The 72,089-nt window shown below is 32.3% G+C and overlaps 1 protein-coding gene and 1 long non-coding RNA gene across 3 annotated transcripts; one reads left to right on the forward strand and one right to left on the reverse strand.

The window, feature by feature from the left end:
- The first annotated feature begins 24,522 nt into the window (after positions 1–24,522).
- On the forward strand, positions 24,523–47,430 carry LOC140452152 (uncharacterized). The gene is made up of 2 exons (XM_072546243.1): positions 24,523–24,814; positions 45,733–47,430. Exon 2 carries the CDS (start codon positions 45,743–45,745, stop codon positions 46,727–46,729), a length of 987 nt encoding a protein of 328 aa, XP_072402344.1. The 5' UTR covers positions 24,523–24,814; positions 45,733–45,742; the 3' UTR covers positions 46,730–47,430.
- Positions 47,431–58,884: 11,454 nt separating this feature from the next.
- Positions 58,885–63,408, reverse strand: LOC140452253 (uncharacterized). 2 transcript variants are annotated; one of them, XR_011952158.1, is made up of 4 exons: positions 63,205–63,408; positions 62,296–62,721; positions 61,313–61,487; positions 58,885–61,252 (listed from the first exon to the last, which is right to left on the reverse strand). It is a non-coding gene; the product is annotated as an uncharacterized lncRNA (long non-coding RNA). The 2 variants fall into 2 exon arrangements; XR_011952157.1 differs by lacking the exons at positions 62,296–62,721; positions 63,205–63,408 and adding an exon at positions 61,623–62,138.
- Between the last annotated feature and the right edge of the window lie 8,681 nt (positions 63,409–72,089).

Below are 72,089 nucleotides of genomic sequence, written 5' to 3' on the forward strand. Positions count from 1 at the left end.
TCTATCCACTTGGACAATAAAATGATCGTGGCTAGCCATTGTTACTTTTTGGAGACTTCAACTTTGTCTATTCTTAAGCGTTCCTAACTCCTGATACCTAGCATGGGTTTTTAACACAACGACCTGTGTTACGCCTACCACTGCAACTATGTTCCTCTGAGAAATTCTTCGCTTCACAATACCAATAATCTTTCCCATTTGCACCTCCGTTAACCCCAGAAAAGGCATACTTTCGTTTTGAGAAAGCGAAAAATAGTTTATTTAATTTCGTTCAATTTACAACTAAAGCAAATAATTTATACCGTACCGGCTGTGATATCTGATTGTTTTATTGGCTTGTTTAAAAACCTTTACTCTTCGCAAAAATAACTAAGTAATAATAAATAAGTTTTTTCAAAATAAATAAAACTCGAATTATAGGATAGAATAGAATTTATATAGACACACCATAAGAGTAACTATGAGAGAACTACTAGGAAAAATAATCATAAATCAACACCATAGGAAAATAAATAAAATAACAAAAATAATAATATCAAAAGTGCAGAAATGGTAAAATTTTTAAGCTATTAGAGGCAAACCAAATTGCAGCTCTTACGCAGGTATTCAACAATTTATATAAGACTGGTCACTTACCAAAAGACTGGCTACTAGCAATATTCATTTCTTTTTCCAAAAAATCCAAAGCTAGAAAATGTGAAGAACATGGAATAATTAGTTTGATGATCCTTGTACTTAAAGTACTCCTTACTATCATTCACTCGCGCATATACACCAAATTAGAAGAACACGTAAGTAAAGTTTAATTTGGTTTCATAGCAGGAATAGCAACAAGGGAAGCACTTTTCAGTTTTCAAGTTCTAATACAGAGAGCCAGGGATATCATCTGCAATGTGTATGCATGTTTTACTGATCTCGAGAAGGTATTTGATAAAGTACTACATGGTAAACTAATCGATAGCCTAAAAACATCAGGACTCGATGGAACGGATATAAAACTAATCTCAAAGTGATATCTCCAACAAAAAGCAACATTGAGATCCAAAAATAAACTGTCCGAGATCTTCACAGTCGTAAAAAGGAGTTTGACGGGGTTGCATACTGTCACCAGTATTATTTAGCATATAATCTGAAAACATCTTTAGAGAAGTCTTGGACGATTCAGAAGATGGTATTGTAGGAAATGGCCAATAAACAATATTAGATATGCACACGATACTTTATTGCTGGCAGATAGTACGTTAGACATCCAAAGGATGATGAATAATATTGTAGAAACATGTTACAAATACGGCCTAAAACTAAATTGTACGAAGACAAAAATAATGATCATTAGTAAGAACACCAACATAAAAACCCAAATTACAATAAACGATACACTGTTGAAATTTTAAAGAGAATTTAGTATCTGGACTGCAATATTAAGAATATCTGGGATAAAACCTACGAAAAACTCGTATTAAAAAAGCCAGAAGATCTTTTACCGGTCTTAGGAATATTCTCTACAACTATCTTTAAGCATCAATATACGCATAAGAATTCTTAGATGTTACGTCTTTAGTGTCCTCTACAAAGTAGAAAACTGGAGTCTTACAGAAGATGTCAAAACGGTTAGAGGCATTTTGAAATGTGGTGCTAATGGTAAAGGCAGCACAGAACTTAAAGATAGCAATTTAATTCGTGTAACTTAGGCTCAACCTTTTCGCGAAAGAAATAAGACGAAATTTTCCACATGTTAATAATTTGATAAATAATGTAAAAAAAGTGTTTATAAAATGGCCATTATAAGTTCAATTTTAGAAAGAACGTCTGGGTAATATTTTATATACCCCATTTACCTGTTATCACGAGATGGGGCACTTGGTTACAAGTAGCATTTTTTTTATGAGGAGTATTGTCAAGGAATAAAAAGTTTTATTACAGAACTAACAGATGTCACTTCAGCAGCTCTAGAGAAATGTAAACGCCTTGCTTGAGTACCTAGTTTACCTAAGAATCTAGCATACATAAGATTAAATTTTAAATCCGTAAAATAGTTTCGAAACACAATTCAGATAACTGTCTTAATGTGAGCCTTCTAAAAATTGCAAGGCATAGCCAGACGTTGATAAAGATGTTAATAGAGACATGGGGAATCTAAAATTTGCATTCCACGACATGTCTCCTCAACTAAGCAGAAATCGTTAGCGAATTGGTTTCTTGTACTCATACAGAGTAGATCCGAATAAAATGAAAAAGACAGTCAAGATTTCATTTCACGTACAAATCGTCTATGTATCTGTTTATACGTATTTCGCTTTAATAAAGCTCATCAGAACAGTTATTCATAGGCGTTCTCAACGTGAAAAATAAATCTTTTCTGTCTTTAAGAAGCAACAATAAAATGGCTTTGAAATTGACGCAATAGCGACATCTGATATTAAATCAGATTTCTGCTTAGTTGAGGAGACATGTCGTGGAATGCAAATTTTATATTCCCCATGTCTCTATTAACATCTTTATCAACGTCTGGCTATGCCTTGCAATTTTTAGAAGGCTCAGATTGAGGCAGTTATCTGAATTGAGTTTCGAAACTATTTTACGGATTTAATATCAGATGTCGCTATTGCGTCCGTTTCGAAGCCAAATCTTGACTGTCTTTTTCATTTTATTCGGATCTACTCTGTATGAGTACAAGAAACCAATTCGCTAACGATTTCTGCTTAGTTGAGGAGACATGTCGTGGAATGCAAATTTTAGATTCCCCATGTCTCTATTAACATCTTTATCAACGTCTGGCTATGCCTTGCAATTTTTAGAAGGCTCAGATTAAGGCAGTTATCTGAATTGTGTTTCGAAACTATTTTACGGATTTAATATCAGATGTCGCTATTGCGTCCGTTTCGAAGCCATTTTATTGTTGCTTCTTAAAGACAGAAAAGATTTATTTTTCACGTTGAGAACGCCTATGAATAACTGTTCTGATGAGCTTTATTAAAGCGAAATACGTATAAACAGATACATAGACGATTTGTACGTGAAATGAAATCTTGACTGTCTTTTTCATTTCATATTAAATTTTAAATTCCTTCTTGAGGACATAAAGAGATTTGAAAACCAAAATTTGACTCGGTGAATCAGTCGATTTGATTAATCATGTCATGGTATATTTTCGTATGGTTAAATGAAACGTAGGCAGATCTGTAGAAAATAAACTGCAATATGTTTTAATCAAAAACTCAGAATTTTCTCTTTTGAAAAAATTGCGAAAGTTCATCAAAGTGATCTTGTACCAGATCTTAACCTACTGCCTTTCAATATAAATAAATTTAAAAATGCACCAATAAATTCTGTTGGTGTTGAAAGAAGTTTTTTCATTTATAAACATTCATACACAGATTGTTTTTCTTAATTAGATGGCTTTTGTAAGGACCAATTATTCAGACAAAATTATACACAGATAGAAAGCATAATATTTTATTTGCAAATTTTGAAACATAAACTATTGTTCATTGTTTTGATAACGATAACACTAGTTTGTTAAATTGCCTATCTACTATAAATATGTAGGGTTTCTGTATTTCTTAAAATATTGTTATTTTGTATACAGGGTGAGTCATGAGGAACTTTACATACTTCTACCATATGTAGAGTCCCTCAGTGAGCATATCATGTGGCCACTAAAAAATGTCAACTCCTCTTCTTTATTAATTAACAGGGTGATTTGTGTAATTGACCATTTATTTCATTTTACTGTAGTGTTTATACGGCTCATTTGATTTTTTTAATTTTTGCATGATACAGTACACTACTATCAAGCATTCGACTGGTATTAGCTAAACTAAAAAATTCCAGGACTGGCTTTGGAAAAATTAATTTAGGGATTCGTATTAAATATTACGCCCTGTATATATTTTTTTTAAAATGCAATAAGTGATTTTCAAACTACATAAATAGCCAATGAAAACGACATATGCGACAATGTTGTCGCACTTTTATTAAATTTTTAGTGAACGATCAAATCTTACCAAAAATAGAACAACGATAATGAAGTATCAAATTATAAGGTAATTAATTTAAACAAATGTTATAAATTTCAAACATTTTAATTGAAATGATAAACTGAGTCACTGCACAACAAAAAACAGTAACTACTAACAATAACGAAAAACAATAAAAAAAACTAAAAAGATGTACATAGTTATGATAAACCCATAAATTAGAACTGGAAAAGATACAATAATGGTAACAAAATAAAAATAATTCAAAATAGATTTTCGAAATGGAACCCTGCAGCCTGTACACATTTTTGTTGCCGAATTGTTAATTGACGTATTGAATTACGGATACTCTGGGGATCGTTTCTAATAGTATTACAACAATGTATAATTCTATCAATTAATTGTTGTCGGTTATTAATATTCACTGCGTAAACTAGTTTCTTCAATCGTCCCCAAATATGGTAATCAATGGGATTGAAATCATGGGATCTTGAAGGCCACGAAATAGGACCTGCACGTCCTATCCACCTGTTGCCATAAACATTATTGAGATGTTGTCTCACTGCCAGTAAAAAGTGTGGGGGTGCCCCATCATGCTCAAAATACATCCCTCGGATAGCAACGTTCGCGTTGGCAAGCAAATTCGGCAAAATATTTTGTAGAAAGTTCAAATAGACCTGCCCTGTTAAAGGACCATCAAAAAAGTAAGGACCTACTAATTGGTTATTTATGACACCAATCCACACGTTAACCGAAAACCTTAACTGAGAACGACGTTCTCAAATAGCATGGGGATTTTCTTCTGCCCACACATGTGAATTTCGTGAATTATTTATCCCGTCTCTGGTAAATTGGGCTTCATCTGTAAATAGTGTCCTGTATAGCATTGGTCGATTATTGTTAATCCATCTACAAAATTCCAACCTATCGATCTCATCTCCAGCATGTAGTCGCTGAACCATTTGAATGTGATATGGGTATAGATTATTTTTTTGTAAGACTCTACTTACTTTTGATTGAGTAACATTGAGTTCTCGACTTACTTGTCTAGTGCTTATTATAGGGTCCATAGTAACGGCGTCCATAATGTCATCTTCCTGCGCTTCATCTACATGTCGCTCTGTTGTTCCACTAGGAAAAGTGCCATTTTCTCGCAAATCATTAAAAACTGACCCAAATGTTAAATGACTGGGAGTTCGACGATTAGGAAATCTGCGATATTCTCTACTAGCAGCCCTACCATTCCCATTACAGAATCCATAAACAAATATTATGTCTGCATATTCTGTGGTCGAAAACTGATGTGGCATTTTGAACGAAAGTAACAAAAGCTCTACCAAAACTAACACAATGTACTTAACGTAGAGATGACAGAAGAAATATGTATTCTTGTACACATAAATAACAATTGATAATGGCAATAATGACAATGGGTATAAAATATCAAGAAACGTCAAACGGTCAACGCCAACCTTCATTTTAAACTTTTTTAGATTTATTTTTATTTAGTACAGTTGATGCAATGTATTATTATTTGACATAAAATTTTAATCATTTACAATCAACAAAAACTAACACATACAAGAGGTTTGACTTTTTAATCAATTTAATTTATTATTTATCGAAAATAATGCCCCAATACGATCTATGAGTAAAAATTTAAAATTGAAAAACAATTGATTCTATCGTAGAGATAATACAAAGTGACAGTAAAGATGTTAATTTTCTACGTATTAGATTATGTTGTAGGAACTCATTTTAATTAAAATGTTTGAAATTTATAACATTTGTTTAAATTAATACCTTATAATTTTATACTTCATTATGGTTGTTCTATTTTTGATAAGATTTGATCGTTCACTAAAAATTTAATAAAAGTGCGACAACATTGTCGCATATGTCGTTTTCATTGGCTATTTATGTAGTTTGAAAATCACTTATTGCATTTTAAAAAAAATATATACAGGGTGTAATATTTAATACGAATCCCTAAATTAATTTTTCCAAAGCCAGTCCTGGAATTTTTTCGTTTAGCTAATACCAGTCGAATGCTTGATAGTAGTGTACTGTATCATGCAAAAATTAAAAAAATCAAATGAGCCGTATAAACACTACAGTAAAATGAAATAAATGGTCAATTACACAAATCACCCTGTTAATTAATAAAGAAGAGGAGTTGACATTTTTTAGTGGCCACGTGATATGCTTCCTGAGGGACTCTACATATGGTAGAAGTATGTAAAGTTCCTCATGACTCACCCTGTATATCAAAATAAATAAATTGTATTGTCAAAATTGTATTTTATTCTTACTGCAGTTTTAATCGATATAAACAATAAGATTGTTACAGACTTGCAGGAAGGCATCTTAGAATGTTATTATTATATGAATTTGTTTTTAAATGCAAAGTTTATTAACGACGTGAAGACGATAATTAACGTCTACATATTTGCATATATTACTTGCATACGCATATTCTTTAAAATTGTTTGCATAATTGCGCCAATTGCGTGCATATGTATGTATATATGTGCTCTGTCTTCTATTGCATATATTACGGTATCTCGTTATAATGCATACACAAATACAAAATTCATTAAGAACTGTCTAAAAAATCAACTAAAACCGTCAACAAAATTTATTTTAGTAAGTAATAGCTAACATCACATAACCCAAACCAGTAGCAAACACCGTACGAAGTATCAAACACAACTTTAGTCTTATTCATTCATCTAGTAATCTAGTATATTAAAGTAGTTGATCGTTACAGATGCTAAATTGGGAAACAATATGAGTAAAAGGATAAAGACCACTTATTTAAATGGACAAGGCGTTTGTTATATGTTTTTATAACGACATAAATAAAGACTGCCGTATTGGTTATGTCGCAATTAAAAAGAAGATATATATTTGTAAAAATATTTTGTAGAAAAGACATTTTGAAGTGTAGTTCAAAACACAGAAAAATAATTGTGAATTCGAAATTGTTGTGAAAGGTTTTTGACATCAAGAGTGATTGAGGTAAATTTGTTGCACTATAGTTTTAATCGAAACATTATTTTATTTAAACAATGTCCATCAAATAATGAACAGGAAAGATTGTCAAATATTTAAGTCATAATAGTATGTTGCACGTTAATATATAATAATAATGACGAAATGTATAAATGTGCATGATATAATCTCACGTGCACGAGTAAAAAACTCCACGCAGATTTTTCGCCGAAATAGAAGACCTCTTCAATAATTGCCTTCAATCATTAACAGACTAGATGATTTCTTGGATATCACATTTTTTATATTTTGTGATGACAAAATGTCTAAAATAGGCATACAATATGCATTTTAACCTTTGTGTCTATACTCAGGTACCTGGGTATCCTTGGTAATTGTTTTATCTGAATCATTGACGGTAGTATAAATATTTTTATTCGAGCTTCTAGTTATTCCTAACATTATTTAGAACGAAGAGATTTATAATAAAAACCAAAGAAAAAAATGCATATAATATATTAAAATTACCTGTCAAAGTTTTTACACCATTACGTCCACACCCGTGGCACCCGGGTAACACTAATGTTTAGTAAATTATGAAGCTCTGTCTAGTTTTTTTTATAATAAAAGTGATATGGAAACGTAAATAAAAGTTACATTTTAAACACATTGTCTACACTTACTTATATTTACTGAGTGTTCGTTACATAGTGGACGATTACAAACATTACATGATTTTCGTGTCTTTCTTAGCCGCTTTTTCGCTAAAGACATATAAATGTAGCATTTTCCAACAATTTTGAGGCGTCCAGTGGAATCTCGAAGTGGTAATGACTTTGCAGTATTACTTGAATCTGTAGGTAGAGGTTTTCCTAACATACACTCAATTCCTGACCTTGATGAAAAATTTCGGTATACATTTGGTACTTTAGATCTAGCAGAAATTGCAGGCATCACTAGTTGTTTCCCTAAGTCTTGTAGAAAAATTCTACGCTTACTGGTTTCAGTAGAACTCTGTGGATTATTCTCTGTATAAATTATATAGGTTGCTAGGCAAACTACGTCTAGGATATTGTAAAAGAAGGCTACTGGCCAACGCAAAGTTCTGCGTTTAGTGGAATAATGAGAAACCATTTTGTCCATGTTGTCTACGCCTCCTTTAGTTGTATTATAGAACTGAATTATTTCAGGTTTATTTTTTGGGCCACTTACATTATCGTTGTCATGCATTGTTGACAGCAAGATAACGCTTTTTTTCTTTTTTGGTACATATGAACAAACAGTAACACGATCTGCACTGAATCCGTGTAATGACGATTCAGGCTGACGCTCTGGCGAAGGCAGCATTTCTTGTGGAATATATGGTTTGTTTCTTTTCAAAGTAACAACTAATGATAAATTCCAAGATAACAGGAGACGGGCTAGTGGAAGAGTTGTGAAAAAATTATCCATTGTTATGTTTCGTCCAGAATTTTTGTATCGGTAACACAAATCTTTTACTACGCGTTCACCTTGATTAGTTTCACGTCCAGTCGAATTTTTTCCAGTATAAATTTGTCCAGTAAGTGGATACGAATTATTGGCGTCACAAACCCACCAAACCTTGATGCCATACTTGGCAGGTTTTGCTGGCATATATTGCGTGAAACGTGTCCTACCTCTAAAAGGAAATAACTGTTCATCCACAGTAAGAGAATCCGACGGTACATAGTTATGACGTAAATTATCATTGAGAAGATGGAATATATCTGTAATAGCTGCAGCTTTATCATTTTGCAAACGTTCTGCACGTGTTTTGTCATTGTCAAACCGTAAGAATCTGCTGATGCTCCAAAAGCGATTTATGCCCATACTTGCTCGGTACAAAGGATGAGAGTCTGTTTTCCATAAATCTTTCGAGTGCTCTGAACTTGAATGCCGTACTCCTGCTGTAATAAGAATACCTAAGTATGTATCAAATTCTTCTGTTGTGAGTGACTTCCAAACATTTCGAGGTTTGTCGGGGTTTTCAACATTATACTTTTCACAAACGCTATTAGATTTTTCGATTGGTTTCGCGTATAATTATGTCACACATTACGTCACTGAAAACACATTTGAATGTATCTCTAATCGAAAGAGTTTTAGTAGAACGTACTGGGCCCGTTTTTTCACGCAAAAGGTTACGTTTCAGTGTTCGACTTGCAGTAAACGGTTTTCGTTGCCAAATCGTTTTATCTTTTGCAACCAGAACATCACTTTGGGAAGAACTTTCTTGAAAATCGTCAAAATCTTTATCACTACTATCATCGGTGTCGGTATGGATTTCAATCTTATTATTGATATCAGTAAAAACGTCTTCTACGTCAGAAGCTTCATCTCCATCCGGTTTGCTTTGCGAAACATAGTCCTCATCTGATTCCTGGTTTTCGATATTTTTGTCTACTTCCTCATCTATATCGTTTATAAATTGTTGCAAGTACTTCTGTTGCTTTTCATACGTCATTCTAAAATTGAATGATCTATGTATAAAACATTGTAAAAATAAACAGTAATAACTTACCTTCTAAATTCGCTAGCACTCACTTCTCTTCTTGCCATTATTACAAGTAATTACAACATAAAACACGCATATAGTCACAAAAATATTAACAACTTGTAAGCACAATTAAATAAACACTGATAGCAAACAAAGAAAAATCCCAATTGTCTGTTATTTTCGGAATGTACAAGCGAAGTTTACCGAAACAATGCCGGGTACCTGGGTAGCACGGGTATAGACTCCCGTATCAGGTACTTGGGTATTGACATTTAAAAGAGCTTGAATATGCCCAAATATGCGAAAATAATATGCACTTATTTTCATAAAAAAAAAATTAAAGTTTAGGTTAAATACAGTATAGTTTGAATTTGAAACAAATTGTATTATTATTTCTTGATATATTTTCTAAACTTCAGGTTTTGTGATAGATAAGACAGCAAAATATATAATATCTTAAAATATTTTATTTTGACCATAAGATTCATAAGAATCAAATTTACAAATTTTTATTATTCCAATAAATAATTATATAGTCATTCATACTTTCTAAAGTACTATTATATCTCCTGTCTTTTAATATTTGCTTATAGAAGGAAAAAGTTCTCTTGACATCACAAGACCTAATTGGGGCATTTAAACTTGCTATTAGAGACGGTCCATATTATTATTTTCATCAAAGTTTCCAATATTGATTATATTATTTATTGAACGCAATAAAGTGAACCCCTCATTTTTGTTTAAAACGTCATAAAGTTTATCTTTAATTTTTAATCGAATTTTACCATTGAGATTTAATATTTTCTGTTTAACTGAATCAACAATAGAAAAACTGACGTGAAGACATAAATTCTGAGCTTCTAATTTTTTAATTAAACATTTTTTGATATTTAAATTTGATTTTATCCAGGGTGTCCCCAAAAATATTGAGTTTCTTTAAAATATGGATATAATACACAATTTAAAACAAAAAGTCCTAAAACACTTTTTGTTCAAAGTTAACCGTTTCCAAAAAGAAATTACACTGTTTTCCATACATGTGAATTTTTATTTTTAGTAAATTAAATAATCTGGCAAAGTCGTACGCGGTGAAAGTGCTCTGAATAAAAACTCGTTTGTGACTTAGGGTATTTAACATAATCTAACCCTTGTTTATTTACTATTCAAGGTTGTTGACATCTGAGAAAGTGTACCTGATATCTGCAAAATAAATATATTAATGTGGCATTTGCTATTATCTGAATTAATTAAGTATTTGGAAAAAAGCTCTAAGTTGTAGATAAATTATAATTTTTATTTAGGTAAGTAAATAAGTATTAAATTCCTAAAAACTAATTAATACAACTAAGAAAAATTGTTTGTAATGTTTTTCTGAAAAATATTAAAATATGGAATAATTTGAAATGAATTGTTAAAATGTCAATTATTTACAATAAAAAACACTTTGTCTTTTAATTGAACTAGTATTTTGTATTAATTAAGCTTTAAAGGTGTTAAACGCCGAGAGCTTTAACTGAATTACATATTTTAAAGTAGAAATTAAATACAACAGACAACGTTTTTTTTTTTTTTTTTTTTTTGGCATAGACTTTTAGTCATTCAGCCAGACTCAACATGGTAAAAGAAAGATTGTCTGAGTTTATATTAAAATTAAAATAAATATACAAAACAGGTAAACAGGGTCACTCTCTTCTCGCCTAGGGGCCCATCAAGGCATTTTTTTTTTACATACAACACTAGGCCACGGTAAGAAAGGAATTTAAACAATTGGGTTAGAGACAAAGGTTACGTTATTAACTAATGTATAATTATTCACATGGTTATTTTACTATCTTTTAAAAACATAACTAATAAATCATACACTGCTCTCGAGTCTAATGATAATAGGTACTGAAGGTTCCAAGGGGCTAATATGTTGTGTTTGTGTAAATTATTTATTAATCTGGATGAAGTTATAATATTTCTGGGGCAACTGAAAAATATATGATCTAGGTTTCCTTCTTCTGTACAAAATTCACATTGATCATTATCTAAAACCTTAAGTTTAAATAAATGTTTGGGGTAACAAGCGTGCCCAAATCTCAGTCTTATGATCGTGGTAACATATTTTCTAGGTACATTAAAAAACTTATACCAAGGAGTTTTAGGAATATCTGTTTGAAGAGAAGTGTATCTATTTGGGCTAACAATGGAATATTCCTTCCATATATTATCCCACCTTTGGTATAATCTTAATTTTAAGGAAGCCAGAAAGTCGCAAGCCGTGATTTTATACGAAGTTTCTCTACCAGACATAATACTTTCTCTTGCTAATTGGTCTACATGTTCGTTATTTTCCAAACCTATATGTGCTTTAATCCAAACAAAAAGTACATTTTTGCCCCTTGTTACTAACTTTTGTTTGATATCCTTAATTTTGTAAATATAAGGGCAACTGTACGTATTTGGCAATCCCGGTTTCCCAATAGAGGTCAAAACTGATAAAGAATCTGATAATATCACTATATGGTCCGAGTTACTTTCTGTTGCATAAAGTAAGGCCTCATATATTGCAAGAGCTTCTGCTGTAAAAATAGAGATCTGGGAGTTCAACTTAAATGTGCGTTCTATTCGTTCCAATGGAATAAAAAAAGCGCATCCAGTAGCGTTTGATGATTTGGAGGCATCGGTATATATAACAACGGAGTTTTCGAATTCTGATAATATTGAGTGAATAATCTTTCTATTTATGTGTATACTGTCACTATATTTTGGTACCATGATATCTGCATTTGAACCATGATATGTTGCATATGAGATGTTTTGAAGTGTATACGTAGCTTTATCTATCTCTTTTAATGCTTCCATATTATGTTGCAGAGCTTCGCAGACTAAAGGCGATTTCTTTTTTTCCCAGTATTTAGTAGACAAATCATAGCAATTCAGAGTGATGAGCTTTGTGTATAACGATTGATTTTTTATATATGTCTTTACCAGAAATTTTTCGGTCAGGAAGTTTCGTCTGATATTTAAAGGCGGTTCCAAGGCTTTCAAATACAAGGGTTGAATTGGTGTGGACTTCATAGCACCTAAACATGTACGTAGAGCTGAATTGTGTATTACGTTAATTTTATTTAGCAATGCATTACTGGCTGATCCATAAAATATGCTTCCGTAATCCAAAATAGAGCGAATATACGCTCTGTAGAATAATAAATTTACGTCTACATCAGCACCCCACCACGTTTTATTAATCGATTTAAGAAAATTTATTCCCTTGTTGCATTTGTTTAACATATTCTCAATGTGATCCTTCCAAGTCAAATGTTTGTCAAGTGTCATCCCTAGATATTTGACCTTATTTTTTAGTGGATATTGATGTTTTCCTAATTTAATTATTTGATCATTAGGTTTATAATGTCTGGTAAAAATGCAAACCTGTGATTTATTACAAGATAATTCAAAATTGTTTTTATCAAGCCATTTTTGAAGTAGTTGATAAATACTATCCAAGTTTTAGATTGCTTGTTTATATTCTTTGTGTTCTGTGTAAATGCAGAAATCATCTGCGTATTGTATGAGGTTGAATGGTATGTTATTTATTTTAATATTGTACAAATCCGCTACGTACAAATTAAACAGGATAGGACTCAATACAGAACCCTGAGGTAATCCTTTGTTTACGATTCTGGGGCCTATGAGCATTTGTTCTTTTCTTAAATAAACTAATCTGTTTGAATAAAGATTAACAATACTATCAGCAAATTGAGCTGGAATTTGAAATATTCTTGAACAGACAACGTTTAATAATTCTAATGTATTTTGTATACTATGCTTGGACTATCACTAATTGGTTTACTTTTGAACTAAAAGTAAATTAGATACTTGGACTTACTTGACAATAATTATAATAAATGGTCAAAGTGACCTCCACTTGCGCAAACACATGCATTAATAGGAGAAATCCAATTGTTAATTTGTAATGCCGTAGCTAAATTATGTCATAGTTTCTGCAGCATCAAAAATTCGTTTTCGTAATTCAGCTTCTGTTTCCATTTTATCTCGGTTATCATAAACCAACGATTTCAGATGTCTCCAAAAATAAAAATCCAGTAAATTGCATTCGGGACTTTGTAGTGGCCACAAAATGGGTCCATTCCTACCAATCCATTGATGGGGATAAGTGGCATCAAGAAGATTTTTAATAACTCTGGTAAAATTATTATTATTATTATTATACATAAGCGAGGGCAGAGGAACTAAGTCCCTATTATGCCCAAAAACAAAGAAATTTCATTAATAACCTACTAGTAAAAAAAAAACAAAAATTACAAATAAAAGCAATCAAATTACAATTTTTGGTTTAAAAGAAAAACAATATTTTAACTATAATGTAAAACGGTCAAGTCTGTTTTTGAACGAATTGGTAGAGGGAGCAGAGACAATGTTATCGTTAAGGTTATTCCAGCACTCAAAAACTCTATTTGGTAAAAAGTTCTGCCTTGATCTTGTAGAAAAATTTTCTTTCTTCAGTTTGAACTGATGACCTCTGAGACGTTCATCTTGATTAATGATAAAAATTTCATCGAGATTTCCAAAATTGAATTTTAATATTTTAAAAGTTGTAATTAAGTCTCCACGTTGTCGGCGAAGTTCAAAGGAAGTTAGGTTGGCCATACTAAGTCTTTCTGCATAGGAAGGTCTTCTCGGTCCCAAAGAAATTCGGGTGGCTTTTCTTTGGACGTTTTCCAACATAGTCTTGTCTCGAACCAGATCAGGATACCACGTTGGTCCAGCGTATTCAAGTATGGGTCTTACGTAAAGAGTGTAAAGTTTACAGAATGATTGCATTGAAACTCTCGAAAAACACCTCCGAATAAGATACAGTCTGGAGTTCGCACGTTTACAAATAGAGGTAATATGGTCGGACCAAGTTAGGCTGCTGTTTATAATAACACCAAGATCGTTATACGAAAACACTGAATCTAATGGCTGCCCGTTAACAAAGTACGGCATAAGTGGGTTATTTTTACCAATTCGAAGCACTACACATTTTCCGGCGTTTAAGGGTAGTAACCACTGGGAACGCCAAGTTAAAATAGAGTCCAAGTCCATTTGGAGTGTTAGCTGATTTGTGATTGGATTGGCATATATTTTTGTGTTATCAGCGTAGAACGATATTTTACTTGAGACATAATAAGGAACATCGCTGGTGTAAACCGTAAACAGCAGAGGTTCAAAGACGGAACCCTGAGGCACTCCACTTTCCACTAACCTGTCCTGTGAGAAAGATTCGCCAACTCTAACTTTGTAATATCGATCTGTCAGAAAATCATCTATCCAACGAAGTAAAGTACCGCGAACTCCGAAATGTTCTAGCTTATGTAGAAGTCTGCGGTTAGGTACACAATGTATAAAATGTGCTGGAGTTCCGTCGTGAAGAAACCACATTTCACGACGTGTTTTCAAAAGCAGGTCTTCAAGAAGTACCGGCAAAATATTTTGCAAGAAATTATAGTAGGCCTTTCCATTTAGTGTTCTGGTAATTCATATGGTCCTATCAAATGAATGTTAATTATTCTAGCCCATAAATTTATGCTAAATTTTCTTTGAAAATTTATCCTACGTATTAGATACAGGTTTTGGTCGCCCCATATTATGGCAATTAAGAAAATTATACACACCGTTTCTCCTCATGCTTTATCTGCACATAACACTTTAGATGGAAATTCGGTGACAAGTTTGTCTTGAAATATTGACGAGTTTATCTTGAATCCACCTACAAACTGTTCTCTTGCACTCTCTTTTCCAACTATTTCAGACATTCCGACTATTTAAGCCACTAAATGCATAGCGTCTAAAGATGCATAGCAACTAAAATGGCGTCTTCTTCTAATTTTAATCGACGAATACTTTTTGTTTTTCTTTTAGCCACCTTTCGTGTACTTACATTTGGATTATTCTCCACAGTAGCCCACAGCATCTAAAATGTCTGCTTCTACATTTAATCGACGAATACTTCTTGTTCTACCGCTATTTTTTCGGTAGAACATATATTTCGGTATATTTTTTTTTCGGTACAACAGAACCCTTTTTTAATAATAAAGTTCAAGCATTAGCAGTTCACTCTTACATAATTTCTACATAAATTTGGACAGCTAAATTACTATTATTCTGCGCTTCTCCATAAATAATCAATATATCATGGTGCACATAAATCCAAAAACATTTTCGCGGTCACACTAAATACGATTGTTCCAAAATATCTGTTTACTAAAGTTGTGACTGTCTACGTTTCGATTTTCGTACTGCACGTAGTAGATAGATTTTTCTTTTTGCATACCAAAATGTATTTTCGTTTTTTGGTCAAACGATTGAATTTAGAAAAAAATGTTATAAAACTTTTTTGATCTACATGGTGTCTTCTACCTATACCTTTAAGTAACGTACTATTTTCGGGGACACCCTGTATAAAACATATGACTTTTATTAGATAGTTCTTTTCTTTTGGCATAGTCAAAAATATTTTGCTATTATAAATAGCGGTACAAGTCCGATCAAAACACGAAATAACCCTTTTGGTGCCGTCGCAGTATTGAGCTAAAAATATAGCAGTTTTAAGGCAAGTCCACCATCTGGTTAATACTGGTTTTGGTGGAAAAAGAATATCGGGGAGCATGTCCCTATATACCTGTATACCTAGTGGTGCTTTCAGAAATACTTTTTTTTACATTATTAATTAAGGTTTTTACATTTGGAAATTCAACTCTAGCTTTCTCTTCAATTCTATTTAGGCCGTGCACCATGAATCTATAGTGAATTAAATTAGGGAAAAAAATTGAAACATTGAAAGCAGCTTTGATCATATATGAGTCGGCATCACTAACCATTAATAATATTTTTTTAAATGGTACTTCATTAGGTATAAAAAAAATTGTTAGGGTTTGGTTAACAAATCTAGGTATTGCTCAAGACGCGTAGGTCCCCCGGACTAGATCAGATACCACCTAAGGCGGTTAAGGATATAGAACGGGCGGAGCCTGCGTGGCTTATGGAACACATGAATGCACTGCTGGAAGCACAATCCTTTCCTGAGCTGAAGGACATCGAGGTTAATACTGCTCCCCAAGGCTAGGGAAAAGTATCGCCTCATCTGTCTTCTTCCATGAATCAGTAGGCTATATGCTGCGAGTACGCATAGATGACATGATTGAGAGGTCAGGAGGTTTATCTCGAAGGCAATTTGGTTTTTGTAAAGGGAAAAGCACGATTGATGCAATCGTGAGTGTACTCAAAGCATTGCGCAACAGAGAAGATGAACATCGCTGGGCGGCCCTGCTGTTGTTTGATGTTAAGAATGAATTCAATACGCTGCAGTGGAACGAGGTAATAAAGGCAGTGGAGGAGAGAGATCCTTGTTACCTGATGAATGTGGTGGCGGAGTATCTGTCTGAGAGAAGGATTATGGTGGAAAAGGGCACGATCGTGGACGTGAGGGCCGGGTCCTCCAGGAACCTGACATATGACGGGGTTATGAACTGTGAATACGGAGATGGTACAACTCCCTTCGCATTCGCGGATGACCTCTCTGTACTGGTAGTGGCCCGGGATGAGCCAGATCTAAAATGCCGGGTTCGGAACGCAGGCCGCATCGTAAAGAAATGGATGGCGCAGCACGGACTGAAACTTGCGGCAGAGACAACAAAGCCATCATTCTGAAGGGGAAAGGAACAGGCAAAGTGTTGAATTACAATGTGCGGCAGTATGTCTAACACCCAAGAAACAAGTAAAGTAGTGCAGCTGCGTTGAGGAGGATGATGCCCAACATTGGGGGACCTAAATCTGAAAGGAGGAGGGTCTTACACAGTGTTGTAAAGTCGACCGTCCTCTACGCGGTACCAGTCTGGAGCGAGGCGGTAGAGATAACAGCCTATAAGAGGCTCATGACACAAGTGGACAGAACAAGTCTGTTGCGAGTGGCATGCGCCTACAGGACTGTGTCTGAGGCAGCCTTGTGGACCATCACTGGATGCGTTCCATTGCATGTTTTGGTGGTGGAAAGAAAAGAGCTTTATGAGAGAAGAGGCCCAAACCTTGCTATGTCCGAGAGAAGACAGGAAAGGGAAAGGTCAATTGAAAGATGGCAAGAAGAATGGAACAACACGGGGCATGTGGCACAGTAGACGAAAATGCTGATCCCGAACATAAGAGAATGGATGGACTGTGGACACAGGCGACTGGATTATTTCCTGACGCAGGTGCTCACAGGACACGGGTGTTTTAGGGCCTATCTCTCTAGGTTCGGAAAGGCTGACACAGATGAATGCCTATACTGTAGACAGTCGGACACTGTGATACATACGATGTTAGATTGCAACAGATAGATAGTAGAAGGAACAGAATGTAAAGAGAGACAGGTGTGAATGTTGTTGCAGTGAGAGATAATATTGAGAGAATGATTGAAAACAAATCAGATTTGACTAGCATACACAACTATATCCGTGCAGTGATTAAGAAAAAAGAAAAGAGGAAGAAAGACAGCTGGACCAACGGCAAAGGTAAGAGTGAAAGATGCTGGAAGTTGTAGCTAAAACAATGGGTCAGACTATGAGTTAGAATGCGTGAGTCAGACTGTGCAGAAGGAGGAAATGCCCATCTGGGAATGATGCCGTACTAGCAGCGATGAGGGTCTTCTACGCGCTATGGAATGAGACAGGGAGCCTCCTTGCTGATGAATGAAGTGTGGATGTGGATGAATGGAGAATGAATGAATGAAGGTAGTGCGGCCATTCCGCTTCCGGATCGCTGGATAACAGACGAGCGTCTGGTTTAGCAGGTCGGCGTTCGGCGTAGACTCGGCATCGAGAGAACATTTTAAGTACCTCGGGAACTATCGTTGGGAATACGAAGAACGAATCCTGCACTAAGGTCAGTCAGGCGGCGTCCTTGACTAAGATGTCTTTTAAAGATTCCAAACCCCACCCCCTCCCCCAAAAAAAAGCATATTGCAGCATAATTTGGTTTTTCTAAACATTTTAAAACAATTAAATATGAGTTTCTTCTTATCCTTCTATCGTCCGTTTTTGGACACAGGCCTCTCTCAACTTCTTTCATCGATTTCTATCCTGAGCAGCATACTTCCAATTTGTTCCGGCTATTCTTTTTCTGTCGTCTACCCATCTCATCTGTGGTCTTCCTCTTAGACGTCTACCTTTTTAAGGTCTCCAATGTTGTATTGTGGCAAGATGAATTTATGAGAAGGAAATCCAAAAATATTCAGAATTTGACTAATTTCTAATACCCGTCATCACAACTTATGCACTGACATATTTCTTTCGAAGAGTTAAAGAACTTGGTATTTGAACTGGTTTATCTTCAATCTTATACCCTTACTGAGAAAGACAAAAAGAACATAGATGTATTTGAGATGTACTGCTGGAGACGAATGCTGAGAATACCATGGGTGGCCCGAAGAACAAATGAATCCATACTGGACCAGCTAAACATAAAGAAAAGACTAAGAACACAAATATCAGAACAAATAATAAGCTATTTTGGACATGTGCTTCGAAGAAATGGTCTTGAAAAACTTACCATCCAGGGAAAAGTAGAAGGCAAAAGAAATAGAGGTAGATCTCCCACACGATACACGGACCATATTGTTGCTACCATTGGCGCTCCATTGTCAGAATGTGCTAGAATGGCAGAAGATAGAAAAGCGTAGAGGAACATTGGGAAATTCAGCTAATAGCTTCATGATATCACGATATCTGCATCAGGTCAACGACTAAGAAGAAGAAGATCTTCAATCTTGCAATAAGTTTTTAAAAAGTTTTGACATGGTTTCAGTTCAAAAAGAAATTGCATAAATAATTTGTAAAAGTTTCTTGTCCAGCTGACGTATTTTGAATCTGGAAACACGTCTGTAAAATGTGCTGGGGAGATTTATTATCATTTTTTGATAGCTTATTTTGGTAAAGTGAATTCTTTATGTATTAAACTACTTGGAATTTCTTTTGACATGGAATGTGAAATAAATGTTTTCTTAAATAGGTACCTACATTAAAATCATCGAACTTTTTAAAACTCCCACAAAATTTTTTATTTCTAATAGTGAAATTGAAATCATCAAACTTTAAATGGAAACATTTTTTTTAGTATTTATTTTAAAAAACTGTATTAAATGGTAGAAGTATCATTGAACAAAGAGGACAGTCCCGATGTTACGGGACTATTTCCCACCCTAGAAGAGCTATAGAGATGTAGAGGTATAAAGAGATTTGATAAGTTTAAAAAACCATTGAAATTGAGAACATTTTTTTCGCAAATACTGCAAAACATAGTTTTACTATTGATGAATTTTAGTTCATTTTTGGTTCTAATCCAACTTCTTAGAAGAGTAAATTTTTGTTTACTACTTTAGGCATTTTCAAAAAAATAATAATAAAGTGACTTTTTCTACACACTATAGACAATAACTTGCAATCTCAAAAGTTGAACAACATTTTATTGATTGATGTAATACTTAATATTAATATAATAATTTAAGTCTTCACGTTTTGGAAAATTCTCCATCTGGGATGTTGCCTTTATAGATTACAAATGCGTTAATTGCTGAGAGATTAAGGAGATTATAAAAATTGGCCAACGTTCCGTATTTCTGGAAATATTATATGATGTGATCATTCTATCTACAACATCTACTCCACTTTTTGTGGAATTACAATACCAAATCACATCAACATGGCTATTAAAAAAAGGGGTTAGTAATAGAGGGCTGAAAACTAAGGGCTGTATGTATTTTTTATTGCCACATCATAAAAACATAAAAATAAAAAATTTTGTTTAAAAAATAAAAAAAAATGATAGGGGTAAACCACCTTTACCCCTATATGGGTAAAGGTGGTTCACTCCAAAGGGATATGAAAAATAGATAGCACCCTATTTTTAGTCCTACAAAATAGATATGTCAAATTTTATAAAAATCGGTTCAGCCATTTTGGAGAAGTATCGCAACTAACTCTGTGACATTAATATGGCTATTTAAAAATGAGCTCAGTAATGGAGGGATTAAAATTAAGGGGTGAATGTATTTTTTTAACTCTGCCTGTATTGGTATGGGGTGAATTGAGTAGCTCTATAACGAATACAGCCGGTCACAGTAAGGGTCCCTGCCTGGGGTATAGGTGAAAACCGGTCAACGGTCTTAAGAGCAGAGGATGGCTGGAAAAGTTACAATGAACGGAAAAAATAGAACACCATATCCACTGCTGGAGCGGAGTTAATAAGGAATGTAGAGCAAAGGCAAGAGTGGGAATACTAATCAACAAGAAGTGGGAGAACATGGTTAGAACATGAGAGCCAATCAACGAGAAGATAATTAAAATGCACATAGACATATACGGTAAAGAGACAGTGATACTCGGAGTATATGCACCAACAGACGATTCCCCGAGAATAGAATTTCACGGAACAACTTTAACACCAAATAGAGCTAATCAAGAAGAACGTAGAGATAATTATTATAACAGGAGACCTTAACGGCAGAACCGAAAGGAAAGAAAACGATAAAGTAGTGGGGGGATTTGAAGAGGATGAACAAAACGATAACGGAGAACGTCTGATTGAATTATGCGAGCTAAACAACCTAAAAATCGCCAACGGATTCTTTAGACATAAAAATATTCATAAATATACATGGACGCAAGAAACACGAAAGCTGAAATCAATAATAGACTACGAAATAGTCAAACAAGATACCACAATAAAGATAATAGATGTGAGAGTCAGAAGAGGAGCAGAATGTGGAACTGACCATAAACTACTGACAGCAAAAATGGGCATTAATTAAAAACATAACAAGACCCCTCTACAGAAGAACCGTTGAACACTATAAGAGAAAAACAATACAATATAGACCTACTCCAAGAACAATTAAAAAGAGAACTATACAAACAACGTCTAGACCCAAAATTAATAGAATTCAGATAAGGCAACATCGAAGAAATATGCGAAGATATAACGGCGAGTATAAAACAAGCAGCATTCGAAGCCTTTGGAGAGATAGATCATATAACAAACAAACAGCACTATTATAAAATAAATGAACCAACAAAAAGAATAATTGAAGAGAAAAAGCAACTATACAGAAAATGACTGACTACAAACTGATGAAGTTTATAGGGAATATAGAAAAAAAGATAGACAAGTGAAAAAACAATTTAAACAACAAAATAATGAAGAATTGGAAAAAACCAGCTTAAATATTGAAACATACATAGGAGGTACAAGAACTAAGGAGTCATGGAAAGTACTGAGAGAATTGAAACAAAACTCAAAAGAAAAAATTAAATTGGAAAATAAACAGGACAAAGAATGGAAGGACTATTACAAGGAACTGTTAACAGAACAAAGACCACAATTCATTGGAAAAAAACAGAAAACAAGAAATAAAAATATCAGATACGAAAATGAGAATGGCCATAAAAGCAATCAAAAATAAGAAAGCACCGGGACCTGGAGGCATCTCACCTGAGCTTATAAAGTAAGGCTCAAACAAATTACACCGGATGATAAAGTGGATATTTCAGAAAGCGATAAATGGAGAGCAGCTCCCAAAGGAATGGACGTAGGCATATATGACATCTATATTTAATATAGGAGATAGAAAACGATGCGAAAACTACAGAGAAATAAGCGTAATATCATCAATAGGAAGACTATATGGGAATATACTGCGAGAAAAGATACAGCAAGCAATAAAAGGCAAAATCTGGGAGGATCAGGCAGGCTTCACGGCAGGAAGATCATGCATAGACCACATATACACACTGGAACAACTGTTCGTAAAGAAAAAAGCAAAAAATAGAGATATATATTTGGCATTTGTGGACCTGAGAAAGACGTATTACTCTGTACCAAGGTCAGAACTATGGGAGGCAATGTACAAATTAGAAATACAGACGGAACTCATAGAAGCTACAAAAGCTCTGTATAAAGAAAATAAAGTGTCCATTAAAATGGGAACAAGAATCATAGGAGACTTCACCACAACAAAAAGGCTCCTGCAGGGTTGTTCCACATCTCCAACCCTATTCAAAATATACTTAGAGAAACCTTGACTACATGGAAAAAAAATGCGAAGGAATGGGAGTACCGGTACGAAACGAATACCTATATACGTTAAGCTTTGCAGACGATCAAGTAGTGATTGCACAAGACCAAGAAGCCCTCAGTTACATGATGAAGAAACTACATGAAGAACATACCAAGGCGGGCCTAGATATTAACCTCGCAAAAACAGTACCTATCTATAAGTGAAGAAGATTTAGAAGATCTACAAATTAACAATAACGGAAGAAAGTAAACAAAGATTAGGACAAACAAGAACAGCAATCCGACAACTTAATTCAGTATGGTGAGATAGACACCTAAATATGAAGACAAAAACACAGATTTATAAAACATTAGGGCGAAGTATTATGACATATGGGGCTGAGAATTGGATTATAAACAAGAAAAACAGCCAGTAAGACAGTAGCAACAGAGATGGAATGCCTGCGAAGATGCTGCAGATTATCAAGAATGGATAAGAGAAGTAATAACGAAATAAAGCAAAGAACATCAATAGAAACAGACATACTAACATATATAGAACAAAAAACACTAAAGTGGTATGGACATGTAAAAAGAACTAGCGACAGCAGATGTATAAAAAGAATAACCAAATGGAGCCCCATAGGCAGGGGGAAAAGAGGACACCCCCAAGATCCTGGAGGAACGAAGTAGACGACGCCGTGAGTAGATCATGCCTAAACGATGGAGAATGGGACAACAGAGAGAGATGGAAACGTTTGAGCGAGAGAAGACAGTGAATACTGTAGAATCCCTGAATATATTTATACATATATATATATATATATATATATATATATATATATATATATATATATATAGATATATTTATATATATATATATATATATATATATATATATATATATATATATATATGTATTTTGTATTGCCACATGATAAAAACATAAAAATAAAAAATTTTCTTTAAAAAATAAAAAAATGTTTAGGGTGCACCACCCTTACCTCTTAGGGGTATAAAAAATAGAGAACAACCTATTCTCAGACCTACAGAATACATATGTAAAATTTTATCAAAATCGGTCCAGCCGTTTCAGAGAAGGAAGGTTTCACATGGGAACAACATGCGGTGTTTCCAAGCGGTCACCAATCCAAGTACCAACTGCAACCGACACTCCTTGACTTCAGTGATCGAACGAGAACCTGGATATTTAGTGTGGTATAACTGTTACCCAATCTATCTATACTGGCATTTATTTTGTTAATCCCAGCTTCCTTTGTTAATCATAGTATGACGCCATCTATTAGTTATATTGCGATTTAAAATGAGAGATAAACAGTTTTTGAAGTCTTTCCGTAAAATTTTTTAAAAATTATCTTTTACACAAACCTTCTCCTGATAATAACAAACACAACAACAAAAAATTATTTAATTTGGTGCAGTCGTTCTGAAGTGAAGCCCTACAAACATTTCGGTCATTCATTTTTATTAATATAGATTGTTTTCGCGAAATTTATCAAAAGCAATTGTTAAATACCTGTATCAAAGAGTGTCACGAAAAAGGCTTTTTATTTGCGAATTTCTCTGGTCTAATAACCAAAAAATACAACTGCATATTAATGTAACTATATCTACCTAGAATTTCCACGTTATTTAGTATGTATACATATAGATAAATCCTCAAAAATTGCCTAATGGAACTTTATTTATAGCCTATCATTGGAAATTAATATTAATGAATGTATTCTAATTTTTTTGTACTGCGGTATATCTTATTATTATAATTTTATCTGTAATAATAAAACATATATATATATATATATATATATATATATATATATATATATATATATATATATATATGGTGATAATTTTTCAAGATATTGGTATAAAATTTAACAATAAATGGGTATTCATATCAAAAGTGATTTATTTGGTACCGCTGTAAGTAAAAATCTTCCTGACAAAACATGTCCATACTCTGGGGATGGAATATTATATCAAAGACAAACTGTACTAGGCAATAGTTGTCACTAACATTTAAAATTAACGTATTAACGTATTTGATTGTCTCTTGGGTGTAATAAGCACATGGTATAAACTGATACTCATGAACAGACAGAATTTTATCGAAAACGAAATGTGTGTATCAATCATTACGAGCATTTAGTACTGGCTGTTTGATGTGCTGACTGTTGTGGTCAACAATTTAGTTTGTGCATTATAATTTGGACATTAATTACTTATTGTAAGTACAGATTTATAATTTTAATTTCTAGTTTGGGGAGTTTTAAAGAGATGCATTTTCCTAATATCATTTTAAATCTTTTTATTTATGTAGATATATATTTATAAATACTGTAGAAATTTTGAAGTAAATGGAACATTTGCACAATTTTTAAATATTTTATTACACATTTTTAAGTATAAGATTGACTTAAATGATGTCAGTATTTTTGAGATGCCTATCTAGGACAACTTTATTTGAAAATACTTCTTGTGATTAAGGATATGATATCAACTTTTAATATAAGAGTCTATATCGGAAGAGTAAAGATAGCTTATTGTTGGCCTTTATCAACACCTCTCATCACATGTAATAACGTCAGCAAAATATTGTTGTCAGTAATTAAATTTAGTCTTGAATAAAACAAGGAAAAAATCGTATCCAATATGTATCTTCTAATATCCCTCTGCATTTTAAAATTTGCTAGATCTAGTGCCTCAAGACTGCACCAGACACAAAAATAAAACTAGATGACTTTGTTGATCACTAAAAGTCTTGAACAAAGAGGATAGACAGCACCAGATAGCGGCTGGAGCTGATCTAGAACTGTAAATTGATTCACTTCATTCGCAAAGTACCTGGAAAGCACCCAATTAACTTTCAGGTATAAATAAACGTCATAGACGTCAGTGACAGGAGTGACTTATTACAGATTTTCGTAGGGCAAAGATCTTTCTCTACGGATATCAGTTTCTTGCAAACCACACAAGTCAAACTGTCAAAATCTGTTAATTATAAATGGATCTGGAGAAATAAGGATGCCAACAAACAACAACGAGCAAACTCCCGTTTCCTAGGCCCAGAAGTCTTTTGTGGACTAACCAAAAGGATCATTTAGGATTTCACTGGCTTAATAACAATCTTAAAAACTTAAAAAAGATAAAAATTAGCAGCAGGTCTTCTCAATGGACACTACAAAAACTGTCGTTTGTGAGAAAATAAGAAGCAGAACATATAGTGTGTCATTGCATAGCATTATTTTGTAGATGGCTTTAGTTACTAAAAGGTATGGTTACTTTCACCCGCTTAGAAAGACCCTTTCCTATTATTACCTTTTTAAGCTGATTTGATAAAACAAAACTTTCACTGTAGGTAATTAAATTCTAGTCTATTTTACAAAGGAATGTATAATAACATAATTTGTTTTGTTTTGTCAAATCACTGTCACATGTTATACACTTTTTTTTTAAATTTATTTTTATTTTGTTTTTGAAATTCATTGTACTACCATGCAGGTTTACGTTCATTTCTAATTTTCGCCCATTCTTAGCGAAGAGGTTTCACTAAAATGAAGATTTTCGCCTTCACAAAATACCTCATAACTACAATCTTTTTCTTATTGTTGGTTGTTTGATTTGAGCTTAAATAGGGAAAATATTAATGTATTAATTATTTTAATATTCTAAATACACTTTAGAAGTATATTTGTGTACTGTTAATTATAATTTGTTTATTTAGTTCTTCTTTAAAGCCATCATAGAATGTTATTTTACTGTTACATATCTCTAATTATCATCTTTTTTATTTGTTTTTTTTTTCATATTTTCTCTCTATTCTCAATCTGCATTTTATATTAATAACCAAGCGTTTGTTTTTTAATATGTGGTTTATCTCCAAAAAAATTTTTGCAAAACCTATGTTTTTTCAATGCCGTAGATAATAATTCCAAACGAAAATTATTATCAACTGTTTGAATCCAACGATGTATATACCCATAGACAAAATAGTATGTTTTAGAAATAGTATTTGTTTATATGGATATAAAGTAAAAAATGCAGAAATATAATTTAGAAAGCCCATGGTTTATTCTTTTATATTTCTATTCTTTTTAATTCTTTCCTGTTTGCTGATTTATTTTTCCAATTTAGGGTTTAAAGTTCTTCTATGTCTTTTCAACATTTTTTTTCCTGATTTTTGGTCTACCTTTATTCTTCTCTCCTCTTATTTCTCTCGTTAGCATTGGGTACCTTTTGGGTAGTCTTGTGTCATCTTGTTATCCTTTGGACATGTCCCAACCATCTCAGTCTTTGTGATTCTATGATCCCTGCGATATTCGGTTTTCCATACATCTTCTCTAGAGCCGTATTTGGCCTTTTTACCCACATTCCATTCCATTCCTCCAAATATTTTACTGAGGACTTTTTTTCCACACTCGGAGCTTGACTTGTTCGGATTTGTTCATCATCCATGTTTCACGGGTATATAATGCTATGGGTCGCTGTCTTATAATATGCTTATCTTAGGCCTTCTAGTCATGTTTTTACTTCTCAATTACTTGTTTAGAGCAAATACACAACGATTACCAGCCATAATTCTCACTTGGATTTCTTTTTTCATATTTGGTCTTCTAATGAATGTCTCTCCTAGGTATTAGAATCTTTCTACTTCTTGGATATTATATGTTTTTCCTTTTCTCCTTGTGAATGTCGCTTCTAGGCATTGGAACCTTTCTACTTCTTGGAATGTATATATTTTTTTCTGTGATTATTGTCAGGTGTTGTCCTTGTATGTATTCTTGTTCTGTCCATTCCGTATATTTGGTATTTTCTTCATTTACGTATAACCGTTTATTTCTAGCTGTCGCTTTTAGTCCTTTTAGTATTTTTTTTAATTCTTGTTTACTTCTGGCTATGTGGCTATGTACTTGGGCACAATGTGGTTACAGTCCGTTCGTTTGGTATGTGTTCTTGTTAACATATTTCTTTCAGCAACTTTTCCAAATGCTTAATTAGTACCTACTGGTCCTACATATGTGAACATTTCAGCTGTTACTTCATCCTTTCCTGGGTTCATATTTTTCTTTAGTTTCTCGATTATTTTTTTATTTCTTTTTCATTATGTGGTATGTCCTCTAGTCGTTCTTGATCGGTATTTTCCTATAGTTCTTCTTTTTCTTTTCATATTCAGTTGTGGATATTTCATTTAGAAGCTCTTTGAATTATTGTTTCCATTTGTTCAGTACTTTCACGCCACTTACTAAATTTCTTCCATTTTTGCTTTTTTAGTGGACAGGTTTTCTTTGGTAATTTCTCTATTCTAAAATTTAGAGATTCTTGTAGAGGCATCTTTAGACAAAACAATATTCTTACAATTCCTGGTCTGTATATATTTTCGTGTATAATGTATTTACATAGCAAAATTTATGAATTTAATAAATTTCAATTTAACCATGTTTATTCAACAAGATTCAGAGACAATCACTTTATGCTTCCACAACATCGTTCTGTTTTGTTGGAAGGTAGCACACATTATGCAGCCATAAGATTCTTTAACAAATTACCAATAGATATACGAATGAATTTACATCAGCCAAACTTTCGGAGGTGTATACATCAATACATTTGTGAGCTTTTAAGATGTATGTCTGTAACTTTGACTTGTCTTATACATGTACTTTGTATAATGTCGCATGTGATCAATAAATTTGACTTGACTTGACTTGACTTCCCAATCATATTTTGTTCCTGAAACGATACGGTTGATTTATTACTAATTATTTCTACAAATTGATGATTCAAATATCCTTTACTCGAAAATTTTACTACTTCATCAGTAATTAATTTTTTCGCAAAATTGCTAGAAATATATTTTAGATACTTTAAGTGTATTATAAGATTTTTATTAAGCAAAATATCTTTTGAGCGTTTTGTGGTGAGGTTAGAATAGTTAGTCGGATCACGACGTATGATACATCATTGGAAAGAAAAGTGGGTAGCGAATATCTTGAGATAGAAAAAACACACATCGTCGCATTGCCAAAAGAAGATTACATCATATCTTCGTTGTTATTGGTTCGATTGGAGTGTGTAATGCGGTAAACTAAAGCGCAGGATATAACGAATATATTAAGATAAAAACAAACAAAGCGACTAACAAAAAGGCAATATACAGTATCTTCATAGTTAATGAACGTATAACGACATACGAGATATCAAAGGACGTTATGGATGAAAGTGATTAACTATAAAGACCTTGTCTATTCCTGTAGACAAAGCATTTCACAAAAAGTTATAATTATCTGCATGATATTTCTATTTGGTTTATTACTTCTGATGTTTTTTTATTTGTTTCCGTTGATCTTTTGTACCCTATCGTTTTATTTATATTTCCACACATTCTCTTTTAGTATTCGTTTTTCTCGAGCATTATTCTTTGCTTCACTTATTATCTAATGGTGACATTTTATTCTCATTTTCCTGGGGTTCTGTCGTTAAGCTATTTATGAAACGTGTTTTTTTCCTTTTAATCATCTCTTCTAGGTCGGCACTGTATTTCTACAAATATGTATTCTTGTGTTGTTCAATACCCAGCACTTGACGCTTTGTTTATTTTTTCCTTTGTTGATACATTTCTGTTGAAGTCGATTCTTCGTTCATCTGTGCATATTTTGTAGCCTATTCTGATATAGTGTTCGAATACTAAATTATTGTAGAAGTACTAATTTCGTATTTTCAATTGTTTGCATCTCATCGTCTCTCTTGATATTGTCTATTTCTCGTTTTCCCGTATATATGAAGTTTCCTAGTACTTATCGTTGGTTAGTTACACATTTTGCTTATCTGTTTACTCGTACATCTTGTATTATCGTTTTTCTAGCTTCCTATTACCATTATTAAATCAATAATTAATCTTTGGCTTCTACTACGTTGTTCCTATGTGTATCTATGCATGTTTTTGTACTGAAATCTTGTGTTGGTTATAGCCAAATCGTATTGTCGACATATTTTAATTAGTCCATTTCTATTGTCATTTCTAATTTCGTCTTCTGCGAATCCTCTTACTACCTATATCGTCATCTTCCTTTCCTACGTGGCTGTTTTCTTTTTGTCTTATGATCGCATTGTCATCCATTGAATATATTCCAACAATTATTATTGTTAGTTGTCCAAATATGTTCATCCTAAGTTCCATTATTTGTTCATTTATTTGCTGGTAATCTTGTAGGTGTGTTATTTTTATTAATATTGATACTCCTTTTAAAGCTCTTTCATATTTGTGAACCCCACTTCATATGTGCATATATTTCACTATAATTTTCCCTCCTTTTTTGTTATACTTAAGACTATTATATATGTGCCTAGTCTTTGGATTTCTGTGTGTATTTTATTTTGATTTGCTGTGATTCCTTGTATATTCCACGTTCCTATTTTCATTCTTTTTCCACGCCCAAGTATATTCTTGTTTCCGTCCAAATTCCGAGGCTGTGGATTAGATTGTTTTTTGCATAATGATTTTTTCTGAGTGTCGGAAACGTACTCTTTAGTACATATCTAACATAATTTTCACATGCTCTTGAGGAAAGCCTTCTTGTTTAAGGCTAACCACTGAACTTCTCCAGCGTTTACAAGATTGTTTAGTACAATATAACAGCTTACTTAAATAGGTGTTTATTTATTATCTACCTTACTTGAAACAGTACTGTAGTACTCTAATATACAATGCATTAAATATTGTTTAATGATTACATATAATTGTTATTCTTAGAATCCGTAACTGTAAAACCGGAAAATCCATAACCTAAAACAACTTTATTATTTTTATTTATAATTCATTATTATTATTGCTGTTTGTACATCAATTTTCTTCTTAATGAATTATTTCTACTAAATATTTACCATACATCAGCAAATACTTATTAAAACATTATATAATGTGTTTTTATAAAATTCATATGGTTAAACGGAATTAATATAGTGTGTTCAAAGTTACTAATATTTTAAATGCTGATAGAGTTACAAAAATATTTTAATATCAAAGTTTTTCGAATCTATCAAAATCTAAATAAATGAATCAGAGATATATTTGGTACGCCATTACTTGTATATAAACCAAAATAACATAAAGATATATTTTTCTTGAAATAGTATTTACTAGAACTAGAAATAACCGCTTCTCTGCTTTAACATCGTCCTTTAATTTAATTTCTAGTTATCTTCTTTCTTCTTTTTGTTAGTAGTTATGATTGTAAAAGTATTTTTGTCTGGCGTATGTTTATTTCTAGACCAATCACCTTGGCCGCTCTTTCCAATTTTGAATATGTTTCTGCAGTCTCCTACACTTTAAGGGATATATTATTATTGGCATCAGCAAGTTCAGCTGTCTTATAACGTATGCATGATTAAACAGTGTTAGAACCAGCCCATCGCCTTGTTTTTGAACTTGCACTGTTTCAAAGCTTTCAGTAAATTCATTTTTTATGCAGACCGTTGCTGTTGTTGAGTCTACCCTTCTTTTTACTATCGGATATATCTTCACGGATGTGGAAGCTATCCAAGATGATATATAACTGGCTTCTTTCTATTGAGTCATAAGCATGTTTAAAATCCGAATATACGATGAAGATCAATATCGTATTCTCACGATTTAATTAGAATTTGTTTTAGAACGAAGAACTCACCTTTTGTCGACCTCCGTGCCGAAAGCCGGTTTGATATTCCCCGATAATATTTTCACTTACGGTTTAAGCAGCCTTTTGAGGATGATTGTAAATATTTTATAAGCTGAGCACAAGACGGTTATTCCACTATAATTTTCACGTTAAGCGTGTCCGCTTTTTGTAGATTGGGCAAATATTTAGCGTTTTCTATTCCGTAGAATTTTTTTTTCCATATCTTATAGTTATGACTGTGTCTCTAAATGTTCTTCTTAGAGTGCCCTCTTCATTTCTAAAGGTCACCAACAATTCTGACAAATCTATTTCTATCGTGTGTAGTTCTCAAAAAAGATTGAATATCAAGACCCGTCACTTTCGGATGTTTTTCAACCTTGAACATTTTCTCCATCAACAACCCATATTGTCTTCCCCAGTACACATGTTCTAGATAACCAGTTTTGCACTTCTTGATAATGTTAAGAAGTTCTCTGCCATGGCCCATTTTACGCAATGCTCCCTCGCTAGTGACATGGTATTTTCAGGAGTCTTCTAAAAACCCACATCTCGAAGGCCTCCAACCTTCTCATAGCACTTAGATTTATTTTCCATGCCTCTGTCTCATAAAAAAGTATAATATATGTATGTTTTTACGAATCAATACCTAGTATCTAGTTTATGAGATGTATTAGTCAAAAGGTCTTCCATTTTAAAGAATACACATCTTAAGTATTTACTTCAAGCTCGTATTTCAACCTCTGGCGTCAATCTACGTCTTGGGTTATCCATGAGCCAAGGTATTTACATTTGTTTTTGTCTTGTATGAGAGTGATATATATTTGAATGTTAGTTTGCATATTTGGAAGTTTGCTTATTACGATTGCTTTTGTTTTACTGGTTTTGATTTTAAGACTAACGAATTCTTCTTTTTCTATTGCGTCTATGAGCTGTTGAAGCCCTTCTGGGGTATCCGCCAGGGTGAAAATATCATCGGCATATCTTATGTTGATGATCAGCTGTTGCAATACAGATTTTTAATAAAACTGATATCTCATTGATTTAACCCTTTTCTAGTAGGTAGGTAAATAAGTTAGGTGTGTTTTACTTTATCAAACGCCTATCATAGTCAATGAAATACATATAAACTTTTTTTGTTTAATCTCTTCATTTTTATAATAGCACTCTAATACTAAAAAGAGCCTCTCTAGTCCCCAACCCTTGACGGAACTCGAACTGATTGTCGCTTAAGTTTTGTTCGCATTTTATGTATATACGTTGGGAAATAACTTTTAAGATAATGATAATTTCTTATGTAAAATTATCATCGGACGGTGTCTGCGGCAGCCTTGTGGGCCATCACTAGATGTGTTCCGTTGCATGTTTTGGCGGTGGAAAGAAAAGAGCTCTATGAGAGAAGAGGCGCAAACCTTACTATGGCCGAAAGAAGACAGGAAAGGGAAAGGTCAATTGAAAGATGGCAAGAAGAATGGAACAACACGGAGGATTTAGCACATTGGACGAAAATGCTGATGCCGAACAAAAGAAATTGGGTGGACTGTGGCCACAGCCGACTGGATTATTTCCTGACGTAGGTGCTCACAGAACAAAATTGTTTTAGGGCCTACCTGTCTAGGTTCGGAAAGGTTTTTTCGTCCTTAGTAAGATGGTTTATGCGCATTTCTGGTTTCCTCAGTTTGATTGGTGTTGTATCATCTACTGCACAAATCGCGCGATGTAGAGTAGATGTCTTAGCCTGCACCTGAAAATAAGTTCTTAAATTAGTAATGTGTTTTTCTAGTTGCTCACTTATATCCATAAGTCCTCGTCCTCCTAAATACCGCGGTAATATCGTTCTTTTTACTGCACTTCGAGGATCGTGTTTTTGTGCCTTTGTGAGGTGTGTTCGTACTTTTCGTTTTTGCAAAAATTTTCAATTGTGTGTATATATATATATATATATATATATATATATATATATATATATATACTAACAACAAAGTTTATTAGGGTTGCAGTCAGAAAATTGGCCGGGATGTTAATGAAACACTCTTATGACTTTTTGTCTAGCTTTCGGAATGGTTTTATTCCTTTTTCAAGACATAGTCGTTGAGATTATTTATAAAAGCATAGACACTCAACATTAATAACACACACATAAAATATAAAATAGTGGACAAAATACATTTTAAAATCTATCTCTCAATATTTAAAGTCTCTCATCTATTTTAATATATAAAAACTATTTTTATGTTTAAAATTTTAAAAAAATTATTACTGTAAATACAAAAACACTTAATTATTCTAAATAAATACGTGACATTATTTTGACAAAATTCTTTTAAATGTCAATTGATAAATTGTTGTTTGTGTTATTATTACATTTATCTAGTAGTAACAAATAGGAGAACATTTCATTTAGATGGCCAATATCCGTTTTATGATTCATTGTATTATTCTTTTGGCAAATGTAGGCCATTTCAAGAAAAAGTCTTTTGGTGATGTTACTTTCCTGTTCTACTACTTTAATGTTATTATAATCTATCTGATGTCCATTTTTAAATACATGTTCACCCAATGCAGTTTTTTCAGGATGCAGTCTATTATCTGACTTGTGGGATGTAATGCGATCTTTAAGGCATCTTGATGTTTGACCATAGTATACTTGTTCACATGATCCGCACGGTATACAGTAAACAACATCTGTTAAAGACAAGAGTGCGGATTGGTCTTTAAGTTTAGAAAAAACTTTGTTAACTGTTAGTACCGTTTTATGTGCAATTTTGATATTATTAATTGATGAAAAAATTCTACTTAGTTTCTGTCCAATGTCTTTAATGTATGGAAGAGATACATATCTAATTGTAGTTTGTTGTGGTAAAGGATCTACAGGTCCAATTCTATCTTGTGATACAGACAGATTTTCTTCGTTTCTTAAATGACTAGTTAAATTTTGTGGAGTGTTAAATAAAATTTTCTTTAGTAGTATACTTGGGTATGAGTTTTTAATGAATAGGTTATATACTATATATATATTATTAATATCATACCCAAGTATACTACTAAAGAAAATTTTATTTAACACTCCACAAAATTTAACTAGTCATTTAAGAAACGAAGAAAATCTGTCTGTATCACAAGATAGAATTGGACCTGTAGATCCTTTACCACAACAAACTACAATTAGATATGTATCTCTTCCATACATTAAAGACATTGGACAGAAACTAAGTAGAATTTTTTCATCAATTAATAATATCAAAATTGCACATAAAACGGTACTAACAGTTAACAAAGTTTTTTCTAAACTTAAAGACCAATCCGCACTCTTGTCTTTAACAGATGTTGTTTACTGTATACCGTGCGGATCATGTGAACAAGTATACTGTGGTCAAACATCAAGATGCCTTAAAGATCGCATTACATCCCACAAGTCAGATAATAGACTGCATCCTGAAAAAACTGCATTGGGTGAACATGTATTTAAAAATGGACATCAGATAGATTATAATAACATTAAAGTAGTAGAACAGGAAAGTAACATCACCAAAAGACTTTTTCTTGAAATGGCCTACATTTGCCAAAAGAATAATACAATGAATCATAAAACGGATATTGGCCATCTAAATGAAATGTTCTCCTATTTGTTACTACTAGATAAATGTAATAATAACACAAACAACAATTTATCAATTGACATTTAAAAGAATTTTGTCAAAATAATGTCACGTATTTATTTAGAATAATTAAGTGTTTTTGTATTTACAGTAATAATTTTTTTAAAATTTTAAACATAAAAATAGTTTTTATATATTAAAATAGATGAGAGACCATGATAAATTTTATCAATATTATAATAGATCTTTGTTGATACAACCTCGTTAAGTTTATAAGTAGAAACAATTTTTAATTAATTATACCAACACCAACAATTTCTTAATCACATTTGTAGCTCCCTGATGAAGGACATAACCAATGTCCGAAAGCTTGGAATAAAAATTTAAAAGAGTACACATTTCATTTTTATTGCTGCAAACCCACTATTTAACGTTTACTTCCTTACGTTGTCAGCAAATACTTCTGGTTCATTATATATATATATATATATATATATATATATATATATATATATATATTATGATCTACTTTGACTCTATTGATGTTTATAAATATAATCTACTTCAATTAATTATTTCATTAATTAAACAAATCAAAACATAAATAAAATATAAATCTCAGGGCTGAATGATCCTATCAATACTTACTTTTGTGTCTTCAAATATTTCTCAGTGGTTTCCTTATAGAGATAGACAAAAGAGAATCAAAATAATACACATATGGATTTCAATTAGAAATTATAAAAATCGTTTATTTTATCAAAACGGAAATTGATATTCAATATTGCAAATTTTATTTATTCTCCTATCCTAAAGAATAGAAATAACCCATTTTGTAACACACGTTTTAAACACTTTGTAAACTTTTTATTATAATTAATGTTTCATTTTATTTCCGTTTTAGTATAATTGTAGAAATTTAGGGTACGAATATTTAATATTTTATAGCTTGGACTTGGAATGAATTTTATATAATATAGACCTACATTTGTCTACACAACTGTGTATCTAAGCCTTATAATCTACATAAATGTTTAATCGGTTATAGAATCGAATGTTAAGATGATATGATATCTATTCTACTAACAACTAAGTAAAACCAAATATCTGTATACAGTGTGTCCGTAAAGTATGTAATAAATTCGATATTTCCTAAATGAAAAGCCGTTTTTAAAAAATCTAAAACACGTCGATTTTTAAGTTTAATGTTCTACATTTTAGAATAAAACTTCATTATACAAGGTGATACAGATTGAAGTGATGACGTCATCGGCTCTTTTTTTAAATGTAACACCCTATATTTTATGACATTTTTAGATCGATAAAAATGAGCTGATTCCAAAAAAGTATAATACTGAGGTTCTAACGGATATAATTTTAAATATATGCGCTTAGAAAATTAATTTTTATTGATTTCTAATATTAATAAATTATAAATAAATTATAATAAATAACTTGAAAGTAATCCAGTAATTAATATATGAGTTTACCTTAAATGTTCGAATTGTAGCCCTTGTTATATTTGACAGTAACTCAAACGTTGTACAAATTCTTGTAGAACCTTGTTTATGGTTTCTTGAGAAATATTGTTTATTTCTTCACGAATTCTTGTATAAAACGAAACCTGCAAATATTGAAGACTTAAAAGTCTTCAATATTTGCAGGTTTCGTTTTATAAACAACATTCGTCAAATTACCCTACATAAAATAATTCAAAGGATTGAGGTCTGGCGACCTCGCTGGCCATTCAATATGTCCACGTCTTACAATCCACCTATTCGGAAAAATTTCGTTTGGGTACCTTCTAACATCTGCAGCATACTGCGGAGGCACACCATCCTGTTTCAACCATAAACTTTCATCAAAACCTCCAGGATTAATTCTACTGGGGAATAAATGAACTAAAGTAGGTACGAGATACCCTCTTAAAAAAGTGGGGTCCGATGATTCTATTTCTTACAATGCCAGCTCATACGTTTACCTTTTGCGGGTATTGTGTATGATGTTTTCGCATCCAGTTGGGGTTTTCTTTTGACCAGTATCTAAAATTCTGACGGTTGACCTCGTCATTTAATGTGAATGTAGCCTCATCAGAAAAAATAATATTTTGAACCAAGAGAGGGTTTCAGTGGCAGTTATCCATCATTGTTTCACAAAATTGTATTCTTTTATCTGGATCATCATCATCATCATCATCACTGGCTCGACAACCCTTTTTGGGTCTTGGCCTGTTCCAGGATTCTTCTCCATTCTGATCTGTTTCGTGCTTTTTTTCTCCAGTTTTTTATTTTTAAGGTTGTTATATCATTTTCTATTTGTTCTAAGTATCTCAGTTTCGGTCTTCCTCTTGTTCTTTTTCCTACTGGCATCTGTTTGAATATTTTGTTTGGAATTTCGCCTTCTTCCATTCTTTCTACATGTCCTATCCAACGCAGCCGTCCTATTTTAATGAATGTGATAATATGCGGATCCTGGTATATTTTGTATAGTTCAGAGTTGTATCGTCTTCGCCATATTCCGTTTTCTTTTGTGCCCTTATATATGTGTCGCAAGATTTTTCTTTCGAAGGTGGCTAACAACGTTTCCTCTCTTTTAGTGAATGTCCAGGTTTCTGAGCCATATGTGAGTACCGGTCTTATTAGGGTTTTATATATTTGGCATTTTGTCTTTCTTGCGACGTTATCTGATCTTAGGTGTCTAATTAAGCCATGGTAACATTTATTTGCAATAAATATTCGCCTCTTCACTTTCTCCGTAACGTTATCAGACGTGACTAGGGATCCCAAGTATATAAAGTTTTTTACCCCTCTATGTTGTATTCTCCTATTGTTATATTTTGTGGCTGCCTTATTTCTGCGTTATTACTTAGCTGCATATATTTTGTTTTGTTCTGATTGATTTTAAGACCACTATTTTGTGCAGCTCGTTCTATTTGGTTGTATGCCTCTATCATTTCTCTTCTTGATCTTGCGATTATGTCAACATCATCTGCAAATGCTAGTATTTGCACGCTTTTATTAATGATTGTTCCAGGATCATCCTCATTTAATTCCTGTACAAGTGTGCATCTAAAGGGGTGCCATTTTTCAAGTTTTATTACTTTGTGTACCGTTGTCTTGCAAACATCGAGATCACGACTAACTTCTAATGTAGAACATCTAATGTTGTATCATAATTTACAGAGGGACGACCTGATTTGCGTGCATTTTCAACCGTACCAGTTTCTCTAAATTTCTTTTCAATCTTACTTACTGTTGACTGCGTTATGGGTCTTTCTGGATATTTATCATTAAATAAATTACAGACTTCCATCTGAGTTCGCGATTTGTCTCCATACTCAATCATCATGAGTATTTCAATTCTTTGCTTGACCCTCAAATTCATTTCTACTTCAAATTAATTCTAAGCAATAATACAGAACATTCACGAATTAATATAATTATTGTACTACTTAATTGTTATTGAACGTTACTAAAAATAATTACATTTCACTAAAAACTAGTAGTAGGTTACTTTTTGGGATTGATAATAAATAATTTATTTTCTAAGCGCATATCTTCCAAATTATATCCATTAGACCCAAGTATTATACTTTTTGGAATCAGCTAATTTTTATCTATCTAAAAATTTCATAAAATATAGGGTGTTACATTTAAAAAAAGAGCCGATGACGTCATCATCTTAATGTGTATCTTTTTTTATAATGAAATTTTGTTGTAGAATGTAGAACAATAAACTTAAAAATCGACGTGTTTTAGATTTTTTTAAAAAGACTTTGCATTTAGGAAATATCGAATTTATTCCATACTTTACGGATACACTGTATAATATAAAACTGTCTACCTAAAATAGCTCTAATCTAAAATGATTCTTAATTTTTTAATAATCCCTTGATAACGATATCTGTCCAGCTAGATTTAAATGCTCCAAGACGCTATTTTGGTCATATTACGAAAGATATGTAGTTAGTTGACAAGATATAATAAATTATCCTTCAAATTTTCAAGACCAAACAATCGTTAAAAATTATTTATGAAACCGTTTAAAATTAATCTCAACAAGCCTTGCAAATAATATTTTATTATAAATTGATAATAATTAGATTTATATGAATACTAATAACATTACCAATAACTTTTTAAAAATACCAGGGGCAGTCGTGAAGTATTAAATGTGGTCTTCCAATTATCTTCTTCTTATAATGTCTTTTCAATGCAAATCAAACTACTTAATGGACTACAAGCTCATAAAAGATTTTTAATGAACCATTTGCTCCAGCATGAATCACATATAAAACAAATACTACAATATGTAATAACAGCTTTAGAAACTATACCGTTAATTCTTATCGGTACAGGTGAGTCACAGATAAGATAAACTAACTGTTCAAGGAGGGGGGGACTTTTTGGCCAAATATATTTGTACGGCATTTATAACTTCTGTAAGCAATACAAAAATAATGACCTGCGACCTAACACCGTAGAAAAATATCGGTACTAGGAGGAAGGAAAACTTTTTATTTTTAAAAAATTGTTTCCCCATTTTCGACAAATTGACACAGTAAGGCATTCATACACAAAGTTTCTTATCGGTATATAGATTAATTTTGTGCAACGCCGCCGTAGATTTCGGCTGAAACAGGGGTGATAAATCTAAGGCGCAACTTTTAACTTGAACCCCCATGCTTTGAGTACCAATAAGAATTGGCGGCATAGTTTCTATTGCCGTCAATATTGCATATAAGTTGTCATGTATCATTGATTTATATGTGATTTATATTGGATCAAATGACCCCCCAAAAATATCCCATGGGCTTGTAGTTTACCATCATCATCAACCTGTATGCGTCCACTGCTGACGACACATTGGTCAAAGGTTTTCCTTTTGAGGCATATGGGTAGGTCCAATTTAAATACATAGTTTAATTTAGCAAACGCTGCCTGGGCTATGTCACGTCCTATTTGACGCGGGAGCACACATATCTGTGTGAAAAATCATGAGATAAATCAGTACAAAATAAGGTTAGAAGCTTATGGGGGATTTAAAATAAAACCTATGGGTATTATTACACTTAAATGTTTATTTAAAGGGAACATATTTCAACTAGAATTTGTTATAGTTAAAGATAACCTTACGCCAATTTTAGGTTTAAAGTCATGTTTAGATTTGGATTTGATGCAAAGAGTAGATAACATAGATTTAAATTAATTACTATTTAAATGGGAATAAGCTACAATTAAAAGTTAAAATACGTTTATTGACGTTTCAATTTCCACTTCGGAAATAAAAAAACTTCCAAAGAGAGATAAAAAAATCAACTGTTAGATTTAGAAAAACGTGGCATTATATCTAAATTTTAGGGTCCTACAGAGTGATTGAGCAATTTGGTTATAGTTGAAAAACCTGATAAAACCTTAAGAATTTGTTTGGATCCTAGAGATTTAAACAAAGCACCTAAAAAGAAATATTGTTTAATACCTACTATTGAAGAGATATGCAGTAAGTTAAAAAACAAATGTTATATTTCCGTTTAGACTTTAAAGAGGGATTCTATCAAGTTCAGCTTGATGAGAGGTCCAGTAGAGTTTGTGCATTTGGAACTCCTTTTGGAATTTGGAAATTTCATAGACTTCCATTTGGACTAAAAATTGCTCCTAAAATTTTTACTTAGAATAAAACTTTTTTTACTAAAACTTAGAAAACTTTGGTGATATCGATGGATGTCTCAACTATTTTGATGATCTTTTAATATTTGCAGATAGTCTTAAAGAACATGATATAATCCTTAATGAAGTATTAGAACGTACTAGAAATATTGGAGTAAAATTTAATCCTAATAAGAATACAGTATAGAATGTCTGAAGTAAAATATTTGGGAAATACATTCGATAGAAATGGTATGAGACCTGATTTATATAAAGTTATGATAAGTTATTATAAAGCTATTATAAATTTGAAAGAACCCAATAATAAAAAAGAGTTGCAAAGAATACTGGGCATGATCAATTACCATCGCAATTTTATACCAAATTTATCGGATGTATCAGCCCCATTAAGAGAATTGTTAAAAAAGAATAGAGTTTGGATGTGGACTAGAAGTCACACACACTCATTTAATTTAATAAAAAAGTTAATTTGCTCACCACCAGTTCTTGCAAATTTTGATGAAAATATTCCAATAATAATTCAAACAGATTCAAGTAAAAAAGGTGTTGGATGTGTATTATTACAAAATCTTGAATCTGTATCTTTTGCTTCTAGATCTTTAACCGATTGTGAAACCAAATTTAGCCAGATTGAAAAGGAACTAAATGCAATCCTATTTTCTTGTACTAAATTTTATAATTATATTTATGGTAGAGAAGTTATGGTTTTCACAGATCATAAGCCCTTGATTTCGATAATGAAAAAAGGCATGGCAGAAGTAGACTCCTAGACTACAACTTATGAAGGTCAAATTATTAAAATATGACTTAACTGTAGAATATAAGCCAGGCAAGGAAATGCTGATAGCTGATTTGTTGTCTCAAAATTTTTTGAAGGAAAAGGTAGAGGATGGTGCTTTTGTAACGGAAATAGTACATACATTAAATATAACAGAAGAAAGGAGAGAGGAATTTATAGCTGAACCTAAACAGGATAAGAAGCTACAAATAATTAGAGATTTTTGTGAAAAAGGGCGGCCATCATGTGCATCGAGGGCACCTTACATAGTAAAAGATTATTTTAATATTTGTACATTTGACATGACGTTTACTCATTAAATGATTTGATGTTTTGTAGGGACAGAGTTTTCGTTCCGGATTCTTTGCGGCATAGGATGTTAAAGTTGCTTCATGAAACACACTTTGGGGTTACAAAAACACAGCAAAGAGCGAGAAAGGTATTGTTCTGGCCAAATATGAATAAGAACATAGTGTATTTGGTTATAAATTGTGTTGATGGTGAGAAATATCAGATAAATAATGTTAGAGAGCCGTTAATACTAAGAGAAATTCCAGAACTACCATTCCAAATGCTAGCGGCTGATATTTGTGAATTTGGTGGAGCATCTTATTTAATTGTAATGGATTATCTCACAAAGTAGATTGAAATTGTTCCGTTGCAGTCCAAAACGTCCCAGTCAATAATAAATTCGCCTGAGACTATGTTTGCCACTCATGGAATTCCTTTGGAAGTCGTATTTGATAATATGCCTTTTGGCTCCAAGGAATGTCAAAAATTCTCTAAGGAATGGAACTTTTAATTTGTGACATCTAGCCCTAGATATCCTAGAGCAAATGGGCAGGCAGAACGAGCGGTCCAGATAGCTAAAAATATTTTCAGGAAGTTTGAAGATCTTCAGTTAGCCTTATTAGAATATAGAAACACACCACAATTAGGTTCAGACAAATCCCCAGCACAACTCTTGAATAGTCGTAGACTTAGAGGCAAACTTCTAGTTTTACATAAAAAATATTTACCAGAACAAGTAGACCTAAAAAATGAAAAGAATAAATTGGATAATAAAAGAAACTTGTACAAGCACTACTATGATAGAAATACAGCTACAAAAGAAGAATTAAATGTAGAGGATAATGTGGTTAGAAGAGAAGATGAGCAATGGAAACCTGCTGTGGTTAGACGAGGTTTACAAGAGATCATATGTTGTTGAGAAAGAAAATGGGACACTTGTAAGAAGAAACAGCTATTACTTAACACCATCTAATTATATGCCTAAACATCATATTAACTAAGCAGATGATTTTGATCACAATCAAAATGACAAACCTTCAACATCAACGGCCTATGAGAGTGAAATACCGAATCAGTTTCCTATCAGAAGTAAAAGATTAATTAAACCCCCATCTAGATATAATGATTTTGAGATGTACTAGTTTTGCAATCAGTATTGGTATTAGTTTTTATTTTAGAATGTTTTTATTCTTAGTTCATTGTTGCAATTTCTATGTTTTATTTGAAGGAAAAGATGTCATGAGACAGAATAGCTCATTAATGTAAAGTCCTGATAGAACTATGACATGGGACATGCGGCACAAGATCTCATGGCATAGATAGAGGTTAAGCACTTTAGATTAGGTGATGATGACACTGTATTACTGAAAGTAATAATAATAAAGATGTACAACAGTCCGTATTAAACATTATTACAAATACATTCGTTAAATTTTTAATATTTTGCATCCAGTCACATCAGTGACGTGCGATGCGTAACTATGTAGATACCCGTAAAATATATATGTTTTTTACACGTCATTATATATTTTATATATATATATATATATATATATATATATATATATAATAACGGATTTATTACGGCTGTCGCCGCTTCTCCGCCCCCAATTTCCATCTTTTTCTGTCATATGCAGTTGCCTCTTCTAAGTCTCTTGCCGCCATTGCTTCATCAATATCGTTGCGCCAACTTCTCCGTGGTCGTCCTCTCTTTCTTCTTTCAGGAGGGATCCATTCCAGTACTCTCCTAGGCCATCTGTACTCTGGCATTCTTTTAACATGTCCGAACCAGATTAATTGTTTTCTTTCTATGTCATCATTGATATTTCTCTCCATTTTCATTTCGTTTCTTATTGGTTCGTTTCTAACTCTCTCCAGTTTCGATCTACCGCAGCTTCGTCTCAGATAATCCATTTCTGTTGTCATAAGTTTGTTTTTATTAGCTTTGGTGACGTCCCATACTTCCGAAACCGTAAAGTGTAATACTTTGAACTATACTACCGTAAATGTGTTTTTTGGTTTCTCGTCGAATTGTTTTTTGCCAGAGAAGAGAGTTTAAGGCACGGGTCGCTGCTCTGCCCTTGTTTATTCTTTCCCTGATTTCATCTGCGCTATTTCCCTTCTTGTTGAAAATGACCCCCAAATATTTGCAGGATTGCACGCCTTTGATTTTGTCGTCTTCCAAGACTAGGTCACATATTTCATCTGTTCCCACTGAGAAATATTCACATTTTGGCATATTCATGTTTAGACCTGCCACCTCATATTCTTCTTGCAGTTTTCTTACCATATAGCTAAGATCGTAGCTGTCTTCGGCAATTACTACCTGGTCATCCGCAAAGAAAAGTGTATATAGCTTGTTTTCTTCCACCGTTATTCCCATGTTTCTACATTTTTTTACCCATTTCACTAAGGATCTGTCCAAATAGATTTTAAATAAGGTGGGTGACAGACAGCAGCCTTGTCGTAGTCCTTTTGTTGTTTGAAAAGGAGAGGTGATTTCTTGTCCCATTTTAATTCTCGCAAAGTTTTGTTCGTAATATTTTTGAGTGGCGTTAATAAGAATTGGGTTTATTTTCAAGTTACCCATTTCTATCCATAGTTGGGAGATCGGTACACTGTCATATGCTTTTTCAAATCTATTAAAGCTATATGAGTTTCTCTATTTCTCTGCACTCGTTTTTCCATTGCAATTTTTAATGTGAAGATATTATCCATAGTGGAGCGTCCGGCCCTAAATCCCGCTTGTTCTTCGGGTTGTTTGTCTTTGATATCATTTTCTATCAGGTTTCGTAGTACTTTTGAGTATAGTCGGCCTATAGTAGCAATCACTGCGATCCCTCTATAGTTTTTAGGATCCATCTTTGTGCCTTTCTTGTGTATTGGAGAGATATACGATTGTCTCCATTCTTCTGGAACTTCTTCTCCGTTTAAGCATCTTTCGAATAATTTTCGGATCATCTCAAACAGTTTTGATGATCCATATCTAATCAACTCTGGATGTATTCCGCCTGGGCCTGGAGATTTTTTTAATTTCATTCCCTTAACTGCTTCATTCACTTGTTCTATTGATATTTCGATTCTTCCTTCTACTTCCACTTGTTTATTTGTCTGTTTAAACCTTTCTCTTCTCTCTGTTAATAAGTTCTCAAAATGCTCTACCCATGTGTTCTCTGGTATTCTATTTATTATGACTTGGTTTTTTGTCGTTGTTCTCATCGTTTTTATAGTTCTCCAGGCTTCAGAGCTCTTTGTCCCTCCTATATGGTTGTCTAGGTAATGGCATTTTTGTCCCCATGTACTATTTTTCTTTTTAACCACTTCTCGTTTGACTTCTTTATTCAAGTTTTTATATTGTTGTTTTGTACGTTCGTCTCCCTGTTGTAATAACTGTAGATATACTTCCTTCTTTCTTTTTTTTTTTTATTCATTATATATTATATATTTTATTCAAATGTAAATAACAAGGACAATAAATAGTTATTGTACATGTATATGTACCAAAAGATTTTTTTTCGTACACCGCTAATATTCCGGAAACAAGAGTCGGCCATTGTTACTAGCTACTTTGGACGCAAGTATTTATTTACAGGTTCCATCCTTAGTATATTATATCGATGGTGCTTTATATACACTTGAAAAATATAAACAATGGAGTTAGTAATTTGTATGAATGTGAAGTTGGTGCTATGGCTGGAACTATTACAACAGTTTAATGCTTAAATATACTGTGGCTATTACCAACATCGTTCGTTAAACTTGTTTACTAATTCTGTTGACTGTAAAACATATTTTTTCTAAAATTTGGTTTAATTTTTAACCTTTGATTAATTGAACAGACGTTTAAACTGTTACTGCAAAACTGGTCCTATAACTATTCTATTTTCCAATGGTTTATTCAATCACACTCAAATAAAGGCAGGGATAATTCAGAAGTCATATATTTTTGTATTATACATCTTACCAACTAAAATGTGTATTCAAGGCCAACAAAATTACGAAAACTAAATATTTATATGTTGTATAAAATAATAAATAATTAACTCTATCTACTTATCACATTTGTGCACTATGCCATCCTTATATAATTATTTAACTTGATCTTATTTTAATAGGAATAGTTGTTATATATAAATTTTTTGATAATGGTCATTTTGTAGGTCTGGGAAGATGGCAACTGTTCAAAGGGAAACTTGTACTCTAGAAGCAAATGTACTAGAAAATACTTTAGAGTTTTCACTACTTGATCTCTTCGTTCCTTTAGAGAATATGGAATCTTCAAACTGCAGTAAATATTATGATGAAGTTCAAAAAAAGGAATATCCATTTCTCAACGGTGACGACAAGTTCTTAGACAGTATCATTAAAGATATATTTAATAACGACGACCACCTATTAGAAGAATCTATAGCCGATGATAATTTTTCTCAATTTGACGATCTCAGACTCTTTGATTCAAGCAGCATATCGGTATTAGGAGTAAATCTGGATTTACATTCCAACGACGCTATAACTAAAACCAGAGAATTAGATTTATTTGACGATTGTATTAACCTCGATCTTGATCTAGAAATAACGAATTCTAGAGTTAACGATGTGCTTCCCCTGCCGTTCGAAATAAATATGGAGAATAACGTTTCTGAACCTTTGGGTATCTTCGAAATGTTTCCACACATGAACGACGAGAGAAATAGAAGACGACGGAACCTTCTCTATGAAACCACGTGTAAAAAGACCCCCAAAGATCCTCCAAGTGAAGATAAACACTTTATCCAGAGTTCACATGCTTTAATCACCCACGACTACACTCAGAAAAGAGAAGAAGATAAATATTTCTCATGCCCCATTGCTAACTGTGAAAAAGTATACGCCAAAGCATCTCATCTTAAAGCCCATCTCAGGAGACACTCCGGCGAGAAACCGTTTATCTGCAACTGGTTGAACTGCACTTGGAGATTTTCCAGATCCGATGAACTCGCTAGGCATAAACGTTCTCACTCAGGAGTTAAACCTTACAAATGCGAACTTTGTGAAAAGGCTTTTGCAAGATCTGACCATCTATCTAAACACAAAAAAGTCCATAAGAAAAAAATGAGTCAATATGGAACATACCACATAAGAAAACGTGCAAGATATAGTGTGTTAGGGGAGATATAAAGACTTTTTGTACTGAATACACTTAAGTGACTTTTTCAAATATATTGCAGGACAAAAAATCCAGACACCTTCATATTTTTTATTTTGGCTCTAATAATATTGCAAAAAACTAAAAAAATACCAGTGAGGTAAATTGGTTTCTGAACATTTCGCTTAAAACTTATAAAATAATTTTTAATTAATTACAAATATTTTGGTTAAATTTTGAAAGCCTTCAGTTTAAGTTCTAGACTTAGTAAGTAGTCGAGGAAATTAAGCAATGCAGCTTCGAAAATCGGCGCAGTAAGACGGATTGAGATGCTGTTTGGTGCATTCGATTCCTAAGAGTGTCAGGAAAGTTTGTGAATTAATGTGATAATGAACAACTGAAAAATTTCATTTGTGCATAAAAAATGCATTTTCCCGAGAGGCAAATTTAAAAAATTTTAACTCGGCAAATATTGAATAAAATGTCGCTGAACACGAATATCATATTGGCAAAAGTCACCGGGCACTGGGTACCAACGATCTAGGTTCAAAAATTATGTTTACTGGAATTTAATTTTTTTTTAAATTGACCTCCTTTTTATAGTAAAGTTGGTAGCACTGCTTTTAAAAAAATTGGCTTTTTAAGCTACTTCAGGCAAGGAGCTCTTTACCTACTCTCACTGTATACAGCAATAGTAAAACGGTCACGTGCATATTTTATCGCATTTATTTTTATATTGTTAAATTTATTTACTAAATAAAACAACTGATATAAAAGTTGTATAAATTTAAGTAAGCACTTGATTTAATTACATTAAAGAATATTTAAAAATGGTTTTTGCATATTAAACTTTTTACGTGCAAAATAAATAAAACATACGAATTTTTCAATTGTGCGCTTAATTACCGACAGAGCATTCCATTGTGATTTGATAAATAATAAATTATTATTTGTTTTGTTTACTTTTTTAAATAAATTAGTTATCAAATTTTTATTGCATTCCTCGTATTCGCTGAAATAATATTGGTGTTCAGCAACCTCGAAAACATCCGAGAAACGAGTTTCGAACGATTTTGTATGGAATCTGAAAAAAACTTCTGGAGACGAGGCGAGTGCGATGAATCCCTGGGTACCAGGTACCTCGGAGACCTTCACCGACATAATATTCGTGTTCAGCGATCTCTAAAATCCCGAGAAAAAAATTTTGAATGATCTCATATGGAATCCACCGAAAACTCCCAGAGAAGAGGTAGATACCATCCGTCTTGGGCACCAGATACATCTGAAACCTTCTTTGACATGATATTCGTGTTCAGTGACCCTGAAAACTCTCAAATAGCAAAATTGGACTTATTTTATTTAATAGTTGCCGAGTTAAAATTTTTTTAATTTGCAATTCTGGAAAATGCGTTTTCCAAATGCAATTTTTCATTTCTTCATGATCGCATTGTTGACAAATTTCTTGACGCTCCCACAAATCGAATGTACAAAGCTGCATCTCAATCGGTCTTACTGCTCGGATTTTCGAAGCTTGAGCAGGTTTTTGTGCTTCATTGCCTCAACTAAAAGAATTTAACCCATTAATTCCCAAATTATTATATTTTTCACATTTAAAAGTTTTAATTATACATAATTATCGGTAATATTGTTCTTAATATGGAAATCTTCATGAAAAATTGTTTTAGTTATTTGCATTTTTAAATTTTGACCCGTCCTATAAATGGATTACTGGGCGTTAGTGTTATCGCAATTGCAAGTAGGTATGAATGAGTTAAAAAAATTTATGGGAATAACACTTTTATAGAATGTTATAGTACATTTTTCAGTAGGTTGGTGGTTGGGTTTTTACAATTTTCTTCTGGACATCGCCTCTGCTCTTCACGTTTCTCCATAAAGTGTTCTTTCCTATCGAATTTTATATCCGTAAATACTTTAGATGTTGATGTTCTCAATCTTCGTACTACACTTCTTGTACGAAGAGTCAAGTTTAGGCAGGGAACTGATACAGATCGACAAAAATCTGATCATGTTTCACTTGTCGTGTGAATAATGGCCAATATCAATTTTTAGCTCTGATTTTAGTGGCATATTTTTCAATAAACCAGTAGTGTTGATCCATGCCTCCTACGAATGTATTATATACTTGCGGTTAAGAAATAAACGTTTTCCTTTGAGCTTGTGATTCCATCTATTAGCTTGTACGAGAGATTCTATATTATTAAAATTAGCTGCTATTGTAACACATTTTTTTTTTTTTTTTTTTTTTATTTAAAGGCAGCCGCATCAACCATATTGGTTATTAGCGGATGAATTTAATACAAACAATAATGATTACAAATAACAAATAAATAACATACTTGTATGTGGTTCAATATGTTACAGTCTCTTAAAAATTTCACAATATTTTCACTGGTACACTCACTAAAAATGTCCCTTATAACTGATGGGATTTTATTAGTTAGTCTTTCAGTACTATATTTGGGACACTCCGTTAATACGTGTTTCACTGTTAACGGCACGTCACAACTCGTACATTTTGGTTGAGGTTCCTTCTTCATGAGATATTCATGGGTGAGTTTGCTGTGTCCTAATCGGAGCCTGGTTAATACAACCTGAAGGAAACGGCTAGGGGCGTTGTTAGTCCATCGTCCAAAATTTGGTTTAATTTCTTTTAACTTTGAGGATTTTTCTTCCCAACATTTAGTCCAATTACATATCAGCTTTTGTTTAAAGTACGGATTGAGATCTTTTGCTAATGGTTTTATTATCGGTCTGATATTTGGGGAATTTGCTATTTCCCGAGCATTTTTATCAGCTAGTTCGTTTCCTTTAATGCCTATATGTGATGGTACCCACACGAAGACTAATGTTTTGTTTCCCAGCTGCTGCATCTTGTTTTTAATTAATTTAGCTATCGGGTTGCAAGTGTACATTTTTGACAGTATATGAAGGGAATTGATTGAGTCAGTAATAATAAGGAATTTATCTGGTTTGACTGTTTGTATGTGAATTAGAGCTCTGTATATTGCATACAATTCTCCAGTTATCACAGTGGATTCTGTGGGCAATTTGAAACTTTTTATTATGTCTCTTATAACAAATGATGATCCTACACCAGAAGTTGTTTTAGATGCATCTGTGTAAACTTGGGTATATTCAGGGAAAGAAGAAAGTATTCTATTATAATTGCTTATAAATATTTGTGGATTAGTTTCAGATTTATGATATGATGATAGTTCTAAATTTAAAGTAGGCAAAGGTATTAACCAAGGAGGTGGCGTGTTTACGTTTGCTGAATGTGTTGAGGGAAAGTTAAAAATTTCAATAGAGTTTAAAATGTTTTTGATCCTTAATTGAAATGGTAAATGTGTTCTTATATTGATATTTGATAACGATGGCTGAGTAAGAAAATGGTTGTCAGGTTGTAGTGATGATTGTTTTGAAGCGTAAGATAGACTAAGTAATTTACGTCGTTCATGTAATGATGGCTCTCCAAGTTCCCACTCGAGACTTGCAACAGGAGTTGTTCTATAAGCTCCAGAGATTATGCGTGATGCATTGTTGTGTATAATGTCTAAGATTTTTAAATTTGTCTTCGACGCTGAAGAATATGCAATGCATCCGTAATCCAATTTTGATCGAATTAGGCTTCTATACAACAGTAATAATGTATCTCCGTCAGCACCCCATTGTGTGTTGGCTAAACATTTAAGAAGATTTATACCATTTTGACATGATATCGCCAATTGTTTAATATGTGGTTTCCAACTTAAAGTTTCGTCGAATGTTATGCCTAAATATTTTATCTTTGTACTTCGTTTTAAAAACTTTGTGCCGAATTTTAAGGCAGGTATGTTAGTGTGAATAGGCTTTTTGGAAAAAATAATATATTGTGTCTTGTCAGCTGAAAAATAGAATCCACTCCTATTAGACCACCTTTCGATTTTATTTAGTTCTTCTTGTAAAAGTTTGACCATCGAGTTAATATTTTTTCCTTTGATAAACATTATCATATCATCAGCATATAATCTAGCCTGTGCAGGTCTCTTGAGATTTTTTATAACATCATTCATTGCAATTAAAAAAAGTGTAGGGCTAATCACAGATCCTTGTGGTGTTCCATTGTCTTGAGACTTAATACTAGAAATTTCTCCATTACTACGTACAGAAAATTTGCGTTCATGTAGAAAGTTATTCAAAAATGCCAACATGTTTCCTTGAATTCCCCAAGTCTGCAGCTTTGTTAATATTCTGTGTCGCCATGCTAAGTCAAATGCTTTGTGGATGTCAAAGTAAACAGCTATGCATTTCTGTTTGTTACAGAAGGCTTCATTAATTTGACTTTCTAAATGTAAAACATTATCTATAGTAGATCTCAAAGGACGAAATCCAGCTTGTTCCGGTATAAGTAAATTGTGATGTTCCAAATGCCACATAAGTCTATTATTTATTATTTTCTCTAGCAGTTTGCAAGTAGAACATGTAAGTGATATTGGCCTATATGATTCTGCCGCTGTAGCCGGTTTGTTAGGTTTTAGTATAGGGATGACAATAGCTTGTCTCCATAAGTCAGGAAATTTATGTTTACACCAGATTGTATTAAAAAGATTCAATAGAAAGTCTAAAGCTTCGTTAGGTAACTGTTTTAAGAATATTGCGGGTATGTCATCTGGACCTGGTGTAACACATTTATTATCATTACAATTATCATTACAATGTGTAACACATTTATTATCATTACATTCTACAGAAAATATTTCTCTATCTTCATCGAATTGAACATCATATGACTCACGAGCTTCTTTAACAAGAGTTTTTGTATCTTGTATAAGACACTCCGCTAATCTATTTTCCCGCCAAGTTCCTGTTGCTCGGTATTCCCACTTTCTGCACGAAATAATAAATCTTTGCTGATGAATAAATTATTAAAAAATGCCCAGTGATTTGCAGCTTCAAAAATACATTCTAACATATCAGGTACTACTCTTGATCCTAAAGTCAAATAATGAGGATCAGTTTTGGCGATTGTTTTGCTAGTATAAAAGTCATAGTCAACTTTCACAGTATAAATTTGTACTTTATTGAGTTATGTTCATATAATTTCACAATCATTTCATTTACTTTATTTTTATATTTATTATCCAAAATAATATTCGTTTAAATATTATTTACTGCGAAATACTTTCTCCTAAATATGATAAAATGTAAAACTTTTTATGCAAATTGCAATAAACAAAAATATAAAATTTAAAAAAATACGCAGATACACAGAGTTGTGCACAGATTCACATTCATCTGAATACTGCACATTTTGATAACACTAAGTGTCAGTGTCCTATTTATAGATCAATCAAATAATACTTATAATAAGGGCCGATTTGAAACCTTTATTATTAAATGTGTAAATCTAAACGAAGTTAGCAAATTTTCCCATGTTTATAAATTTCTGATTAAAATGATTTTTTTTAAATATAATACAACAAAAATTATAATTCAGTTTACTACAGCTTGAAATATCTACTAAAAATTTTTCTTTAAACAACAAATTTTAAGGGTTGAAAAGAAAATAAAATTTTCAGTGATCTATAAATAGGACGCTGGCTTATAATGGGTTAATTAATGTAATTAGTAAATTAAGCTAATTTATACTTTTGCTTGTGTAAAATTCGACCTGGTCTGAGCAAAAGTGGTTATTACTATTAGTAGTGGTTATTATTTGTACATGCTTCGCTAATAAAATTTGACTAAAATTGAAAATGCCGTGAATATCGATTTAAACTTCTTCGTATAATATTTATACAACGTTCATTAATATGTGACAAGAATTAAGAAATGTGTATGACACTACTTTTTCTGCAAAAACAGTCTGCAAATGATTACAGAATAATAATTTATCATCTCAAAAACGTTAAATTATCTTCTTCAAAAACTATCATCTTTTAAAATTGGTTCAGATTTAATTTATACTTAACTGGGGGAATGGTGGCCTCTAAGCTTCACCTAAAGTAATTTTATAATTATTTGGATATTTTATTCCAAAATAAGGGAGTAAATGGAAGGGGGTATTTTGTACTTTCATTTTTATTCGATAATAAGGAAAAAAATATTCTACGGGTTTGACAACAGAAAGGAAAATACTCTACGTAGCCATTGTTACCCCAACAGGTTGGGATAATTGTGGCATACGGCCTCTATTACCTTTTCTTTTCTTCTTTACGTGTCATCTTCGCGACGGAGGTTGGCAATCATGATGGCTATTCTGATCTTAGATGCTTCCGCTCTGAATAGTTCCATTGATGTGCATCTATACCATTCCCTCGAGTTACGCAACCATGGGATTCTTCTCTTCCTACACTTCTCTTGCCCTGGATTTTCCTTTGTATAATTAATTGAAGTATGTTTTAATTTTCATTGTGCATAACATGCACCAGATATTGCAGCTTTTGTGTCTTGTATGGCTTCTAATATTTCCATTCTTTTGTTGACTCTTCTCATGACTTCGTTGTTTGTTACATGCTCGGTCCATGATATCTTCAGGATTCTTCTATACACCCATAGTTCAAATGCTTCCAACTTTTTAGTAGTCGACGCGTTAAGTGTCCACGCTTCTATACCGTAAAGCAGAGCCGAGAAAATATAACATCTTGCCAGCCTAACTCTCAAGTCTTATTTTAGTTCTCTTGCACAAAGTACTAAAAAGTACAAAGACTAAGAACACAAATATCAGAATAAATAATAAGCTATTTTGGACATGTGCTTCGAAGAAATGGTCTTGAAAAACTTACCATCCAGGGAAAAGTAGAAGGCAAAAGAAATAGAGGTAGATCTCCCACACGATACACGGACCATATTGTTGCTACCATTGGCGCTCCATTGTCAGAATGTGCTAGACTGGCAGAAGATAGAAAAACGTGGAGGAACATTGGGAAATTTAGCTAATAGCTTGATTGATCTGTTGAGTTGATCTGGCCCCAAGCTTTTTCCGTTTCTGGTGTTCTTTAGTGCATACAATATTTCTTTCTTTGTAATTTCTGTACTTGTTTCTCGGTCCTCGAAAGATATGTCTTGTAGGTTTCCTCTTTCGTCGTTGAAGAGGTCTTCCATTAATTCTTTCCATCGGTATAGCTTTTCTTCAGTCGTTATCATAGTATTTCCATTTTCATCTAAAAGAGTTGTGTTGTGGTTTCTTTTTGCAGTCCTGTCATTTCTTTAATCTTTTTATGTAGGTTGAATAGGTCGTATTTGTTCTGAAGATCTTCTATCTCTTTAAATTTTTCCTCATAGTAAGTTTGTTTTGCCTCTCTTATCATTTTTCTTTGTTAATGATTTCATTGTTAATGATTTTGTAATTGTGTCTGTCTTTGTTCTTGGCTTTGGTCCATCCACCGAGTATTTCGTCGGTCATCCAGTTGTCTCTCTTTCTTATCGGTTCTTTTAATACCTCTTTGCATGGAACGAGAAAGCAGTTTTTTAATGTTTCCCATTGTTGGTTTATCTCGTAGGTGTTAGTATCTAATTTATCAAAGTTTTCGTATATTTTCTGTCGAAGTTTGTTTTTTATATCAGCTTATTTCAGTTTTCTAACATCTAATTTTGCATTGAAATCCCCATAATTACCGTGATTTCGCTGTTCTTTGTCATTTTCAGTGCATCTTTAATTTGTTGGTAGAATGTTTCTTCTTCATCTTCTGTTGCATCCGTCGTTGGATATATATATATATATATATATATATATATATATATATATATATATATATATATATTATATATTCCTTTTGGTATCGGTTCACACCGTATGAGCCCAATTCCCGCATAAATTACACCTTAACGATATTTCTTAATTTTTTCCCAAACTCCCCGCACATTATTAAACATATGTCAATCCCATTCACATCTGATCCTATATTTATCACCGTTGTCTTCAAGTTCTTTCCCTACAAGTTTTCTTACTTACCTTTTTTCTAGGTAATTTCACTTCCCTATCAGCAACTTCATGGCTTTCTCCTTGAGCCCTAATTATGCCGCCAGGAAACACTTTTCGTTTATAGCCATGTTGTGCTTTTCTTAGTTGGGCTAATTTTTTATCAGCCTTTCCTTGGGACAAAAGGGCATTTTTGTATGGGGTAGAGGTAATTATTTTCAAATGCTCTTTTGTGGTTGCCTTCTTGCTTCCACCAGCATTGGATGTTGATAGTCCTGGCAGCGACAAAATTGTGTGAAATGACTGTTCAATATCTGAATGTTGATGGGCTTCCAATGGCTCTACTAATTCGTAACGTTTCAAGTACGCTGAGAGTTGAGAAGCAGAAGTTAAATCTTTTGTTGGCGTTCATGTATTATTAAGATGTTATTAAAAATATCATTGGTGCCATTGGTGCCTTTGGAGCTTTGAAGGCGAGCTAGTTCATAGTCTTCTACGGTGAAAATATCAGGATTATAAGGATATGTAGCTTGAAAACTTTTTTAAACTTTTTTCTGGAGGAGCTACCCTAATAAATGCATTATTAACAAGCTCTGGAACTTCGAAACGGCTTATTTTTTCATATAAATGCTTCTTTAAATACTTAGAGCAATCTGAATTAAACGCTGATTTCAGCGGGCCATAACAACTGGCGTCCCGTGGTTGGATCTTATATGATACCCCTTTTTTAAAGTTGCGCATTCATTCTTTTCCTCGAAAAACAAACATAGGGATACATAAATTCCGGTTGCTCTGAAAGCGCACATCACTGTAATATTTCTGCCCCTTTACTAACCGGTAGCAAATCCCACTTACTTCAATCCCTTTTTAGCTACAATCTTTTCTGGTATCTACTGGACAGTAGAAACGCCTATCTTATCAGTGTTAAAAATTCTATGCACCCCATTACAATTGTAATTTGCTTACACTTCTAGAATATGAAAGAATATGGAGATTTCTTTACAGAACGCTGTTATTCGATTTGTATATATGTTGGTTTCGGCTTACGGAGAACGACTGAAGGATTTCTTTTCATAAAACACCACAGCCAATCATCGCCTGCAGTTTTTGTATCTTTATTAAAACAACAAGTCAGGTGATTTTTTAAGGCATAATCATACGCACATTTTTTAAGTTCTTGCTTTTTTCTTTTAATCATTTTGGATGGTACTTCGTGGAATGTTAAATCCCCTGGATAAGTCCCTAATACTCCCACCATTTCTGACGGCGTTTATTGCTTCCTTTAATTGTTCACCATCCTAAGTCGCTTTTTCAGTTTTCTTGGTAGATTCTTGGTATCTGAAAAAACCATTACTTCAAAGAGGACGTCCTTTATCATGTTTGAAATAAAGTTGTTCTTATTTTTAAATAAAAAGGTAAAAATTATGTATTCATCAATCAAGGGGTATCGGCATCAATCAATGGTCGGCTTCCATTACCCCAGAATAACCGTCCACCATAACACCAAAATTCAGATGTTTTCCTTAATTTAATAAAATATTTAAAGTACACAAAATGCTACTTACGATTGTTTTTCTCTAAATTTTATTGGTCACTAAAGAAGCACTGTAATGGTTTAATGAAAACGAAAACCATAAATTAAATTTCACACGCTAAAATTAGAACACGCGAAAATTGACCAAGACACAATTAAAATTAAAATTTCTTGTCGGACGACTTAATTTTAGAAATCGCTGATTCTTTCTTCGTTAACTAGTTAAGCTATCCATTTGTAGACAGCGCCACTGATTGCTTTGGTTAAATAAATTACATACCGTGATATTTGGTGTAGCTTCTATTAGCCCACAAGCCGCCATTTCCCGGTTACTCCTAAAATTACTGAATAGGCGGGAATAAGCTGAAAATTCATAATTAACGTACCTATTACACTTTATTGTTTTGACTAAAGAACAGCCTATTTTTCAATTACTAATTACCCAGTACTTATTCCACAAAGTTTTTCTATTATTACCCGTGAAAACATACCATAAATGATTCAGAAAATGCAATATACTCGTCGGGAAGAATGGTAAATAGTTGGATCCAAATGTAAAGGCCGGTTCTCACGCTACGTTTTCTTGTACGTTTTGTGGGTCATATAAAACGTACGACAAAATGTACGTTTTGTCGAGTGTATACACACTACGTTTTTCCTTCCGTTTTCTACCTCATTTCTAATTCAGAGTCTTGAGTTGTGTGAGGTTTGTTTAGTGATTTTTTTATTATGGAGGAAAAACGGCTGCTTTCTTTTATTTTTTCAACTATAACGATACTACGACTGAGGAAAAGGGGATAAAGAGAGAAAAGACAAGATGGTCAAGAGAGTGGCTTCTGAAAAGAAGCCAGTATTCCCACGTCTCGTTACTAAAAGAATTGAGAGGCGAACCAGATGACTGGAGCAATTATTTGCGAATGGACACCTCAGCCTATTGTCAATTGCTAGAGTTGGTAACACCACACATATTGAAACAAGATAACTGCATGAGAAAAGCCATTTCACCCAGGAAAGACTCACAGCAACTCTCAGATATCTTGCAACAGGACGCAGCCTCAAGGACTTGGAGTTCACAACCATAATATCCAAACCAGAGTTAAGCCAAATAATTCCTGAAACCTGTAATGCAATCTACTTGGTTTTAAAACAGAACTACTACTAACTAAAGCTAAACGCAAATCTGACATTATTAGGCTTTTTTTTAGGAAAAATGAAGAGAACTGCAGTGGAGCTAGTCGTCAACTGAGTCAAGAACGGACGACTTGTCTGAACATGTATTTTCACGTAATGTTTTATCCTATCAGTTCTCGCAAAACTATGCTTCTCCCATAATTCTGCAATCTGACCTTGGATTTCATTTCGATTCGACAAGACGTACGTACGTACGTTTTGCTGTTTACATGCCACGTTTTAATGTATAGGATTTCTTCTATCCAACAAAACGTACAATAAGATGTAGCGTGAAAACCGGCCTTAATGCTCGTATCCGATATTAATCAGAATAATTATAATGTTAGAATGTAAATTACAACGCGTAAAATGTTTAGAGGTATTTTTACTATTTTACTGGTTCCATGTGTATTTAAAAAATTGTATTTTATATTTATGAATTTATTCATGATTTGCTTTTAGGCATTTTTTTTACAAAGTACAAAAGTTATATCTTGCAGATAATTATTAATAATTTCAGTGTCTGTATTTTTTGTCCAGCAGTGTATACTATCATCTAGTTCATTTTTAAAACATTTTTCATTAAATTTGTTTCATGTAATATAGTGTTATTTATTTATAAGTGTTTGACTTATTTCTTGTTGTTCCTGTTAACTTCTACGTGTTGCTGTTGCATTTAGATTTATCAATAAAGTGTGTTCAACGCACTCCCAAATCGTTGATACTATCTGGTGGAAACATCTTTTCAGTCACGCTTACATTTTCCATAACATTGACTACGTTTTGTTCTGTTATAGACTACAAGCCCATGGCACTTTTTTAAGGGGTCATTTGACCCAGCATGAATCACAAATAAATCAATACTACAATATGTAATAACAACTTTAGAAACTATGCATGTAAGGAAAACTTACCACTTAAGGGAAGAGCATTTTGGCCAAACATATTTGTATGTATGGACCTAAAAATATTGGTACCAGTAGCAACCAGTAATACCAATTGTCTTTAATTTTCGGAAACTTTTACCCCATTTTCGGCAAATTGATACAGAACGGCATTCATACATGTAGTTTCGGATCGTTATTTAGATTACTTTTTTGCATTTTAATAGGTACATATCGGCTGGTACAGGGGTAAGAAATATACGGCGCAACCCTTGATTTTAACCTCCATTCATTGATGTCATTGAAAAATGTACGACATCAATTCCAAAATGATTACTTGATGCGCAGAAGAATTTTCGGCAACTATGCCGTCTAAAATCTATGGTTCTTGCAAGTGTTTATAAACAGTTATCTGCATTTGGGAATAAAATTGTTGTTTTTTCGGTAAGATAATTATTTCTTGTATGGTAGTCACTTTTTTGACAATATATAACTACCCTAGTAACACACGACGTCCAATATACGTCCAGTTTTAGTCCGGACGTCCCTGGACGTTAAACGGTCGTACTTGGGACGTACGAAGTGGGACGTACTTCGGGTGGACTAAATATGACGTTCTCTAGACGTCCGACATTTACCAATTATGGGATCAAAAGGCTCAATATTTTAGGTAAAGTGTAAAAATCTTTTATTTCTAGCTTATTCGTTACAATTATTTTATTATTCTAATTACCAAGATTGATATAAGTTTGCTAAAAGTAAAAATATAATTTTTATCAACAAGATGAATGTTGAAGGCATGTTTTCTTTTCGAAGATGAACGAGTGTGGCAAAATGATAATATCAATATCAATTGTCATGTCATACCTATTTAAACAAATGGCACAGTTTAGTTATATTAATATTATTAATGCTTAAAAGAAATAAAAGAAGTTATTTAAGCAGTATACAGTGCAAATGGTGTGAACTAGCAACTTTTTTGATACTTGCTTTATTTATAGTATTAAAGTGTTAAAGATTTGGTACCATTTGCTAGATTATTTCCGAGTTTGGTTTTTATTTTATTACAAAAAGGTAAGTTTAATTCTTTCCTAAAAACGTAGACTATAGGAGTAAAAGGAGTAAAGGTTAGAGAAACGTATTGTTGAAAATATTAATAACCCCAATATTCCATCTTCAAACCTTTCTTCGGAATCTCTAACTGATCATTTTGATGAGAGTTTCAATTCAAATAGTTCAGGTTACAAAACTTTAGTTTAAGCTAAAATAATTAAGCATGGATGATCAAGTTTGTGGAGTAGTTAGATTACTCTTACATGTTGATTTATATTTTAGGATAATGAACTTTCCAAAATTGGTGAGGATACCATAAACGAATTTGTTAGGAGAAGCCTTAAGAAGCTGATCCGCAATAAACAAAATTCAAGGAAAATATAGTTGGCTAGGGAAAAAGCAATATAATGCTTTTGAAGACATACATATAGCTATGATTTTAAAAGGTTTGTAACTTGTAAACATAAGTAAATCAATTTAAGGTACATTTAAGAATTTACACTATCGCTTAAATGGCCACATACAGCCCATGAAGCATATCGTTAACTGTGTCTTATATGTAATTCAGATGGCAAAATTTACCAACTCACAAATGTTCAGGTCTGGCTATGAGATTGCTTTAAGAACTACAGCTAGAGATATGAGATGAAGGTTTGTTGTTAGACGTATATTTTATTTATACACTGTTATTTTTGTCTTTTAAGTGTCAAAGTGTAATTACTGCTCATTTGGTCATTAGAAATAAATACCAATGGTTGGTTTGGTACTCTTCTAGTTCAGGCGAGATTCATTAAAACTACAGCACTTGAAATTCATGTGTTCAATTTTCCGCCTTTGAATGATGATTTATTCACAATAAGCGAAGTATAATTAACTAAATCTGAAATTGGTTTGTTCAATTTATGAATGTACATTAATTTTGTTTTCAGATGCTGCTTGGAAAAACTACAAAACCTGCATTGCCATGCCACAAGATTGCTTTTTTATAAATAATATTAAATTTAATGTTCTAAAAATACATCTAAGAATTAATAACAAACGACTGTTCTCAACTAATAAGACTGATTGTTCACACATAAATAAGATGTTAGAAGAAAGTAACCATTTAATAATTAACAGTGATATAGACTTTTTAAATTCTTCTGTGAAACAAATAAAATTTGCTTTTGAAACAAATTTCTAGTCTGCAAAAGTTGTCTTAAAATTTAATCTAGATGTATAGTGTTTTTTACTTGTTTTATTCTGTCCAGGTTTAGTTTTTAGCAGTAGTAAGCACTCTTTTAGTGTAATAACAAGCATTTTGTGTTTTAAAGGAGGTTAAATAAATAAATAAAATTAAAAAATTTTAGCATTTTAGTTTTATCTGAGCAATCAATTGAAAGACCCTTTTGAAGCAAAAACTTTAAACAATTTTTACAAATTAGCAAACTGTCGCAATTTTCATATTTGAATATTTTTTCTAATTCAACCATTTTATTCATAAATTCAGGTGAAGGTGTTGTTAAAACCCCTTCAATCAAATGAGTCAGCCAAATATACTCATTTAAATCAGATGACTTTAAATATTTGTCAGGCTGTTTAAGCTTATGGCAAATGTAGCCTGCCAAATTTTCTAGTCCATCATACTCCATATCTTTTAAATCAAGTTCAGTTCTAACACCTTCATTAAAGTTTTCCTCGATCTTAAAACAAGAAAAATATTTAGCACATAAATGTACATCTTCCATAGGAACATCAGGAGTAATAAGTATCTTCTTCCACATTTCCGAAACTTGAGAGAGATCCCTCATTCCTGCCAAGAATGTATGATCGTAAACGATATTTAAATTCTAAAGCGTGAGGGTGATCATGAAGACCTTCTTTTGCCATAATTACCGCAAAAAATGTTCAATAATGTCTTGATTTAATCAGTATGTAAGAAGAGATTTTGTGCCAAATCTGTCCTTTAGATCAGTAAATAAAAGCTGGAGTGACGTATTAGTAATACTGATACCTAAAATAAATTGAAAAATTAAAAGAAAACATAAATAACTACAAATTATCCTTACAGTACCTTTTTGAAAAGGAAGTAATGTTGTTTTGCCTTTGGCCCTTATGTTTAAAATATTTGTGGTCATCAAATTAATAATGTTATCTTGGGTGCTTAATGCTAACCCATAAGCTTTTGTTCTCTCTCTGGTATCAGTTGCATAATATTTCATGTTTAAGACATCAAACCAATTGTTCACCTGAAATAAATCACACACCTTACTCAATATACTCAAAGATTAAAATGTTTGTTTGGAAATAGTTTTATAGTAAAAGAAAAACATTAATACATAATTAACATAATATTTAACAATAGTATAATTTTTAAATCATACCATTTTAAAAATTCGGCACACTCCATCCAGTTATGATGACTTAGCATTCCTATAGCTCCACATTAGGAAATTGCCATAGAAATGGTGTGAGAAAACAATTTTGTTGCCCATTTCACTTTCATCTCCTTGAACGTTAAGACTATCTTTAGTGATCTTATGGCTTATATTAAGATCTGACCAGCTAGTTACATCTATAACTTCTTCGATCATAGATTTGTTTATTTTCTTCCCATTTCCTCCCATTGACCCTTGGTCAACAAAATGGTTTCTAATCAACTTTATTAAATGAGGCGCATTAGCAAAAACAAATATTTTTTGATTATTTGCTGGATTTGTAAACTATGTGTTGGTATGACTAATATTCAGTTCATTATAAAGTGATCTATTACTGCTACCCAGGTCACTTACCATAATAATAATACAGTTACCAACTCAGTTTTTCTCAAAAATTCTTATCGCTAACTGTGACAATCATTTGAAATATTTTGAAATTTGCAAATATATATATATATATATATATATATATATATATATATATATATATATATATATATATATATATATATATATATATATATATATATATATATATATATATATATATATATATATATATATATATATATATATATATATATATATATATATTCCTGAGAATACTAAATTATAATACCTGATGATTCTGCATAGTTTATTACTTCAAATATTTTTTCCTTGGAAAGTTTCCAGTCATAAAAGACTGGTTGCTTCCAAGTTTTGAACAATCCTCTTAATATTATGACTTGGACATAATTGTATGGCCTGAGAGTTTCGTCATTTGCCTTATCATATAAATAATTCTTTCTAATTTTCATCTCATCAAAGCACATTACACAGACTTTGTCCATATCAGACATTCCAGTTAATTCCGTAAGTTGAAAACATTTTTTATTTCTAAGGCAATTTAAATTTTTTTAAGCCATGACCTAAAACTTGACACAGTAGGAAAGGGATATCCCTTTTTTAAAAGAAGCTTATATGCTGTTGGACCAGCCGAATAAATAACAAACAATTGCCTTGGATATATCTTCTATAGACCATCAAAGACGAGTTTTTGAACCTTAAATATAGAAAAATTGGTTAACAATTAGTTTAGTTAATTACTCACTGTGTAATTATAGTTATGATAAGTGCCCATTACTTCTAATTTTTTAAGCTGTTCATTGCTGAAAAGCTTTCCGATAAGGTATTGTCTTTTCTAAAATAATCATTGCATTGCTCTAATTTTACTAAAACAAAATCATTAAATGGTAGAAAAATTAAATGCATTCAAATGATTTACTATTGATAATTGTAAACAAACAAAACAGCATACATAATCAATCAATGCTAGGAAATGATTCTTGTGACAAACTAGTACAAGGAAAATTTATTGCCAAGCAATCACCTGAAATTATACTACTAGTGAAACTGTTATCAGTATCAGTAAACTCAGTATCATTCCCATTGCTTTTATTTAAATTAGTATGGTTAGTATCACATTTGTAAAAAATTAAATAACAGAAATAATTGAAACATAATAAAAGAAGTTCTCAATACTTACACTTGTAAAAGTTCCCCCACAACTTTCTTTTGTTGTCTTTTGTCTTCTTTATTGTCGCTTTTCCCTTAAAAGTCTTTATTTATTGGAGGGGCAAATTTTTGAAGGAACAGCTTCTTTTTTTAACCATCTATAAAAATGTTTTTGGGTGTATCCTAGTAGTAGTTCATGTTTTAAATTTCGCACACAATCCTCTTTGTGAAATGATCAAATGATACCATGTTCATGCAGATTACAACTGTCATTTTGGCCGTTTGGCGCGTCTTTTACCAACTGAGACCAAGAAAGTCGGGGTGATTAATTTCAGAACAAATGAAAGATGGCGCTACAACCACAAATATACTGAATTAAGGATCTATTTTCTTAATTTTTAGCTTTATTGATACCAAAGAATATAGATTAATATAATATCATTGTTTAAATAGGACTAGTTAGACAATCCTTATGGAACAAACGTTTGACTTTTACTCTGCCGTCATATGGCGGCCTCTAGTCATAAATTTAAAAAACTATTAACAGAAACTTAATTCTCGGCAGGATTCTATTCGAGTATATTTTTACCTGTTTTATGACTAAGGCAAACCTGTACACGGATGCCAGATTGTGAAGAAAATATAAGACTTTAATAAAATGCTTATTGTTATTATCGTTGTATGCGTCTAGTGAAAGATAACTTGACTATTTCGAGAGAATATTTCAAATTGTTTTTATACTTTGAGACTTGCTAAATCTAAATCGGTTAGTAATCTATTTAAATAAAGTAGGTAAATGCTGACTTTTTTTTAATTTTTATTAGTTTATCAAATATTTATTTTGGTTATATGATTTGCTAGAAAAGGATTAAATATTTAATTGAAATACACTCGATTGCTATCGTCTTAGAACACTCATGCGGAGGTTTATTTTTTAGTCAAGATTTAAGTTTTATCATTGTTTAAAAAAGAAAATCTTTTTAAACAATGGTTTTATGTATGTTTTGAGAAAATTAAATTTTCAATCTTTTAATCTTTAAAATGACGTTTGAAAATATAGTAAATATAAAAAAAACACATCGATATGCCACAACAAGAGGCAACACATATTTAGGGACAAATTAATCTATGTGTTGGGATAAAAGGAATAATAATTAACAACACTTTAATAAATAGTATCCTTTATTTTATTTATTTATGTATTTTATAATATAAACACCAGTTTTGTATTTCTGTTTATATGAATGAGAAGTTTAAATGAATGAGCTGTTTATTAATGAAATAATTTTAAATTACAAAGTGATAGAGATACAATTAGTGATAAAAATTGATTGTAACATTGATTTCATGAACTAAAATAAGCAATGTATGTAGTGCGAAACACTATTGGCACCGTGGATGGTTGTTTTGCTATCGAAAACGTATGAAAAACGCGTGGTGTCGTTAACAAACCTTCCTCTTCTACCTCACTATATTTTTTTGGTTTGCATTTAGATAGTTTTGGTCAAAATGCTTACTGCATAGAAATTTTTTTTTTAAATCGGGTAGCTCCAGACTTTCCAATGCAGCATTACCTACAACAATATTATTATTAACACAACTGAAAAAAAAGGCAATTTTCTGCACAATAAAGTAAAAAAACAATTTAAGTTCTGTATTCAAAATATAAATAACTTGGCAGTTATGCCAACATATTTTTAATTTTTTTGGTAGTATGGGTATGGGTATGGGATCTAGTCTTTCACCCATTCTAAGTAGCTATATCAAGGATGATGTTATCAGTGATTGTATCAACAATTGCACTTTTTTCATTCCTTTTTTTAAAGATATGTAGATGATTTAGTTTTGGCACTTCCTAAACACAAAATTATTGAAATAGTCAACATTTTCAAGTATCATAATCAACATATACAATTTATAGTTGAGGAAGAGGTAGACAATTCTCTAGTTCCTTAGAGTAGGTTTCAAATCCAGTGCTTTATACAGGTTGGTGAATTGTTTGCAGTTGGTAAGTTTGGTATGGTTGATTCGTAGTTGTAATAGTCGATGCTTCTCTTCTAGTTATGAAGTCTAGGGAGAGATGACCAATAAAAGATTGAAGTTTATGAAAAGTTGTTTTGCTCTTTTGCTCTAAGTTTTGTCAAGTATCCTCTACCGACTTTTTAAAAACGAATTTCGAGATTCGTTAGCTAGTTGAATTGGAGTGACTTCAGTCACCCCATGGTTGGTAGCTTCTTTGGCAAAATGATCTGCTGTTTTATTACCAGTAATTCCGGTGTGAGAAGGCAGCCATATGAGAGAGACTGTTACATCGTAAGCAGAGAGATTTTGGTATATGTCATGAATGTTTTGAACTAATAGGTGCTCAGTGAAAATTGTATTGACTAAATGGATATATGAAAGATAATCTGAACAAATGGCAATATGTCTGTTTTGATGTGAGATGCATTTAAAAGCCAACACAATACTATATAGTTCACCTGTGCAAACGTTGCATATTAAGGGTAACCGAGATGATCTTACAAGTTCATGTTTAGTGGTTACTGCACAACCAATACCAGTGGTAGTTTTAGAAGCATCTGTATAGAGAATTAAATTCTAAAAATGCTTTCTTTATAAGAAGGTTAGAAGATTCAAGTTTGTTAAAAATAGTGAGTGAGGTATATATTGAAGGGATATCTTTAGCCCAGAGGGGAAGTAAAGGTAGAGGAAATAAACTAGAAAAAGGTCAATATTTTTAAGTAGTGGACAAATTAATTGAGGTATAGGTTTTATGATAAGGTGTTGGTTATTGTTAGTGGAAGAAGACGGCATTGTGGCAATTAGGGAATGAACAAGATTACATGGATTTGCAGATGTTGATGCAGCATACGAAAGTAGAAGTGATTATCGTCTTAGGGTAGGAGAAAGTTCATTAGATTCACGGTATACACTCTCAATAGGACTAAAGCGAAAAGCGCTCAGACCTAGAAGTAGTTTTATTGGCACCCCATTGAAGATGACTGAGGGTTTAAAAATGTTCAACCTTTTAAAACAATTGATTTTAAGTTCAGAGATTCGATTTTTTCAATTTAATCTGGAGTCAAACATAAAACCGAGAATTTTACAATAATTAACACCAGAAAGTAGAGAATTGTTAAATAAAATTTGGGGTAAGGGAGTGAAAATCCCTATGGAAAATTTTATTAATTTGGTTTTGCTCTCAGAGAGTGATAATCCTAGTTTGTTAAATCTATCTTGAAGTAGATTTACTACACTTTGTATAAGTTTATATGAGGATGGGACATATTTAAGATGGCAGTAAATGATTAGGTCATCAGCGTATTGAACATATTTGATGGGAGGCAAATTTCGTTGATGGCAAGAATGAATAAAGTTAAACTTAATGCAGATTCTAAAGGGACACCTTAATTTTGAGGAAGAGATCGAAAAAGTTTACCCTTGGCAAGGACTTTAAAGATTCTTTCAATTAGATATTTTTTTACAAATGAGAAAATATTACCATTTAAATTATAGTGGGAGTTTTTGTCAATGATTGCTTTTCTGGAGATTGAATAAAATGCCCCTTCAACGTTAAATATAGTTGCTACGACATCTTGTTGATTATAGATTGCTTAAGAAATGTGTGTTTGAAAAATAAAAAAGTTATCAATAGTAGACCGATTACGTCGGAAGCCGGATTGAGCGTCGGGAATAATATTATACTGTTTAACGAACCACGTGAGTATTTCATTGATCATTGTTTCAAGAAGTTTGCAGGTAATACAAGTAAGAGAAATCAGACGAAAGATATTGGAGTTATAGAGGGCTGGTCAGGTTTTTTAATTGGAATGATTATAGAATTGCGCCAAACATCTGGGAATTTTTGTGTGTTCTAGATAAGGTTATAAATTTCGAGAAGTTTGGCGAGAGATGTATTAGAGAGATTTTTTAAAAATATATAAGGGATATCATCGGGATCATCAGCAGATTTTGTAAATGAAAACAAGGTAAATTTTAGTTTATTTAGGGTAAACAAGCCGTTCGTAAACTTGACATCGTGTGGAGTTGACGAGATGGTGGAGAAAGATTGAGCGCGTAAAGAACTGGGAGTAAAAGCTATATTACTTTTATTGAATCTGTCTTCAACCCCATTAGCGAGTGTGTCAGAAATGAATTGACTGTCAGAGATAACTGTGTTGTTGAAGAAGATGATAGGAGAAACAGTTAGGATATAGGAATGAAGGATGACTAAATTCATAGGATGAAGGTTAGTTTTATTGCCTTGGATTTGTGAAACAGTTTTTTTTATAAATGAGAGTGGAGTTATTATATCCACTGGTAACTTTAACATCCTAATATATAAAACTAAATAATGTAAACTAAATTGTAACATATAACTTTTATCGGGTTTTTACCCAGATATTTAGTGGCTCAAAAAATGTACACCTAGACACTGATGATGGAATATGGATTCCGAAAACAATTTGTCTTCATGACATAGCCCGTTTGGGTTTTTTAATTTATGTACCTTTTATAAAGGATTTTAACAAAATTTTTTTTTGTAATGATTTTTCTTTTATCTTAGTATAGATTAGGGCAAGATCTTTCATTAACGATTGTCAGCGGTATGTCAGTGGTAAATTTACTGGCTTCATTTAGAGGTTCGTTGGTGCCTAAGGAATTTTCGAGAAATTTTTCAAGATAATTATAGAAAACCCTAATTTTTGTGTTTTTATAGGATTTGAGTGCAGCTTTTAGTTCGAAATAGTTTATAAGAGAGTTCGGATGATTGGTATCTTGTTGTGAAACTGAGGATGAATAATGAAAGGGCGAAGGAAGAAAAGAGTATATATAGTTAGGTCCAGATTTGTTGCAAAACTTTTATTTTAAATTTTCTGCCAGAATCTTGGCTGTCTCTTAATTGTCAAGGATAACCTTTCGATTAAAAAAGAGATTGGATATTTTAAGGTTATTTTTTGTTAACAATTTTTTTTCCAAACTGGACTTGGGCTAGTATTTGATGTACATAAAGTTTTCTTACTTAATTAAATATCGTGTCTAAATTTGGCAAAAGATGAAGTAAAAATATACAGAGAGCAGAAAAAAATGAATAAATGCGAGAGAAAGAGAGAAATTCTATTCATCATGTATGCTGTGATTAGATTTGACATCAGAAGATTTATCAGAGGATGCACTTATATATACTCTTGTAAGTCGGAGATAGGCTGTTCTTTTAACTTTTTTAAGATTCTAGTGATACGGTTTTTTAGTGATCTTTTCCTTGTACCTATGTAGAGCTGCAATAAGTCCTTTTGAATACCATCTATGTTGGAGGATTTTTAAGCTTCTTGTAGTGGGGTGATACATACAAAAGAGTTCTCAAGAAATGTAATAAGTTGCGTGGAATTGAGTGTAAAATTAGTCGGATTATCTTTGTAAATCATTTCTATAGCGGAAATATAATAAGGTTTCATCGAGTAATCCAATCAAAGATTAGATTTGGACATTTTTTGGCTGGTTTCGGTGGCATTGAAAATGTCGAAGGAGGAAAAGAACTTAATAGAGCAAGAATACCGGATGAAGATAGATGGTAGGAGTATCATGAGAACTGTCATTGAAGTGTCCCCTTTTTTGTCCTACTGCCAACATGGGCTTTGAATTAGTACGACGAGAGATGGATAAATCCATAATGGCAGCCAGGATGGGTATGCAGTTAACGGAGATGGACTCAATTTCCGAAGATAGAAATTCTTTTGATGAAGTTAAGGATTCAGGATTAAGGACTCCTTAGAGTCAGCTGAAAATGAAAAAGAGGGAGGAGCATTAGCTGCAATGAGTGTCTGATCTGGTCAACTGGAGACTTTGCAATCAGACTCCACGGTACGACCCGTAAGCTTACAAAGAAAACACTATAGTCTGTCAGAGAATAAAAATATTTTAAAGGATGTATTTTCATGGTTAATTAACAGAGAAGATTGCACTTCGAAGTTCACCTTGTCAGCTATTTCAAATGTTACCCTAGGAAAACTCATGATATATGCCTATTGATCATCTGATGTTCCGTATTTTTTAGGGACTGCTCGATTACGAATGCGGGATGAAAGGAGATACATTTGAAATAAGGATTCTTTTGGTCGCAGAAAGAAGCCTGCAGATAAAGATGACGGTGGAATTAATTATGACGTTCGGTGTATTAGTTGATCAACGATGTCGGTAGAAGTGAGGAAAATGCAGATTCGATTATTCGAAATGCGAGATGTAAAAGTAATATTTTTTGGATAAACTATTTCACCAATTTCTTTAATATATTTAAATAAAACAGTATTCAAAATGGAGTGCATGACAATAACTTGTTCCCTTTTAGAAAACGAACAGGAAGGAGGTCTAGAGACTGCGTCAACGACATATGATTTTGGGTTGGAATTGAAGTTGTTTTGTGTAAATGTAAATATTTAATTGCTGTTCATGATGTGTAGTCCTGGTTACCCAGACCGTAACACAATACCTAAATGTGAGTACCTAATGGACCCTCTTCCAAACTGGAAAGAAAGAAAAAAAGGATCTCACCTATTTCTTGGGATTTTCACTGGTTTTCTTTAATTACACCAATATAGCCGCAATTAAATTCGACTATTGAAATATAAAACCAAATTTGATACTCGTTTTCTTATCACATTGTGATTAAAGAACTTCGCTTCGTATTGTTAACTCGTCGATAAATTACTTTATCTGTTTAACACTTTTTAAATCTTTAAAATCCGTGAGGAACTTTAAAAAGGGTGTTTAACCTTTGACAGTTATTTGACGTTTTTTGAATCGATTATTTGAAGCTTTATTTATAAACTTCAACATTTTATTAAAAAAAAAACAGTTTGAAAAAGTGCTTTTTAGCTTCTAAACATTTATACTACTTTTGATATTTTTCATGTCATACGGCTGTACGTAGGCTCAATGAAAAGCTGGTGTAAAAGCACTTTTAAAAAAAAACAGAAATTTCCATAACCAATAACAAGAAACAAGCTGAGAAATTGCAGCGGACAGATCTCCCTTGCATTTTTCTGTGGCGATATTTTACGAGTACCATTATTTTAATGTTTCAAAACTAATTTACTTCTTCACTGTGTATGCCATTTATAAATCGAATTATAAAATTTAGATATTATTTTACAATGTGTTCAATTTTCAGCTCTTAATGTTAATAAACAATGAAAATATTGACAATTTCGTAAATAAGAAAAAAAATGCTATTTGATTTCCTCTGGGCCATAGAAGGTTTTGGTTTTTTTTTAAATGTTTTTTTTTTATTAGCTTTATATTGAGCCTACATACAAGTGTATGACATAAAAAAGTCAAAGTTATTAGAAATTTTTATGTGCTAAAAATTTGTTATTCTTCAAACTGATTTTTAAAAACAAATTTAATATAATCTTGATGTTTTTTTTTTAATAATTTAAAACGAAGCCATAAAAATCGATATCTATTTACAAAATAACCCTAGAGTGACTGTTTGGACAAGTACAGTTGTTTAAATAATCGGTCTAAATTGAATAACTCATAAACTGTATGGTCGTTCTGTATGATATTTAGCACACTTTAAAAACTCATTAACTGCCATAATTTTAAATAGTTATTACATATCGTTATGCAGAAAAGAAAGTTATTTATATTTATATTATTTATATTTATATTAACATTTATAAATTTTACTTTAAAAATAAGGGTTTTTAAATTATCTCGGTCAATTCTTTATGTATTTTAATTATAAAAATATCAATATTAGAGAACATTTTATGATCTATAACTTTTATTTTAACCATATATCTCTAACATGAATAAGAAACGTTTTATGCGCATAAACTTTTTTCACTTTTTACGATTGTTTAATAAAAAAGCAAAGCAAAATTAGCTGAAGTCTTCACATAATGGTCATCAGCTACCCCTCATATACCTTTTAGAGACTTTAAATACCTGTTTAAGATTTTTTCAGCTTTTTTAGAGTTGTAGATCATAAAAAGTTATGTAATTTTTGAGAGTATCCAAATTAAAATACATGAAACTATTAACCGAAATAGTTGCAAAAAAAACCTTATTTTTGCAGTTATTTATAAATTATAATAACTCTTTTTTGGGCAAGGACATGTAACATAGCTCCTTGAAATTATGGAAATTAATAAGTTATTAAAGTGCGCTAAATATCAATCAGAGCAAATAGTTTATAGGTTATTTAATCTGTTTATAAACATTTATAATAACGTTGATATCGTTTATGCCACAAACTTATTTAGAGGCTTATGAAAAACTGGTGAAAAACACACTTTCTAAAAAAAACAGAATCTTCTATGACCATTACTAGGCAAGAGAGCGTTTTATATTTAAAACCAAAGAATTTTATTCTTAAAATCATACTTCCATTGTCTATTAACAGTAAGAGCTGAAAATTGAAGGGACCCTAAATGAAGATCTGAATTGTGCGTTCCAACTTACATAATGGTATATGCGGTAAAGAAGTAAAAATTTATAACCCGTTAAAATGATGGTATTCGTAAAATTCCGCTTCGGAAAAGTAGAATGGTTCTCCATTTGAGCTCGGTTTTTTTTTAGATTTGAACTTTTTCAAAATGAAGCGCGATTGCAGAATTTGCAATATCTTGGCTTCTGTGGCACGTAAAACATAATTTTTTTTTAAACTGGGATAGGTCAACAAAAAGTTGTTTACATAATCGCTTTCTACGATAAACAAATCCTTACTATTTTTATTAGTTACATTACATACCATTATGCAAAAACAAAGTTATTAAAATTTATAAATTTCTGCAAAATCAAGGGTTTTTTGCAACTATTTTGGTGAATTCTTTATATATTTTAATTTAGAAACTCACAAATGGAAGAACTTTTTGAATCTACAATTTTTATTTTAACTATTTTTCTCTAACT

The sequence above is a fragment of the Diabrotica undecimpunctata genome, chromosome 10, assembly GCF_040954645.1.
Source record: "Diabrotica undecimpunctata isolate CICGRU chromosome 10, icDiaUnde3, whole genome shotgun sequence".
NCBI lineage: Eukaryota > Metazoa > Arthropoda > Insecta > Coleoptera > Chrysomelidae > Diabrotica > Diabrotica undecimpunctata.

Bases quoted from the DNA above. Each gene is read 5' to 3' on its own strand.
- LOC140452152 (XM_072546243.1), top strand. From the start codon at position 45,743: ATGGCAACTGTTCAAAGGGAAACTTGTACTCTAGAAGCAAATGTACTA.